Source organism: Ranitomeya imitator, chromosome 2 (genome assembly GCF_032444005.1).
Source record: "Ranitomeya imitator isolate aRanImi1 chromosome 2, aRanImi1.pri, whole genome shotgun sequence".
Lineage (NCBI taxonomy): Eukaryota > Metazoa > Chordata > Amphibia > Anura > Dendrobatidae > Ranitomeya > Ranitomeya imitator.
Window position 1 is genome coordinate 316,665,886 of NC_091283.1, and position 65,917 is coordinate 316,731,802.

Below are 65,917 nucleotides of genomic sequence, written 5' to 3' on the forward strand. Positions count from 1 at the left end.
CCTTGGGAAGTAAGGCCCACCCCACATGGACGGAATAGTACGTCCAATGTCAGAATGGCAGGGGTTAAATGCCAGGTCATAAGCGTCATACCGAGGTCCACATGTATTGTATCATGTTTATTCCCCACTTATATCTGCGCCGTCTCTTTTTCTAACTATATATATGACGCTTATGACCTGGCATTTACTCGGCGCATGCGCGGTTCACTCCCCTAGTGTTGCCGTTCTGCATGTGCATCAGCATCATGACAACGGCGAACACTTCCGGCTATAGCCACTTCCTGTACGCTCCATGCGGCGGCTGCTACTGGCGCGCGATACCACGACTGCACACCGGTATGTACTTAGCTCACTTGCATCATCTATATATTAACACCAGACATGACGTACGACCTTACTTCCCCTGACGAAGCTGCGACCGCAGTGATACGTGTGGGGCTCTCGCCTCACCCCTTAGCCTGTCTCCTGTCTCCTTCGGCCATTTCTACCCATGGTATATTATTTCTCAGCACCGGTGCTGTACCCTTCACCTTTGGCATTTTTCGTTCCATCTTGCTCAAACCTGTGAGTTTATCGCTCTCCATCTGCAGCATATCCTTTTTGTCACACCGAATGATTGTGGGTGGCTTGATCTATACCTGGTTGGGGTCTTAAGCATACAACCTAAACCCATATTATGAGAGGATTCTCGGTACTATTACTGTTTGGGTATTGAGCATGCTCATATAACACTGCAAATTACTATATTCAGCATATGGGGTAATAACAACGTTAATATATGATTATAGGCTGTTGCGCGCTATTATTGGGTTCCCTCTTTATGTATTTGTATCTGTAATATTATGTCTTTACAACATTTTGTTACTTGAGATACCATACCCATGGACAGGAGACATTGTATATTTGCATTCATATGACCAAGTATACTATTGTTATTGATTAGTACTTTATATGTTGGTTATGCTGCTTTATGTACCATACATATAGGGGTGATGGTTATTGGTTCTGTATTCAGGCCTCTTTTTAAATGGTTTGATCATGTGTTTGTCTTTTTGAGGTGTAATTAAAGTTTCTTGATTTTTTTGTAAATTCTATGGGTGTGCATACTATAGGTTATTGGTCTAGTCTTTTCTCTTCTGTGTTTCATTCAATTTATTCTACAGACCAGGTTTGCACCCTGTTTTCATAATTGATACAGGGGTGCACCCCTTATATATATATTTATATGGTTCAGTACATATATACAATAGAATATTGAGGGCCATCACAGCTCCAAAATGCATATGCCTCGTCCCCACGTAAGGGCAATGGGGTACTCGGTACCGGGTCCTTCTGTTCCCTCAGCTGGGATGTCACGGTGGCCCGACCTGGACCGTGGCCCTATGAGGGGCGCCAAATAAAAGAGTAGTCTTTGTAAATAACGATAGTATTTGAGACGCCACCTGTGGTATTCGGTCAGGGTGACCGACGCTGCTTAGGGGTCCACTGGGGTGATGTTATGGCAGCTAGATGGTATACCTTCCCACAGGCAAAGTATGTCCCCAGGGCTTCCCAGAGTATGGATAGGGGATGGTGGATGATGTAAGGCGCGGCGAATAACGAGGACACAATGGGTGCAGTCTCTTTACCTTTACTGAAGGCTTCAGCATCCACAGTCCACGGTACCGGATGACAGGGTAGGCAGGGTCCGGCAGGTCTGATGGCAATTCCAGAGTCCCCTGGTCCAGGTGGAAATCAGTACTTGCATTAGCTACCATAAGGTCCTCACTCTTGTTACTTCTCTCTCTGTCCCCCAGATGGATAGGACAAACCCGTCTGATGGTGGTGGCCTGGGGCTATTTTATAGGGACCCTAGAGACGCCCCTCCTCCGTGTTGCCACCTTGTCTACTTAGGTTCTTAGGTCGGACAGTCAACTTGGAATCGACTGCCCTGCCGGTCTCTGAAGTAAAGTGTAGAGTCTATTACTCCCTCGGTGTTCCGGCTACCGGATCTGCGCTCAGTGGGAGGCAGCCTGCTTCCAGCTGGTCTCCCTTCTGTTGTTTCACTCCTCTTGCTACGACTTCTGTGCTCACTCACTACGGCACACTTCCTTTCTTGTCCTTTCTTAGGAGACTGCCGCATGGGTTGCAGGCGCAGCTCCGTGTCCTTCTGTCCTTTCCTGGGCCGAGCCCAGTCTGCTCCTCTCCTCTTCTCCTCCGAACTCCACTGAACTGAACTGCCTAACTTCCTAGACAACCCCCAGTTTTACCCAAGTGTGAGGAGTGGCCTAATAGATAGAACCCTTAGCTCCCCCTGGTGGCCGGCGTGTGAAGTGTGTGTGTGGCTGTGATACCTGACAGGGTAAACTCCTTTGGTGCCATCAGACGTAGCCTCGCTCTCCCTGGTGGAAGAACGACATTACTGCAACGACCAGGACTCTGGGGCTCTGCACTTAGACCTAAAGTCCTGTATATAAATGACGTATTCCCTCAAATGGGTGTTGAGTCCTCTTCCGTCCCTGGCTTCCTGGATTGAGGAATCCAAGTAAATGACACGCAGCACAAAGGTTGTGTGTTCATAAACAGGGGTAGCCCCGGAGCACGCCTGCCTCACTGGGCGCTGCCCCTTCTTTATATAGTAAGAAGTTAGGCATTTACAGACATGCGCACAAGCGCTCATATTTCATAATCACTTACAAAGCAAATCTATACTAGTGAAAAGTTACAATATCTGGTATGTGGGTGAAAGGCTACAATATCAAGGAGAAATGCGCGCGTGATTACTTCTATAAAAGGAAATGTCAAGTTTGCTGTGCAGAAGCAGATTTCATCTGGGAGACAAAATGGATCCTTTGGTTCAGTCTGGTCTCCACAATTCCCCCCTTTGACATATTCTTTTATAATTTGTCATAAATTTTTGCATGAAGCTTGTGCATTTTCTTCTTTATGCGGCAGTATACTAAAATATAAAAGAAAATTAGTACGGCAATAATAAACTTTATACTCTTGCATCTATTACACAAAATTTATTTGTGCATACTGAGATACCCTTGAGTACAATCTTGAATAACACATATATGATTACAATAATCATAACTATATGTATTATGCTCTGCATAATCCCGGCAACCCACCCACCGATCCCTCTGAACCATTTGGCTGGGTTAAGAAAAGAAAAGGTATCTGACCACCAGCTATCCTTATTCTGGTCATTGTCTTTGTCATACTGATCTCTGAGTCGTTGTTCGTCCTTTATTTTGAATGTCATACTCATAGTACTATTCGGGTCTATATAATGACAGCAGGTGGGTCCAATGATTTGACACATACCCCCTTGTGAGGCAGTTAGGTAATCCAATACCAGGGTATGTTGGTTGACGACTATTATAAGCTGATTCTGTACAGCTACACTAGTGTTTAGTATATCTAATATATCCCAGATCTGATCATCTAGATAATCCGTGGCTCTAACTAATTTATCCCACATTTGTGTTAACATAGGATAAATAAAAATGGTACTAGCAATTTTGTTGGGAATTCCCATTTGTACTATATGCGGCCTCCCCGAGGGACGTGGTGAGTTATCTGCAGCTCTTTTATATAGTGTGTGCTTGGGTACGGCTTGCATATTCACTTGTTTATTTGAAATTATGAAAGTAGCTGGGGTTAGGCGTCCTAATGTACAAGTACCCTTTATACCTACGGGAAGCCATTTATATGCTCCTTCTCCGCATATCCAAAATGTACCTTCAGGCAGATCCCATAGAGCTGAGTGCTGCAATACCAATCTGTGAGCCAAATCCACAAAACTAGATACATTTTGAAGCATACACCAAGAGGGTTTTTGTCCCAAGGGGCTACAGTACCCGGCTGCGGGATTACCACATACATGCATTCCGTTGACATACTCATTGGATTCATTACAAACCAGGTTCCCCGGCTTACTTGTACAACTGTTATCATCACCTTGGGGGAACAACTCAGAATGTTCCCATTTTCTATTATGTATGTATCTTTCCAATACTACAGGTTTGAAAGCATCAGAGGGAGGGGCGGTTGTACTGAAACTGAGCTGTAGATTTTCTGTGGGGACCTGTCCTAAATTAGTTAATCCAGTCTTATTCCTAGGGACCCAGGCTCCACCCTTATAGGCCAAATATTGTAGATGTGTACTACTCCCTGAGAGATTACCCTGCCACCAAGGAAATTCTACCCATCCCACAATTGGTATGGCGATTGTAGTATTCCATAGCCTAGTATTACCAGTTTGGTTGTTGGCCAGGTTGTCTGAACAATTAGGCCAAGCGAATATTTCTTCTGCTGATATGGGAACTGCTAGAAAAGGTATACTTGTGGCTGATACCGGCGAATGGGTACAGATCCAACAATCTGTCAGGGTTTGTGTATTGTTTAACAAGTCGTGCACTAATTTTCTATGATGTTGTACGAATCTATTGTTCAAAGGGGCTAAAGAATTTAGTCTTTCCCATGCCTTCGTTGTGGTTAACATTATTAACATCAATATCATGAGTTTTATACTGCTTTTTTGCAATGGCTTGCATGTATCCATGATGCCTTTCCTTCAAGCTTGACTGATGTAGGTGTTGTCAACAGGACTTGGAAGGGTCCGTCAAATCTTGGTTCAAGAGCCTTTCTGGTGTGTCTTTTTATATAGACTTGATCACCTGGTTCCAACTTGTGACTTCCTTCAGTGTTGTCAGGATCTGGAAGGGAAGCAAAAACTTGTGCATGCACCTTAGTTAATTGTTTCTGAAGATTTTGCACATAGGAAGTCAGTGATTCAATATTTAACACAAGTTGCTGTGGAAAATAACATCCTAAATTGGCAGTCCTGCCAAACAAAATTTCATATGGAGACAGTTTAGTCTTACCCCTTGGGGTATTGCGTATTGAGTAAAGGGCCAGTGGAAGGCATTCTGTCCAAGGCTTTCCTGTTTCAGCCATGGCTTTCTGTATTTTTAATTTTAAAGTTCCATTCATGCGTTCTACCTTACCAGAACTTTGAGGATGATACGGAGTGTGTAACTGACTTTCAACACCCAACATTTTTAGTACATTTTGAAATATTTCTCCAGTGAAATGAGTACCCCTATCTGACTCGATCACTTCAGGGAGACCATAACGGGGCACCAGTTCGGTAACTAGCTTTACAGCAGTGTTTTTAGCTGAAGCCTTCCGAACTGGATAGGCCTCTGGCCACCCCGAGAACATGTCCACACACACCAACACATACTCATACCCATTACTCTTTGGCAGCTGGATAAAGTCTATCTGCAACCGTTGAAACGGGTAGAGAGGTCGGACGTGGTGCTTCATAGGGGTCTTTGCTGTCTGTCCGGGATTATGTGTCAGGCATATAGCGCATGCAGCACAATAGTCTCTTGCGTAGTTGCCAAAACCTGGAGCCAACCAGACTTGCTTTGCCAGTAGTGTCATTGCATTTGCAGACACATGCGTAGGGTGATGTAATCCACCAACTACTATCGGGTACCAGGCTCTAGGTAGACATATTAGTCCATTTTTCTTCCAAATTCCCTCTTGTTCTTCTGCCCCTTCCTTTTTCCACCTGTCCCTCTCCTCTTCTCCTGCATCTTCCTGTGCTTGTCTCAGTCTATCTTCAGTATTTTCTGTGAGGTTTACAGTATGGACCTGTTGTAAGGGTTTGACTGCTGCTGCTTTGGCTGCTTTATCAGCCCTATCATTTCCCCTAGATTCCCTAGTGTCGAGTCTCACATGTGCAGCTACCTTGATTACTGCTACTTCTTTTGTTTCTTGTGCAGCCTCTAAGATCTGTTTGATCAGAGAAGCATGTTTTACAGGTTGTCCTGACGCTGTCATGTAACCTCTAGCTCTCCAGATTACTTCAAAATCAAACACAATACCATGTGCATACCTAGAATCAGTGTATATATTAGCTGTCTGATTCTCAGCTATTTTTAGAGCTTCAATCAATGCTGTTAGTTCTGCTTCTTGTGCAGATTGTTTCGGTGGAAGCGGTTCTGCTTTGAGAGTTTCAGATTCTGACACAACTGCATACCCTGTATGGAAGTTACCTGTGTCATCTGCAAACCTACTACCATCTATAAACAGCTCTAAATCTGGATTTTTAAGTGGTGTTTCGGATACATTGGGTAAGCCTACCGTTTCTTGTAAAATGAGCTCTGTACAATCATGTGTATCTGTAGGGAAAAAATTTGCGTGTGGATCAGTGTCCTTATTCCCCCCTTTAGACTCGAGAGGTAGCAGTGTAGCTAAATTGAGAGTCTGAAGCCTTGCAAATGTGATAGTAGAGGGGAGCAGCAAAGAACACTGCAGCCGCAAATGTCTGGCCATGGAAATGTGTTTTGGTTGGACCTGGTTTAATATCCCATAAACATCATGTGTAGTTTGAACTGTGAGTGGATGCTCTAGGACAATTTCTGATGCTTTGTCCAACAATAGTGAGACAGCAACAACTACACGTACACAGGTTGGCGCTGCTCTAGCTACGGGATCTAACCTTGCTGAAAGATATGCAATTGGTCTTTGTTTCCCTGCATGCTTCTGGGTAAGAACTCCTGTAGCATGGGAATCAACTTCTGCAGCCATAAGCTGAAATGGTTTGGTGTAGTCTGGTAGCCCTAACGCTGGAGCTGAAACAAGGGCATCTTTTAATTGTTGGAACGAAATCTGACCTTCTTTTGTCAACAAATAAGGTTCACTTTTTACACAGTCATACAGTGGTTGCATTAGTTGACTGGCATGTATAATCCATTGTCTACAATGAGACACTATTCCTAAAAATGCTCGTAGCTGTTTATGATTTCTAGGCTCATTCATCTGTCTTATTGCTTCAGTTCTTTGAGGTGTAAGATGCTTTTTACCTTGAGAAATGCAATGACCTAGAAAGACCACTTTGGTCTGACAAACTTGTAGCTTTTGTCTATTCACTTTACACCCTTCTTTTTCTAGGAAACATAGTAAACTCACAGTGGACCTTTCTGCAGTTTCTAGATCTGGGCAGCAAAGTAGTAGGTCATCCACATACTGCAAAATTACTACCTGTGGTTCGGGTTCAAACCTCTGGAGGACTGTTTGTAGGGCATTTGAATAAAGAGTAGGGGAGTGTATCATTCCCTGTGGAAGGCGTGTCCACGCCAACTGTTTGCCCTTAAATGTAAATGCAAACAAATGCCAACTGTCTTGGTGTAAAGGAACCGAGAAAAATGCATTTGAAAGATCTATTACAGTAAACACTTGAGAACTGGCTGGTATCTGTGATAGTAACGTATGAGGATTGGGTACAACTGGGGTGATTGGATCTAGAACTTTGTTTATTTCTCTTAAATCATGTACCATACGATATTTGGGCATAGAACCTTTATCAAGAGTTCTCTTCTTGACTGGATACAGAGGAGTGTTAGCAGGTGATTGTATCTCTACCAAAACCCCTTTCTCTCTATATCCCTCTATCTGTTTTGTAATCGCTAGTTCCTGCTGGGCACTCACAGGGTATTGTCTGAGCTGTGGGAGAACAGTTCCTGGTTGCACAGATAGTTTTACAGGAGAGATATGCAATAATCCCACATCAGTGTCACCCTGTGCCCACAGTGTTTCTGGGACCGTTGAGAGGTCTAGATCTGTGGTGTACTCTTTTTCTTCAGTATAATCCTCAAAAGCCTGAATTCTGACATATTGTTCTAATGTTTCTGCATCATCAGGGATAGTCAGCATGACTGTGCCATCTTCCCTAAAATTGATGTTAGCTTCTAATTTCTTCAAGACATCAGTTCCCAACAAACATGTTGGGGCACCTCTGGCATACAAAAATCTGGATGCAAAACATTTAGGTCCTAAGGAGACCTCTAGGGGCACAGTGTATGGTAGTGTTTGAATTACCCCATCATAACCTTCAGCAAAAGTTGTTTGTTGTGAAATATCTTCCGGGTTTGGAAGAAAATCTTGATTCAAAATTGAGGAAGTTGCACCTGTATCTATCAAGAATGGAATCTCTCTCCCCCCTACATTCACCTGTATTATAGGTCTTCTAGCTGGTAGGGAAGTTTGTAACACATTGAGTCAATCTGAGTCTGGTATGGGACCATCCACTATGGATGTCTGTTGGATGTCTGAGGGCTTATTCTTTGGTACAAATTTTCCTGATTTTATGTCTGCCTGCTTCTTTCTACATTCTCTCTGGAAATGTCCTGGTTTCTTGCAGTAATGACAGGGAAAATTATGTCTTGCCCTTCCACCTGTTGTGTTTGCTTGCGCTATTCTGACAGGCTTATGATTTTCTCTTAAATCCAACTCTATCCCTATGGCTTTTTGCCTGGCCAAGTGTGGGTCTTCCAAGGTTCTCCAATCAAGAGTTGCAGCCTTAAGTTTTTCCTTTACTTTTGGAGACAATCCATCTATAAAGGTTTTTGTAATTAACCTCATCATTCCTGGAGCGGTTAGATCTATTCCTTCATCTCTAAAATTATTCTCTACCCCTAGATAATATTCATCTACCGATTGTCCAGGTCTCTGAGCCACCACTCCCGTTGTTCCTCTCTGCCTCTGTTTCTGCCTCATGAAAACTATTAAATGGTCTACAAATTGTGTTCCTGATTCTATCGTTTGTAAGGCACCTTGTCCCGCTTGTCCCTCTTGTAGCTCCTGTCCCACCTGTGGCCTGTGTCCCTGTAGATGTGTTAGCAGTTCCTGGAAGAGACCAGGAGTCATTTTCACTCTACATAATTCCTCTCTATCTGCCCAGACTCCTGCATGAGTCTGCATAATTTGCTGTATATACTGTGCGAATCTAACTGGGTACTGGGTAGGATCTGGTGCATTATGTAGAAGAGACATTCCTTCAGCGGGGGACCAAGGGAAGTATTGTCGGGTTTGGTGATATCTAGTTGCCATTGCTCCATCTACACCAGTTTCTCTGAAGGGTTTCGGTACTATCCTAACAGGAGCTAACAATTGATGACCTCTGGGGGCCCCACAGGCAGAACATTCAGTTCTCCAGTCTGGATTCTGCTGGCCACAATTTTTGCACACCCATCCTTCCACCCCATTTAACCCAGGATATAAATTTGGTTTGGTTTGTCCTCCTTCAGAAGGTACAAATGGTTGAACATTCGGATCTAGGTAAGGAGGAGGAACTGAATGAGTCGTGGCACAACATTTTCCCGTACCCATACTCCATTTGGAAGTGTCTGGATCATACTTCCAATTCTCCTCTTTAGCTGTTTTTGAGACCTTTATCATACAGTGTATGATTTCTTCCCACCCATTGTCTTTGATAATTCCACCTCGTTCTTTATTCAGTCTTTCCCATTCAGTGCTAAACATAAGTGCTTCTGAAATTCCCAATTTTTCTCTTACCCTTCTGATCTGCCTTCTGACTGTCTTTCCACATCTTTCCTGTATGATATCTTTTGCTTCTACTTGTCCTAAGACGGATTTTGTCTGTTTATTTCCCATTTTTCTTTTCAATAATAGCTGTATCTACCCTAGGTGACGTTTGGACAACCACCTCTCTGGAGTGATGTCTCGTTGCCTTCTTTCCTAGGGAGCTAAGATATTGAAGGGCTGATCTGCTCCGTTCTTTCTAATGTGCAGAATAAACTTGATTCCTACAATGCACGCAAACAGGATCAGCAACACCAAACAGATCACCAAACTCTCCGTCTCTGTTATCATACTTGTCCCAGGCTCATGGACTCGTGTCCTGGGCTCATTCTATCAAACTCTTATCCAAAAATGAAGGAACAAGTTTCTCAAAGAGAGTCAAGCATGGGCGGAGGTCTCCCCGAAAGGACGCAACCACATGACCCAGTTAGGCTGACTTCACTAATAAGACTTGTCCTAACAATTTCGGCTTATTGTTCTACGTACTTTTATCCTTCTTTCATAACATGCCACAACCTTCACACTTGTTCACACACTGCCAGTGACAGGACTCATAAATCTATACAATATGGTAACCCGAGTTTTATAGGTATCTACTCACTACTAGACTAACCCAGCGTGACACGGCTCGTAGAGATCTTTCGGATAATACAGGGCAGATAAAAGAGAACTAATAATGTCTCTTACCTGGCCAGGTTTTTCAATTCATTTGCCGTCCATTATCCCAGATCTCCGTTGTCCGTATCCGTAGGTGAATCTCGAGTAGACACTCTCAACTATAGCAAATATAAAGGTAGTAGATCGGTAAATGGTATATGACCTTATCCAGGCAGTCTTGGTCCCCCAAGGAAAAGGCCGGGTTCATTGCGATAAACAGCAGCCCGTTCAACACATACGTGAACAGGCTGCTGACGCAAGTGCCGACATTCTCCATCACACTAGCAGTGACGGACCTGGAAACGCTGCAGCCCGCGTCTCAGGGTCCATCACTCAATGACGGCACATCCCTGGCACACGCCCATTGTGGGCGTGCGCTAGCGATGCGTCCGACATAGGAATTAATGGCGGCGTTAGACGGACTACGTTACACCGCGTTTATGACGCGGTGTAACGTAGTCCGTCTAACAGACGCCCATAACGAAGTGTGAACCCAGCATAAGGTCACAACAAAGTACTGCGGTGCGCAGGCGCCGGGCCTCTCTGACATTTCCCAGCGCACTGCAGTACTTTGCTCTGCCCTCAACAGGAGCCGCAGCGTGAAGACAAGAAGAGGACGTCATCATATGAAGATGGGAGACTCCTGACTCCTCCCCTCCTGTGACCTCATCACAGGTCCTGTGCGCACACAGCAGCCATATATGTGGAGTGCGGCTCTGTGGGTGGAGGTAGGTGCTGGAGGCTCCATTATTCTCTATGTGGAGGTCGGTGCTGGAGGCTCCATTATTCTCTATGTGGAGGTCGGTGCTGGAGGCTCCATTATTCTCTATGTGGAGGTCGGTGCTGGAGGCTCCATTATTCTCTATGTGGAGTGCGGCTCTGCAGGTGGAGGTCGGTGCTGGAGGCCCCATTATTCTCTATGTGGAGTGCGGCTCTGCGGGTGGAGGTCGGTGCTGGAGGCTCCATTATTCTCTATGTGGAGTGCGGCTCTGCGGGTGGAGGTCGGGGCTGGAGGCTCCATTATTCTCTATGTGGAGTGCGGCTCTGCGGGTGGAGGTTGGTGCTGGAGGCCCCATTATTCTCTATGTGGAGTGCGGCTCTGCGGGTGGAGGTCGGTGCTGGAGGCTCCATTATTCTCTATGTGGAGTGCGGCTCTGCGGGTGGAGGTTGGTGCTGGAGGCCCCATTATTCTCTATGTGGAGTGCGGCTCTGCGGGTGGAGGTTGGTGCTGGAGGCTCCATTATTCTCTATGTGGAGTGCGGCTCTGCGGGTGGAGGTCGGTGCTGGAGACTCCATTATTCTCTATGTGGAGTGCGACTCTGTGGGTGGAGGTCGGTGCTGGAGGCTCCATTATTCTCTATGTGGAGTGCGGCTCTGCGGGTTGAGGTCGGTGCTGGAGGCCCCATTATTCTCTATGTGGAGTGCGACTCTGTGGGTGGAGGTCGGTGCTGGAGGCTCCATTATTCTCTATGTGGAGTGCGACTCTGCGGGTGGAGGTCGGTGCTGGAGGCCCCATTATTCTCTATGTGGAGTGCGGCTCTGCGGGTTGAGGTCGGTGCTGGAGGCCCCATTATTCTCTATGTGGAGTGCGACTCTGTGGGTGGAGGTCGGTGCTGGAGGCCCCATTATTCTCTATGTGGAGTGCGACTCTGCGGGTGGAGGTCGGTGCTGGAGGCTCCATTATTCTCTATGTGGAGTGCTGCTCTGCGGCTGGAGGTTGGTGCTGGAGACTGCGTCGGATGTGTCGTGTTTTGGCGCACCGTCGGCACAAAAAAAGTTACGTGTACTGTTTTTTTGTGCGTTGAGTCCGCCATTTCCGACTGCGCATGTGCGGCCGGAACTCCGTCCCCTCCTCCCCGGACCTTACAATGGGGCAGCAGATGCGTTGTAAAACTGCATCCGCTGCCCCCGCTGTTCATTATTTTCGCAGTTTGCTTCGGTACGTCGGGCCGACGCATGGCGATGGCCCCATACCGACGCTAGTGTGAAAGTATCCTTAGTAGGGTCCAAATCCGTATATGGAGAAAGATAAACTTAGGCACTCAACTTAAATGAGGTTTTTTGTGATTTTTATTGTAGTCATCAAAATAAATGTTTCGGCCTCAATGCCTGGCCTTCTTCAGTAACAATTTCCATAAGGAAGATATAGAGGCGTCCCTTGGACGTGGTGTGAAATGTACGGCACTAGTGCAGTGTAAACTGCTCGAGGTAATTAAGTCCTGGTAAAAATGTCCACAGCAAGATATCAAGAGACTACTGTCGGCTTGTACTAGTGCGACGCGGTATCCACTCTCCAGGGGAGCAAAGAAGCTGCGTAGAGCCAGGGAGAGCCCCGGCCGGTGGCGTCCGTCTGTACGAGCAGGGGAAGAGTGGCCGGTGGGAAAGCCTGGCGTGTGACATCATAGGAACTACGGAGCTGTGCTGAGACCAAGAGGGTATCCGATGCATTTTGAAGGAGCGGCGTCCTTCTTCATCAGGGTTACCGCTCGTATCCAGGGACGCCACTGGCCGGGGCTCTCCCTGGCTCTACGCAGCTTCTTTGCATTCCTGCTGTGCCGCAGCAGCCACTAGTCCGCCTTCCTGCCATCTGAACACCAGGACCGCCACCACGGATCTTTTCAGGCAGCAACATTTAAAGCAGCACCACATCCACAACGCCTTTGGATCCTGGTGAGTCCCAAACCGGCCTTACTGGTGTATGTGGTGTACACGATTTACATGTGTGCATATATACGCCACACACCCATACCCTGTAGTGTGCATAGCACCTTAGTCCAGTCATATTTAGGTTAATATCCTGTGGGTTGGCAATACCTGCCCGAGGCACAGGATCCACTAGGCGCACATAGTGGAAGCCTGAACGCACGACTATTTTCATACAGTCATCCACCCCTAAACTGCCAGGGTTTTTGTTGCAGCCGCACCTGTTCTGTCCCTGCGGTGTACATCTATGTTCTGGGGTCCAAAAGAGTTCATTTAAAAACAAATGTTTAGCGTGTTAAAAATAATAAAATGTGTCTTCTGCTTTTTTATGTTTTTTTTTTTTTCTTCTTCCAAGAATTGTTGGTGTCTATTTTCTTTTTTAAACATTTTAATATTTGGTTTTTTTCTGGTGTCTTTCTTGTAATGTAGGAAAGCCTAAGGCCAGAAATAAACCCCATAAAACACTGTATATGGAGACTTTGGTGTCAAGTACCATATTTTTCCCTTCCCCCATGACGGCACATTTGAGAGAGGGGATCCGCCCAGTCAGGACAGGAAACCCTACTGAAAATAAAAGGGCGGTACCTCTCGGTCGCTTCAGTTGGGTTTCCTGTCCTGACAGGGACCCTCTTACTGAACACGGCGGTTCACTTACCCAGGTCCCGTCCCGGCGTGGAAGAATCAGGCAGCGCCTGTGCGTCGGGTTCGGGAGTCTGGAAGCGCCGTCCGCAGGTTCCCCGGGTCTCTGCGTCCGAGCGGGCGTCGAGCAGCGTGGTCAGAGGGCTGGGTTCCCTTCCATGGCTGCCACGCCGCCCTCCCCTCTCTGCCGGCGTCCAGGTACGGTGGCCGCTTCCGGGTCGCTCGTCTGACGTCACGCGCAAGGCACGCTGGGAATGGGCGTGCCCGCGTGACGTCGGGGGCGGGCGCCGGATCCAAGATGGCGGCGCCCATGATGAGAACTCCGGGCGGTGAAAGGGAACTCCGGCGGCACGGCAGAGAGTGGGAGGGGGTTAATTTGGGCACCGAAGGAGGCGGGGAGTGCAGTGGTCCCCCCATAAAAGGGGGTTAGACCACAGAAGACGCGCTCATGTCCAAAAACTTCACCATGGAAGTAGGACAACAGGAGCAGCAGCAGCAGCAGCCGCCTTCACAGCAGCAGCAGCAGCAAATGGAGCTCTCATCAGATGCCTTGCCGAGCCACGAGCATACCAGGAGCAGCCGCTCAAGTGGTAGGAACAGCAGTCGTCCTGTCCGGCAAGATTCGTCGGCGTCCAGGAGGGACGCTTCACGTGCATCTGTCCAGCCTCCAAAATCGGTACCCTTGATTGTCGGTAGTGGTGAGTGATCTACGTGAATGTCACCCTTATGGTAACAGGGTCCATTTTTGTCTGTTTTGATCACTAGGGGTCCAGGAAAGCTGGTGGTAAAACAAAGAACCAAGAGTGTGCCCTTTGTAAAAACCCGCTTGCAGTTCAGTGGCAGAAGGATCTCTGTGCTGACTGCATTAGTAAAACCATACAAGAAGAGACCCCTAATTTTGCCACTAGCCTAAAAGCCATAATACAGGCTGAAATAAAAGACTCCTTGAAATTGGCCCTTAGCGAACCAAGAAGGAGAAGCCGTAAGGCGTCCACAGAGTCAGATGCCTCTCAGAGACAGGGGAGTCATAAAACATCCCGGTCTCCCTCTACCTCCTCGGCCTCTGTCCAGTCTTCAGATTCCTCCTCGGACAGTGATTCAGGAGGTCGTCCATGTTTCCCAACTGAGGACGTAGATAAATTGGTTAAAGCAGTTAGATCTGCAATGGGGCTTAAAGAGGAGAAGACACCTAGTTCTCTAGAAGATGTCATGTTTGGTGGCCTAGAAGAGAAAAGGAAACGCACGTTTCCGGTTAATGCAAAAATAAAAGCATTAATTGACAAAGAGTGGAAAAAGCCCGAAAAAATGGGTTCCTTGCCCTCTTCATCCAAAAGGAGATATCCTTTTGAGGATAAAGACTCTGAGTCCTGGGAGAAAATCCCTAAGATTGACGGGGCAGTAGCCAAATGTTTAAAAAGATCATCCCTTCCGTTAGACGACTCTGGTGTTCTCAAAGACCCGCTTGATAAAAAAGCAGATAGTTTCCTGAGACACATCTGGGAAGCCTCAGCGGGGGGCCTTAAGCCGGCAATTGCTGGAACATGTACGGCCCGTGCCCTAATGGTCTGGCTACAACAGATAGAAGATCAGCTGAAAAACAAAGTACCCAGAACTGACATCCTTGCAAATATTTCTTTACTACAAGGAGCAGCAGCTTTTTTGGCAGACTCTTCTGCGGATTCCGCAAGACTAACAGCAAGAGCCGCGGGTTTGTCCAACGCGGCAAGAAGAGCCCTTTGGCTCAAAGGTTGCCCGGGGGATTTGCCATCTAAACACAAACTGTGTTCTATTCCATGTGACGGCCAACTTCTCTTCGGGAAAAAACTTGAAGACATCCTGGAACATGCAGGAGATAAAAAGAAAGGTTTTCCCAACATCCCTAAAGATCCTAAAAAACCTTTTTTTCGGAGGAGAAGATATAATAGAGGTCGCCCCCCAGGGGAGAGAAAAAATTGGGACTTTAGAGATAAAAGAGGATCGGGCTATATGTTTAAAGGGCCCTCCACATCGGCAAAAAAATCCCCCCCAATGACATTACGCCAGAAGTGGGAGGAAGACTCTCCCTCTTCTTTCCGGCCTGGATAAATATCTCCCCCAGTATCTGGGTCACGAACATAATCAAAGACGGCCTAAAAATAAAATTCGTCTGTTCTCCCAGACGAAACTTCATAATAACTCCTCGACGGAAGTCTCAGCAGGAACAATCTGCCCTAGAAACCGAGATCTTGGGACTTGTCCACAAAAAGGTTCTTCAGGAAGTCCCGGTTCAGGAGGAGGGAGACGGGTTTTACTCCCCCCTCTTCTTGATCCAAAAACCGGATGGTTCTTGGAGAACTATTATAAATCTAAGGAAGCTCAACCAATCCATAGAGAACTACACTTTCAAGATGGAGTCTATAAACACGACCATAAAACTTCTCTTCCAACACTGCTTCATGGCAGTAATAGACTTAAAGGATGCTTACTACCATATACCAATACATCAGGAATATCGGAAATACTTGAGAGTAGCTCTCTATATTCAGAATCAGGTAAAGCATTATCAATATACAGCTCTTCCATTCGGCCTGTCTACAGCCCCCAGAGTTTTCACCAAAGTGATGGTGGAAGTAATGTCATACCTCCGGTCCCGGGATGTAGTAATTGTCCCATATCTGGACGATTTCCTGGTAATAGGGAGGTCAGAGTCCCACTGCACTCATCAAGTTTCAGTGGTAACATCAACTCTAATGGAGCTGGGTTGGATAATAAACATCCCCAAATCCAGACTACTGCCAGTAAAAATACAGTCCTTCCTGGGGTTAATACTGGACTCCGAGCGTCAGCTCTGCCTCCTTCCACAAAACAAAGTGGACAAGATAATAAACCTGGCCAGTACAGCAATACGTCAACCCGCAATGACTCTCAGAAAGGCGATGTCCCTTCTAGGCTCGTAAACATCGTGTATACCGGCAGTAGAATGGGCACAATTCCACCTAAGACAACTACAGTGGGAAGTTCTCTCAGCTCAAAGACTGTTAAGAGGGCATTTAGAAGGAAATCTATGTCTCTCCCTGAGCGTAAGGGATTCCCTAGCTTGGTGGACTGTAGAACACCACCTGACAATGGGGGTCCGGTGGAAAAATCCGGTCAAAGACATCATCACGACCGACGCAAGCGGTACAGGTTGGGGAGCTCATCTGAGATCTCACTCTGTACAAGGTACCTGGTCCATTCGAGAAAAAAACTATGGATCAAACGAAAAAGAGCTATGGGCAGTGGCGAAAGCCCTAAGACATTTTCTCCCTTTACTCCAGGGTCGCCATACTCGAATCCTAACAGACAATCGAGCAGTGGTGGCATATGTCAATCATCAGGGGGGGACGAGGTCCAAAGGCCTCATGAATGCGTCAAAACTCCTCTTCCAACTGGCAGAACAACACCTGTTATCTCTGTCGGCACTACACATCAGGGGCATAGAAAACACTCAAGCAGACTTCCTGAGTCGCAGAGGCTTAAGACAGGGGGAATGGTCTTTAAACCCCCAGATATTTCAACAAATAGTCCAAGCCTGGGGCTCACCAGAAATAGACTTGTTTGCCAACTCACACAACAAAAAAGTCAGAAAGTTCTGCTCCTTAAATCCAAAAGAACATCCCTTCGCAGTAGATGCCCTACTAATACCTTGGAAGTTTTCTCTGGCCTACGCATTGCCCCCGATAGTGATGATCCCAGCTGTGATCCGGAAGATCAGAGAGGATCAGGCGAAAATTATCCTCATAGCTCCATTTTGGCCAAGGAGACCATGGTTCTCCCTTCTAAGGCAGATGTCGGTAACAGATCCATGGATTTTGCCAGAAATTCCGGACCTACTAACCCAGGGCCCAGTAACCCACTCTCAGGTGAAGGGCTTCCATCTGGCAGCCTGGAATTTGAGAGGGCGTTACTAAGTCGCCATGGATTCTCACCAGGATTAATCTCCACCTTGTTGAAAAGCAGAAAACCCATAACTTCTAGAATCTATGGTAGGACATGGAAAAAATTTCTTGACTTCCTGGGTGAACCATTGGGGGAGGTGGCTCCAGTGGGTCCTATCCTAGAATTTCTGCAAGCAGGATTACATCTTGGGTTAGCAACCAGCACCCTTAAAGTTCAGGTTTCAGCCTTGGGGGCCCTGCATAACTGTAATCTTGCCTCAAATAGATGGGTTTCACGATTTATAAAATCTTGCAGTAGATCTCGGCCGGTCGTTATCCCAAAAATCCCTCCTTGGGATCTAAATTTGGTCTTAGAAGCTCTAACTAAACACCCTTTTGAACCCTTACAGGAGTTATCACCTAAGTTACTTACCCTTAAAACAGTTCTCCTAGTAGCCTTAACATCGACACGTAGGGTAAGTGATTTACAAGCCCTGTCAATATCCCCTCCTTATACTCAGGTTTTTGATGACAGGATCGTTCTAAGACCAGACCCGGCTTATCTCCCCAAGGTGGTTCAAAAGTTCCATAGGAGTCAAGAGATTACCTTACCATCTTTCTGTAGTAATCCTAGAAATCCAGGGGAACAAAAGTTCCACATGCTAGATGTGAGAAGATCTATGTTACAATACATATCTATGACTAGTCAGTGGAGGAAAGACCAAACCCTATTCATAGCCTTTCAGGGTAGCAAAAGAGGGTGTGGGGTAGCTAAAAGTACTATTGCTAGATGGATTAGGGAGGCCATTAGTTTATCTTACTCTGCGGTTGGCACTCCGGTTCCTGAAGGCATCAAGGCTCACTCTACCAGAGCCGTGGCTACCTCCTGGGCGGAAAAGGCTGAGGTATCAATTGATCAAATTTGCAAGGCTGCTACCTGGTCCTCACCCTCAACTTTTTTCAAGCACTACCGGCTAGACCTTTCCTCCTCTGCTGACCTAACCTTTGGTAGAAGGGTACTCCAAGCGGTGGTCCCTCCCTAAGGTTTCATTCTACAAAAGTCTCTCAGGTGTGCCGTCATGGGGGAAGGGAAAACACCAAGGTTACTTACTGGTAGCCGGTCTTTCCGGAACCCATGACGGCACCCGTATATTCCCCCCTTTTATCACCTTTTCGGTGTGCACTATTGTTTTGGGTGCTTTTTTAGTTAATATGATGTGGTGTTGGATTGCCATGTGTACTAACCAGGGGGGCCTCTCATGCTCTGAAAACCAACTGAAGCGACCGACAGGTACCGCCCTTTTATTTTCAGTAGGGTTTCCTGTCCTGACTGGGCGGATCCCCTCTCTCAGGTGTGCCGTCATGGGTTCCGGAAAAACCGGCTACCAGTAAGTAACCTTGGTGGTTTTTGGACAATAAGATGCACTTTTTCCCTCCAAAATTTTAGAGAAAAGGGTGCGTCTTCTAGTCCAGATGTACCTTATAGTGGCTATGGGCCCGGGGGAAGTGGCAGAGACGGAGGAACAGGTTACAGGAGGCAGTAGCCAGCAGCTGCGGCTAACACGTCTGCCCACTGTTAAACAACATGAATATTCACTGCTCCCCACGCCCATAGTCCCTCTCACCCATAGTCCCTCTCACTGGGCCTGTGGAGCAGTGAATATTCATTCTCTTTAATAGGGGGAACACATGATCGCCCAACCACTATTAAAGAAAATGAATATTCACTGCTCATATGGGCGTGGGGAGCAGTGAATATTCTGGCATCTGACCTCGGCGTGTGGAGGCTACTTACATTTTGTGCTGCTTACACTCTGAAATCAGCTGATGGAATCAAACATGGCACTGAGCAGAGGGAAGGTGAGTAAAATCGTTTATTTTTTTATGTGAGCAGCGTGATGGGGCCATGTTTACCAGAATTGGGTGGCATCTATACTATGATAATGATGGGAGCCATGTTTACTAAAATGGGGATAGTGGCCATGTGCTGTGTATGAGGTTGGGGATAGGGGCCATGCATACTAGGATGGGGATGGTGGCCATGTAAAGCAGGATGGGGTGCCATGTATACCAGAAAGGGGGGCCATGTATAGAGGGATTGGGGCCAGCCATATATACCAGGATGGTTAACCATGTAAACCAGGATGGGGGTGGGGGCCATATACACCAGGATAAGGGGCCATGTATACTCAATGGGGGGCACGTATACCTGGATTGGTGGCCATATATAACTGAATGAGGACATGCATACCATGATAGATGTTATATATACCTGAATGGAGCCAATTATATCAGGATTGGAACATATACATCTCTGGCAAAAATTAGGAGACCACTGCACAGTTTTCTAAAAAATCACCATCTCTACATTTCTGACAGCCATTCCATTCAAGGGTCAGCTCAATTCCAACCAAAGTACACCTCACTCTACTTAATGTGATTCGGAGATTAGGTGATCACCTGAACCAAATTTTATTTAACGAGGGAAAGTATAAAAAAACACTGTTGTGGTCTTCACAATCCTCTTGCAATTCGTCATAGCTGGATGACCAAACAAGTGCTAGAAATAGTCCAAAATTAATTTGAATGAAAAAATAATTTTTAACCATGTCAAAGCAGTTGAAAAGAAAAGTCTTGAGTGAGGAAAAGAAGGGCTCAATTCTGGCTTTACTAGTAGACGGACTGTAGTCCATTACAACAAGGTCAAGCAGTAGACATTGGGGACAACAAAGCTACAGACCGGCAGAGGGCGAAAGCGACTCTCCACTGATCGGAATGACCGTCATCTTATTCGATTGTCACTCAGCAACCCCAGGATAACAACAAGTGACCTGCAAAAGGAATGACAAATTACAGCTGGGGTGAAGTGTATGGCAAGAACAGTTCATAACAGACTCCTAGAGGCAGGCCTCAAGTCATGTAAAGCTAGAAAAAAGCCTTTCATCAATGAGAAGCAAAGCAGAGCCAGGCTGAAGTTTGCCAAAGACCCTAAGGATTGGAGCATAGAGGACTGGAGTAAGGTAATCTTCTCTGATGCATCTAATTTTCAGCTTTGCCCAACACCTGGTCGTCTAATGGTTAGAAGGAGACCTGGAGAGGCGTACAAGCCACAGCGTCTTGCACCCACTGTGACATTTGGTGGCGGATCGGTAATGATCTGGGGATGCTTCAGCAAGGCTGGAATTGGGCGGGTTAATATTTGCGAAGGAAGTATGAGTCAAGCCGCATACAAGGTTATCCTTGAAAACAACTTGCTTCCTTCTGCTCAGGCAATGCTCCCTTACTCTGGGGACTGGTTTTTCTGGCAGGACAATGCCCCATGCCATACAGCTAGGTCAATCAATGTGTGGATGAATGAGCACCACATCAAGACTCTGTCATGGCTAGCCTAATCTCCAGACCTGAGCCCCATTGAAAACCATTGAAAACCTCTGGAATGTAATCAAGAGGAAGATGGATAGTCACAAGCCATTAAACAAAGAAGAACTGTATCTTCACTATCCTACAACCCAAAACAACTGTTCAGCACATTTAACTCTCTCCTCCGCCCACCACTGCCACCTCCAACTCCCTTCATCTCTTCCGAGGACTTTGCTACCTACTTCAAAAACAAGATCGACGAAACAAGGCAAACCTTTACTTGTCCACCACCCCAACCACTCCATATACCAGACCTCTGCCCTTCCCTAATAACCTCCCTCTCCAACATCACTGAAGGAGAGCTTACTCGCCTCTTTTCAAAATCACACCTCACAACCTGTGCACTTGACCCCATCCCTTCCCACCTGCTCCCCAACCTCACGAACACGCTCATTCCAGCTCTAACCCATCTCTTCAAACTATTGCTCTCTTCCGGTATCTTTCCCTCTGCCTTCAAACATGCCACCATCACACCCATCCTCAAAAAAACTAACCTTGACCCAACTGCTATGCCCAACAATCGCCCCATATCACTGCTCCCGTTTGCTTCAAAACTCCTTGAGCAGCATGTCCATGCTCCACTTTCCTCCCACCTCTCATCTAACTCTCTTCTTGACAACCTCCAATCTGGCTTCAGCCCCCACCACTCCACCGAAACTGCCCTGACACAAATTACTAATGACTTACTCACAGCCAAAGCTAACAGACAGTTCCCATCCTCCTCCTTCTTGACCTGTCCTCTGCTTTCGACACAGTCGATCACTGCCTACTGCTACAGATTCTCTCTTCCCTTGGCATTAAAGACTTTGCCCTATCCTGGATTGCCTCATACCTATCCAACCACACATTTAGCATTTCCAACTCCCACACTACCTCCTCATCCCACCCTCTCTCTGTTGGAGTCCCTCAAGGCTCTGTCCTAGGGCCCCTAATTTTTTCCATCTATACCCTTGGCCTAGGACAACTCATAAAGTCACATGGCTTCCAGTACCACCTGTATGCGGACGACACTCAGATCTACCTCTCTGGCCCAGATGTCGCCTCTCTGCTGTCCAGAATCCCAAAATGTCTGTCAGCCATATCCTCCTTCTTCACCTCTCGCTTCCTTAAACTCAATGTAGACAAAACCGAATTCATCATCTTTCCCCCACCTCACATATCCCCCCTACCTGATCTATCTATTATGTTAAATGGCATCACGCTCTCACCCGCATCTGAAATCCGCTGCTTCGGGGTAACTCTCGACTCTGCCCTGTCCTTCAAACCTCACGTCCAAGCTCTTGCCACCTCCTGTCACCTCCAACTCAAAAATATTGCTAGGGGGGGGCGTGGCCAGCAGCCTGAGGAGCAAGACGTGTCCCTCAAGAGCTCCTCTGCTGGGTTCCAATAATCCAACTAAATCGTGGACACAAACGACCCATCCTCTAATCTAAGGGTCGCTGATTGACAGTTTATCACCCAGGGGGCTCTCCCTGTCAGTTTGGAGTGCGGACCCCCGTGCTGGACCGAAGTGATTAGCGGAGTTTCTCAGGTGGTCTGGGGGCCTACTGGGAGATAACTCCCCCCGTCGGCTGGTTGTCGGATCGGGAGTCCGGATCGTGGAGAACTAGGGAGGCGACTCACCCACATATTGCTGAGGCGTGGGAGACTGTGCGGGCCGAGCGGCGGTGTCTGGGGAGTTGTTTCATCCTGTGCCCCAGCGGCCGTGAGAGGTAAGCGGGGTGAAGAGGCGCCATTTTGGATCAGCTGCGCTGTGAAAGGAGCCGCTGAGAGGAGACGCCGCTTCGGAGAGATATCCCCGCTCTCGTCGCCCAGGGATTGGTGGTGCTGGCGCCTTAAGTCTGCGGTGTGTGCCCCGGTGCCTGGCCTCCGCGGCTGTCCGTACCGCTGTTCCACGTGGTCTTCTCCTTCACTTACCTTGGCGCTCCTACATCGGTGGCTCCGGAGCGCTGGACAGCACTTGGACGTCGGAGGCGAAGGTTGGTGACTTACCGGCTGAGGTGTGCACGGCCTTCTTTGTTCCGGCTCTGGGCCCTGGTGGGGAGCGACCTGCGGGGACGCGAGGGTCTCTTCTTCCTCCCGGCCTTTTCTTTTCCCGCCATACGCCGCCATCTTGGGACCTCTTTCTGTGACAGCAGCTGCTTGTGATCCTGGGGCGGAGGAGGCTGTCCGGCCTGGTTGGGGTGCTTACAACCTGCTGCTCGGGCCGAGATTGCTTCCCCTCTGCGGCTTGCTCACATGCTTCATTCCCTGCTGTCCTATACCCCCAAGATCCGCTTAATCCTCACAAAACAACAATTTGCTGGGGTCTGTGTTGTGGAGATAGACTGACATTGTGCCCTGGATCTGGCTGCACTGCTAAATAAGCTACACTCTTGCAACATAATTAGGAGACCTGATTGGTCCTATTAGTATTTCAGGTTCCATCTCTTATTATATTTCTTGGATTTTTCAGTGATTGTTGAAATATTGGACCTAACATAAAGACACTGGCATAATTATTAAAGGTCTCTGCTGCCATCTTGTGGCAAAATTTGGAATAACACCCTACCCCTAAATTTTTTTTTTTATTTTATTTTTTTTTTATTATTTCATCACTTTTGGATTTTGGGACCCGGCACACGGGGCTTGGTTTACGGCCCTCCTGAATATCGGGAACTCGGCCCGGGGTGGGCTTGCTGATGGAGTGCTAGGCTCTATGGGGTGACCGCCTCACCCCCCATACCCCACCACTATTCTAGACACATAGTGTTTGCCATAGACATCTATGGGAAAAACCAGAAAGATCCCTGTACAAAATTTAAAGTCGGTTGGAGAAACTGTCTCTGAAGACATGAAACGTTATCTAAATTCAACTCCTCAGACCAGAAATACAAGGTCTGCAATGACATCCACTACTAAGCGTGATAACTCCCCGTCCGGGGATTCAGTGGGCGCACGTAGCTCATCAGCTGATGGCTTCGATGAGGACATCGCAGATTCGGAAGAAATGAACATCGCAGAATTAAGCAGGTACATTAAAGCTCTACCCACCAAAAAAGATCTTGAGGGATTCGCCTGTAGGCTCGAAAATACATATAAGCAAGAAATCCACAACTTGCAGAAAGAATTTACCACACGAATAGAGGACGTGGAAAAAACACAAGAGAATATCTTTCGAGAACTGCAGGCCCATAGGGATCTCTTAATAGACCATACCCTAAAATTAGAGGATATCTCATCTGGAATGGAGGACCTCGAAAACCGCAATAGACGAAATAACATCCGTATACGAGGCCTCCCAGAGTCTATTGGGTTTTCTGATCTAGACCGCACAGTACAAAATATCTTCTTAGACTTGCTGGATGACAAGGATGGCGGCTCTATTGAGTTTGATAGGATCCATCGCGCTCTGGGTCCCAAACCTACTTCCGATTCTCGTCCACGCGATGTTATATGCAGAATCCATTACTATAGAATCAAAGAAGCCATAATGGGGGCCGCTAGGAAAAAAGAAGTTATTAGATTTGAGGACCAACCAATTTTGATTCTTTCTGACCTTTCTAGACGTACTTTATTACTGCGTAGAGCTCTGAAACCAATACTGGCCGAACTCAAAAAGAGAGACATTTCATATAGATGGGGGTTCCCGTTCCAATTAACGGCCTCTAAGGGAGGCAAGTCGGCTACTTTTCGAAGACTCTGTGATTTAACTACTTTCTTGGGCACCTTTGAACTTCCGATGGTAAACCTTCCGGAGTGGCCCGTGAGCCCAACACTCCCTGAAGCCCCTCCAAAATGGCTAAAGGTTCAACAAACCAAAAAGCGGGACAACAAGCGGGTTTCACCTGATCCGCCTTGAGAACTTAGCATTCTGGCTTGGTTGTCCAGAAAGGCGAGCTCGGTCTACTGTTGGAGTGGGTTTCGTCTGAAAGCTTTTATAGTCTGGTTTCTCTCTTATGTATTTCGTTATTTTAGTTATGATAGTCTGGCATTATTTACTTAGTTTTATTATGTTAGCACTTTACTCTCATGTTCTCAGTGTTCTAGGTGCAGATGTCACGGACCACGAGAAGTTATAGACATGATGCAGGAACTCTCCCTCCAAACCCTTTCCTCCCCCTTCTCCTAGGCCTTCCTTTCCCTTCCCTCCTTCCACCTTTCCTCCCTTCCCCCACCACCCTCCCTTCCCATCTCTCCCACCCTTTCTTTCTATTCTTCCCTTCTCCCTCTTACCTATATGGAGGACTCGCCTGCACAAATAGGCCTGTACTTACAAGTTCCATGATTCTCATATAGCCTTGACTTCACACTTAGGTTCTTACACTGACAAATACCTTGTTACTTTATATAACACATATAACTTGTTGTATTGACATGTGTCCAATTGATGTTTCTTATGCTTTTTTCGGGTGGGGGGGGGGGGGGTCATGGTTCTTCCATGGGCTTCCCTCCCTTTGACTGGGTTCTCAGGTAGCATACTACCAAAACTTGTCTTATCGTAGCTAGAACTACAAAGTTTTGGCTTTAGAGCAAATTTAGATATGCTCTGTTCTCTTTCTGTTTCTTTTTTTTTTCTCTCTCCTTTTTTCTTTTTCTTCTCATTCTTTCCCTTTCTTCCCTTTTCTGAATATTCTCTTTCCATGCGGGTACTCCTTCCGGGCGGATCTACAAAAATATGTTGCTCAGTGATGCACTCAGATTATGGGTAAATTAAAGTTTTGCTCCTTTAATGTAAAGGGGCTGAACATTCCGGAAAAAAGGAGACAGGTTCTGTACTCGAGTCATAGACAGCGAGTTTCGGTCCTGATGCTCCAGGAGACACATTTTAAAACTGGGGCCATCCCTCCCTGTGTTTCAAAATATTATCCCAAATGGTACCACAGTTCCAATCCGCATGCCAAATCTAATATATCTAAAGCTCGATAGCTTTTCATAAAAACTTTGTTCCTGAAGTGCTGAGTACCTCTATAGACCCAGATGGTAGATATGTGTTTTTAAAAATTTCCTGCGATGCACGTCAATTGGTCTTGGCTAACGTCTATTTCCCGAATCAAGGTCAACAGAATTTCAGTGCGGAGTGTGGGAGGCGCCTTGGGGAGTTTGCTGGCTCCTCTCCTGTGATACTGGGGGGCGATTTCAACATTCCTATGAACCCGGTGGTAGACGTCTCTTCGGGTAAGACTTCATACTCTTTCTTCTATTGCTCGGATTAAGAAACAAATGCGGGACATGAGACTAGTGGACATATGGAGGGTGCTCCACCCGGGTACAAGGGACTACAGCTTTTTTTCACAAGTACATAACACCTACAGCAGAATCGATTACTTTTTTATCTCACACAACCTGCTGGATCTCCCAGTGGAAGCAGAGGTGGGTTCGATTCTGTGGTCGGACCATGCCCCGATATTTCTCTCAGTTATGTTTCACTCTTACACGAAACCGGGCTACTCGTGGCGTTTAAATGAGAACTTGCTCCGGGATATCCTATGCAAAGCTGACGTGGAAAAAACGATATCTAATTTTGTAGCAGATCACGGGGGGGACACCACGTCCTCTCCCATGAAATGGGAGGCCCTAAAAAGTGTGATACGAGGAGTACTCATCTCACATGGTGCGCGTTTGAAGAGGGAGAGGGTTGCAGAAATAATTAAACTCTCAGACCAAATTCATAAATTAGAAATGCAACACAAGAGAGATCTTAGGGATGTTACGTTCGCACACTTGTCCACAGCCAGGCAAAAGTTGCTTGCCTTGCTAGACCAAAAATCACGTTATCTCAGGGAAAGGCTCAGAAATCGCTTTTACCAATACGGTAACAAAAGCGGCAAGATTTTAGCTAGATTTATAAACCCGCGTGGCCCAAATACATTTATTCCCTTTATTAAGAATGGGAAAGGGGAAAAGCTACACAATACCAGGGACATCACCTCGAGCTTCAGCGATTATTATAAAGATCTATACAACATAGATGGCCACTACAAAGATATGTCCATATCCTCACTCCATAACAAAATTAATACGTACCTACATCAAAACAATATACCCCTTATACCAGAGGATGAGATTCTGGGTCTAGAGAGGGAGTTTACATTGGAGGAGGTCTTGGAAACCATCAAAGAACTGAAGCAGGGGAAAAGTCCAGGTCCAGACGTGTATTCAGCTGGTTTCTATAAATCATTCTCCTCAATATTGAGCCCGATATTTCTTGAAGTGTGTAACTCGGTCTCTTCGGGTGGTTCTTTTCCGCCTCAGGCTCTAGCTGCGCATTTCACGGTCATACCAAAACCAGATAAAGATCCCTCGCTACGCAATAACTATCGTCCAATATCCCTTATAAATTTAGACATTAAAATCTATGCAAAGATGATTGCAAAAAGACTGAGCCCTCTCCTCCCAAATGTGATAAACCAAGACCAGGTTGGCTTTGTCCCGGGCAGGGAGGCGCGTGATAATACCATTAGGACCATCTCTTTAATAGACAGAGCGGGACGGGAGGGGGGTGATCCCATGTGTATCCTGTCGATCGATGCGGAGAAGGCCTTCGACAGGGTGCACTGGGAGTTTTTGTTCCAGGCTCTGAGGGGGATTGGTCTGGGAGAAAACATGTTACACAGAATCATGGCCTTGTATACCTCCCCTAACGCTCAGGTAAAAGTAAATGGCACCCTCTCGGACGCGTTCGAGATCCGGAATGGCATGAGGCAGGGGTGCCCGCTTTCCCCTCTCTTGTACATCCTATCAATGGAATATCTGGCCACCGCAATACGCAATAACTCCTCCATAAGAGGAGTTAAACTAAGTTCAGAAGAGCACAAGTTGGCGCTCTTTGCAGATGATATCCTCCTATATGTTACCTCCCCCATAACTAGCATACCCAATATTATATCAGAACTATCGAAATTCGGTCATTTAAGTAATTTCAAAATTAATTCCCATAAATCCATGGCCCTAAACATATCCCTACCACCATCTGAGGTGGACAGGTTACGAGCTTCTTTCTCATTTGGGTGGCGCTCCGATTCACTTCCATATTTGGGGATCAGAGTGACAGCCAAAACTTCTGGTTTGTATGACGCAAATTTTAAAACGGCGTTACAAAAAGCGGAGTTGGATCTAGAGAGGTGGCATAAACTTCAACTGTCATGGTTTGGTAGAGTCAACGTAATCAAAATGGACTTATTGCCTCGTCTTTTGTATTATTTCCAGACAATCCCGTTATATCTTCCTGCGTCCTTTTTCTCGCGACTTAAGAAAGCAGTTATCCGACTGGTCTGGTCTCATGCTAGATCAAGATTATCACATTTTGTTTTAAGCAGGTCCAAGAAGAGGGGGGGAGTTGGTTTACCAGACTTCCTAGTATACAGTCGAGCCTCAATAGGTACCTGCATTTTAGACTTATACCACAGTAGTAACAGTAAGAAATGGGTGGGTCTAGAAGGTGATCTTGTTGGAGGTGATCCTCAGACAATACTGTGGAACACGGGAAGGGGGAGGTCGGATCTGCCATTCATGACTAAGAACATGCTTCTACTCACACGACAGAGCAGCAGAGGCACTATAACCTCTACAGCCCCGGGTCCATTAACCCCAATTTATGACAATCCTCACTTCCCAGCTGGTCTTCGCAGAGAAACTTTTCTGAATAAAAATAGAGTCTCAAAACCCATTATATTCGACTTCATAAACCAGTCAGGTATCAAGTCCCTACACGAAATATACCAGGGGGGGGGATCCTCCTGAGGGCTCTTGGTTCTTCTACGAACAGCTAAAGAGTTTCATAGGCACATTATTTAAACTCAATAAGTCCATGGGGGTGTTAACCCCTTTCGAGAAAATTTGTCTTGCTGAGGTACCCCCGTCTCGGAAGGTTTCCTTGTTATATAATCTATTTCAAGAAAGCCAGACCCCAACTCATGACTTTCCAAAGTATTTTTCAAGATGGGAGAATGATTTGGGGATTTCATTGTGCCAAGAGGATAGGGACAAGATCTCGCTGTTCACCTTTAGGTCTTCATTGTCGGCTGTATCGCAGGAGAGGAGCTACAAGGTCCTGTCGAGGTGGTATAGATGCCCTTGCCGGGTTCACGCTATGTTTCCGGTGATCCCGGATATATGTTGGAGATGTACATCAGAAAAAGGGACTTATGTCCATGTCTGGTGGGACTGTCCACCTATAAAGAGGTTCTGGTTGCAAGTTTTTGATCTCCACAATAAATTATCCATACGCAAAATTCAGCCCACGGTGGAACTAGCTCTCTTGTCTCTGTGTGACATGTCGATCTCTGGTTTTAAGAGGAGTCTTCTCAGACATTTTCTCACGGCTGTCAGGAACTTGATTCCGAAATATTGGAAGCAGAATCGTTACCCCTCAGGCTCAGATTTTGTTGTAGAACTAAATAACATTTACAGAATGGAACAATTAATAAGCGAATCCACAGGGGACTCAGTGAAATTTTTTAACACCTGGGCTCCATGGATTGTATTCAGGGAGACTCCGGAGTTGGACGTATGGCTGTCTAGGTCTTAACTCATGTCTGGAGCCGTTGTGAAGGCGCCCGCTAAATGGTTATTGCCCCTCTCTTCTAACCTGCTGCCGTGGCTTGAGGCCAATGTTGGTGACTCGCTGATTTTCTTTCCGCTACTTGGGACTTGGGATCGGCCCGGAGGGAGGTGTCGCATTCCTCATACTTAGCGTACCCTTATATCTTCATCCGCTTTTTCTTCCCCCCCCCCCCTCTTTTTTTTTTTTTTTTTTTTCTTTCCTCTCTTCTTCCCCTCTTTCCTTCTTTCTAATTCTTTCTTTTCTTACATATTCCTTCTACCTTGTAACATTCTTTATCAATATAAACAACTAAATATAGCTAGTAATGTTCGATTGCCTTCGAGGAGGCTGTTTACATGTTTTAATGATGTAAAGTATTATCACTAATTCGAAAGGGTTATTGTTGGCTTTGGTCAATTGCATTTAGAATTTGTTGAGACTCTATCTTTATGTACGATCCATGGGTGGTACCAGATTGAGTTTAACAACTATGTTTCAGCACTGTATTACTGCTTGTATTGTTTATTAGTTTGAATAAACTTGATTTATACAAAAATATTGCTAGAATCTGTTCCTTCCTCATCCCACAATCTACCAAAACTCTTGTGCATGCCCTCATCATCTCCTGCCTCGATTACTGCAACACCCTCCTCTGTGGCCTCCCCGCTAACTCTCTTGCACCACTCCAGTCTGTCCTCAACTCTGCTGCCCGGCTAATCCACCTCTCTCCTAGCTACTCCCCTGCTTTTAACCTCTGCAAATCCCTCCACTGGCTCCCAATTCCCCAACGAATCCAGTTCAAACTACTAACACTGATCTACAAAGCCATCCACAACCTGTCCCCTCCCTATATCTCTGAACTAATCTCCCAATATCTTCCCTCACGTAATCTTCGATCCTCCCAAGACCTCCACACTTATTCGTTCCTCACACAACCGCCTCCAAGATTTCCCCCGAATATCCCCCATCCTCTGGATTTCCATTCCTCAACACATCCGATTATCCACCACCCTCGGATCCTTCAGACGGAACCTGAAAACCCATCTCTTCAGGAAAGCCTACAGCCTACAATAACCAAACCGCCGCCAGAGCCGCCGCCTCACCGCCGTCAGAGCCGCCTCACCCCTATCTTCTGTCTCTTCCCCACTATCCCATAGAATGTAAGTCCGCAAGGACAGGGTTCTCTCCCCTCTGTACCAGTCTGTCATTGTAAACCTGTTTACTGTAAACAATATCTATAACCCTGTATGTAACCCTTTCTCATGTACAGCACCATGGAATTAATGGTGCTATATAAATAATAATAAATAATAACTGCTTAAATTTTTGTTCCAGGAGTGGTATAAGGTCACCCAAAAGCAGTGGGAAAGCCTGGTGGAAAGCATGCCAAGACGCATGAAAACTGTGATTAAAAATCATGGTTATTCCACCAGATACTCCTTTCTGAACTCTTCCTGAGTTAAAATATTAGTATTGTTGCTTCTACATGAATAAGAATTTGTTTTCTTTGCATTATTTGAGGTCTGAAAGCACTGTTTCTATTTTATTATTTTGTCAATTTCTCATTTGCTGAAAATAAGTACAACATTTTTAGCTTTAAATTTCGGAGACATGTTGTCAGTACTTTATAAAATAAAACAACAGTGTACATTTTGCTCAAGCATACCTATAAAGAGAAAAATCAGAGAAACTGAAAATTTTGCGGTGGTCTCTTAATTTTTGCCAGAGCTGTATATATAAAATTTAAAACCTAGGTGCGTCTTATGGTCCAGGGTGTCTTATTATCCAAAAAATATGGTAATTTCTGACCATGGTGTTTTTGAAAACAAGAAAGCTTTTATAAAAGCCTCAAACTTCTGTGTGTGAATCAGACATGAGATCTGACGTGATAGAAGATTAGTGTGGGGAAGACGGGAAACCTTCATATAGACGGCCGGTGGTGATGAAGTCAGTGATGGACTCGGACAAATATGTTTCTGGAGCCGTAGTAGAAGATGAAGATGTCATCCTCATTATGAAGTACTGTAGTTATTTCTCCTGTCACGTGTAATAAATATCTCCTGCAGTATTGTTAATGACGATTCCAGCGCCTGTAAATGAGACGAGAATTAGCGTTATGGAAGATGAGTCTGAGAAACGTATTCAGCTGCCGACTCCGAGGAACAAACTTTTTGTTGTCTGTGGCCTAAACTTTATTGGTTTTATTAGTAGATGTCAGAGAAAAAACAATGTTGTAAAATAATAAAAATATACCATATTTTTCGGACTATAAGATGCACCGGACCATAAGACGCACCCCAAATTTACAGAAGGAAAATAGGGGGGAAAAAAAAGTCAAATGGTGGTCCTTCATACAGTCCGAATTCAGCTTACCGTGGGAAATCAGTAGCGCTGGTGGAGGGTGGTCACAGGGGGTGTTCGGTGGTTTGGCAGTGATATGACTCCTATCGCAGACTGATGCTGTAGGTTCTGTGGTGCGGTGGCTCCTCCAACATTTTCTGAAAGCCCAGGGCACCCGCCCATCCCTTGCTGTGAAGCAGTGGCCTCTGGGAAATCCCATCCCAGGCTGATGCAGCAGGTTCATCGGTGCTAAGGGTTGCGGGGGCTAAGCTGTCATTTTGTGAAAGCCCTCGAGCCCCGCACACCCCCACTGCTGTGATGCGGTGGCCTCCGGTAAAATGGCCTCTGGGAAAATGCCGCTGCAAATTGAGATCTCGGCTCCAAGATCTCATCTCCTGAGATCTCAATGTGTGCATGTGCCAACCCGGTGGACATTTTACCAGGGGCTAACGCATGGCAGCAGTGTGGATGTGCAGTGCTCCGGGCTTTCCAAAAATGTTGGCGGAGACCCGCGCCACTGCACACGACCGAATACTGCCGCCCTAGCCTAGGAAGGGAGTGTGATCTCCCTGCAGTGTAAGGCCGCCGTAGAATCACCCGACTCCTACTGCCGTCACTAATTGTAAGTATATTCCGACTAGAAGACGCACCCCCATTTTCCACCAAAAAATTTTTGGGGAAAAGTGCATCTTGTAGTCCGAAAAATACGGTAATTGCTGCTTGGGTCCCCGCCAGACTCTGTATTTTCTGGTCTGTCCCAACGAACTTGTGATTCCTACAGCCAATTAATTGCCGAAGCAGTGAGTAACATAGCCAGTGATTGGTTGCATGGAGGAGATGTCTTACTCAGTAACTCAGCTTATGTTCCAGTCCATACAAGACTAGAGAATACAACATCTACACGTTCTGTCTTCTGAAATGTTTCCCTTGTTATTTCCAGTAATTTTATTATTACACAGAAATCTTTGTAATGATTCATCCTCTCATCGTTTTCCTATTCAGGTCCCTACAATATCCGATCCTTTCAGTAGACATCTTCTATATTAAGAGAATTTTTCTTAACTACCCATCAAGAGAGGATATGAAGAAGGACAAGATGGCAGAGAGGATATTACACCTCACCTTAGAGATCCTCTTCCGTCTTACTGGAGAGGTGAGAGATTTTAATAGCGTCACATTACATAATTCTTATTTATGGCAATAAAACTGTTGGACAGAACTCAAGAGGTGAGGAATCTGGAAATGTCTGTAGAGAGATTTATTAATGTGTCTCTCCATAACCAGGATTACATAGTAGTGAAGAAGACCTCTAGTGAGCGCTGTCAGGACCCTGTGTCTGAGGGATGGGAAAGACCCCTGAGCCCAATCACGGGGCCTCCACCTCACCCACTGATACATGAGGACATCAATGACCAAAAGATCCTAGAACTCACCTACAAGATGATTGAGCTGCTGACTGGAGAGGTGACACTGCTGGGAATGCTGGGACATTATACAGTAACGCTATGAAGGGATCGGAGTGATGACAGTATCATTGTATGTGTCAGATTCCTATAAGGTGTCAAGATGTCGCTGTCTATTTCTCCATGGAGGAGTGGGAGTATTTAGAAGGACACAATAATCTGTATGAGGACCTCATGATGGAGGTTCCCCAGCCCCCCACATCACCAGGTAATAGGATTAAATACACACAGCCTATAATTATCTGTATTATCTGTATGTAAGGAATGAATTCAGTCCCTGTATGTGTTTCCTCCAGATCTATCCAGTAAGAGAACAACACCCGAGAGATGTCGCTGTCCTCTTCTTCCACAGGACTGTAAACAAGAAGATCCCAATGTCTCTCAGAATCATCAGGTAGATGGAGAGAAGGTGTCCTGAGATCTCCCCTATGATATGTAGACGGTGGTGAAGGTCCTGTGCTCAGTCTTATTTTATCCCCCAGTATTATATGTTTCATACTGGTTTCATGAGAACATTGGAGATGGCAGGATTAGAGCTGATTTATATATGTGATTTTCTCCATCTGTCGGTGACTTTTACAATATTTGATTCAGGGTGAAGATCTGACCCATATTAATACTACAGAGACATATGTGAGGGCTGATGAGTGGTGTAAAGAGGAGACTCCTACATATGACTACCCAGGTGAGTAGTGACCACTAACTACAGAGAAGTCACAGATTCTTCTCAGTCACCGGCTGTGGCTGCTTTATCAGTGGTGTAGTTCGGACATGGCATCATGTGATCCCCATTTTGCCGGTAGGGCATAACATTCTCCTCCATCTGAAAATGTTTAAATAGCTTTGTGAAATTGTGAAAACTCTTTTGAATAGCTCAAAGAAGAGATTTTTGTACGTAACGTTTCGACCCACAGGGTCTTTCTCAAACCTTACTTGAATCCGTAGAAATAGAGCGGAGGGCACAAATCCCTGGAGGGGTGTAGTAGTCCCGTTGGGGGCTATAGCTGAAGGAATGCTGGTATCTGGACAAACCACCACCGCAGATACCAGCATTCCTTCAGCTATAGCCCCCAACGGGACTACTACACCCCTCCAGGGATTTGTGCCCTTTGCTCTATTCTACTGATTCAAGTAAGGCTTTGAGAAAGACCCTGTGGGTCGAAACGTTACCTACATTGAAACACTGCGGTGATAGCTTTTTTTCTGGTGTCTATAATAAAGAAAACCACGTTTTTCAGCTCAACCAATACTCTTCTTTGAGTGCGACTGTTATACAGGACTATATTCTGGAGTACCCCTCCATGTTCAGTCTGCACCACCACTAGCGAGAGTGCTCGTCTTTTTCTTTACTACAACCTGCAAGTGTAAGGCGGCCAGGGTGGTAGTCGTGGCAGCGAGCTATAGTGTTTCCACACCCTGGCGCCCCGCAGATGAAATACAAAGTTCTTTCTGGTGTGTGTGTGTGTGATGTGTGCAGCAGAGTAGTCATTTCAGTTCCCTTGGTTTCTTTCACTCCAGCTTCAGGATTCCAGGTTCCATAAAACACTGCAGCGTCACAGTCCTTTTCAAATAGTTCAACTTTACTGATAACATGGGCACGCATCACTTTTGCAGCACATTTCACACAAAGCATCATATCTTGCACTTTCCCTTCCTTCTGGGCAGACTCCATTTCCTCTATAACCTCTCCTTCTCTGCAGACAATCCATGCCATTTCTGTGGACAATCCGTGTCCCTTCCATACTTCCTGCATCACCAGCTCTCTGTCAGACCCTTGTCTGATTCCATCTTGCAAAGGTGCCTGGAGTTCCATCTTACCGACTCCCGCCCCAGTCGTAGACCCCTGAAACGCCCTGAGGATGATCCTATTGAGCTGATGCTCGACTGTACTATTCTCCAGTCTGGGGCCCCTTATTGCCATCTGCAGCTTTACCCCCATAACCTGTAGCTGTCTCATACACTGCATGCACCCTGCCCTTGGCAAGGCTGCCCGGGTGTCTGTCTCTAATCAGGAAGTATCCTGAGTATACTTCCCTGCTCCTTGCTGTACCTCCCCTTTCGTTAACCCCTGTCCTGCCTACCTCCTGCTCTATTCTATGATATCGATCACTACTGTGCCCCCCTCTAGTCTAGCCCCACTACAGTTCTAGCCTATCCTATATCCTATTCTAGCCCCAATCCTATAAACAGTACACATTGAGTACATTCACATTATGGTATATAAACATTACATCACGTTACAATATATGAACAGTAATACACAGTGAGGTACCACATGTGAACGTGCGAACAGAGTCCAGGAGAGAGAAGGCACACGAGGGTCCCCGCCACCTTCTTACACAGGATCCACCTACTCCTAGGGATTAGAACACGCTGACAGTTACCTACCCAGGTCTGTAGACTTCAAAGCCAAATAACAACGTACGTAGAATGTGCTGACAAGATATTATGATGGGCCTGTAAGAGAAAGCGGAGGGTAATGATGCTGTTGGCTTCCTAGAACCCTGATATCTTATTAGATGAATCTCCCTTCTCCCCCTTCTGTGCTGCTGAATGTGCTCGTATGATCCCTACAAGACCAGGTCCAGTCTTTCTGGACAAACTTCACTTTTATGATCGACAACATTAAATGTGCAGTGAGGCCAAGTGTGAATTTCTGTACAATAACAACAGAGTTTCCCTTTATCCTGACTTTTCAATTTGTATAAAAAACTAACTAATTTCAAGAAGGATTGTGATAAACTACATAATAAACATTACACCTGTGCCATGATATATCTCTAAGCTGTGCGTGGTTCATGTCTGTAATATACATTTATTCACGCCTGCAGGAGATGTGTTGGCATGGCTCGAGTCCTGGTTTCATGGATTCAGATTACTGCAAAATCTCTCCTGAAATGGGGGCACTAATACTTTCTCTACTCTTCTGTTCAGGACTAAGTAGCTCCAATGGTCCACCATAAACGAGTGCAACTCCAGTTTAGTGTTGGAGTTCTCCCCTCGTACATACTTTTTTGGGGGAGATGTAACATATTTTTTGTTGTGTGTTTTTTTTTTTTTTTTTTTTAACATGTTCATTCTGGTTGATACTTTGATTGTGGTAGGATCAGCCTGCCTCAGTTAGGTGACTTTGTAAGTTTGGAACTCCATGGTATTTTTTTTTTTTTTTTTAAAGTCTCCTCCATTACCTCTTCCAAATTTGCGAGATCTAAATTCAAGATGCCTCAGCTCTGCAGTATTCTAAAAAGTTCTTTTTAAATGTCTAATATTTTTTCTTGAAACTCATCTGATAGAAAATATTGGCCCTTACGATATTTGATACCACTACTCATATTTTACTGATGAAGACTGTTGAGTTTGAACTTTTTTTTTTTTATTCAAATAAATTTTTATTAAGAATAACAAGGCAATTAACATGTTACATTTACATTTTCAATATAGAGTATTTCCCCCCCCCTCCCCCTTCAAACAGCTCCCTTCGATCCCAAAGCCCCCCACCCCCACCCCACAAAGCAGCTCATCTTGTTAATTACTACCATCATTAAAACAATAGAGTATCTAATCCCTCAACCATTCGTATAAGCCACACTTCACATTACTATCCCATAGCAATCCATGGAGACCACATTTTATTGAACGTTTCAGTTTTCCCTTTCTTCTTATAAATCCCTTTTTCTAGTGTCAGGCCCTGTTTTACGTACTGGAGGAACTCTCCTCTTGACGGCGGCTCTTCCCTAATCCAGTTTCTAGCTATCACCTTCCTAGCCATGTACAACAATCTGGCTATAGCTATCTTTAGGTGTTTATCCACTCCAATCTCATCCACGCATCCCAACAAACAGACAACTGGATCCCTTGGCACCGTGCATCCATACGCACCTTCCATACGACTCAAAACTACCACCCAGAAGGCAGCCAACCTCGGACATGTCCACATCATATGGAAAATGTCTGCATCCGTAGACTTACACCTCGGACATTCAGAGTCATTACGCAATCCTGCCTTATATAGCACCATCGGAGATCTATAAACTCTGTGTATCACATAGAGCTGTGACAGTCTATACGGTTCACTCAGCGACAGTCTTGGGATCCATTCCAACACCGACTCCCAAGTCTCGTTATCTATTGGGCCCAAATCCCTTTCCCATTTAGATCTTGCCATTATTGGAAACCCCAATAGAAAAGTGTGCAACAGATCCCTGTGAAAACAAAATCCAGCTCACCATACCGACATTCCCAAGGGCTCGGAGCACGGAACCGCTGTGTCAGGGCGTGGACGAACAGGAAAGAGAAGGAGATCCAGCTCAACGAAATAGTGAAAAATCCATAATTTATTTCACTTAAAATATAGTGAAAGGACAAAACATCAGCATACAGAAAAAATTATAAAAACAAGGTCAACGCGTTTCCAGTGACTAAGCACCCTTAATCATGATACCTGGTACAAGACATGTCTATACTTTTATACTAGTATCCGGTTATCACTCCAGTGTTGCAATTGGTAGAATTGTCTAATCAAGCAAAAATAGGCACACATGGTAATGAAAGCAAGACAAGCTTGATGGAAAGACAAAAACAAATGTTTTGGCTAAACATAAATGCAGAAAAAACAGAAATAACACAAAATACAGGAACTATATGAAAAAATAAAAAAACAAAATGACATTACAATAATCATTAAATAAATCCAAGAATATGATAGAAAAATAATACAATAGTATGTACAGTGTCATATGTCATGAACCCACATAACAATATAGAAAAAAAAACTAATATTAGCAGGAATCTCCCAAACAGGGAGCTGTAACAGCCAAAATAGGTTGGAGCAAATAGGTGAAAGCACAGCTGCAGATGCCGTGACAATGTCACAGCGGCCAGCAAGCAAGGGAGAAAAAGAAAAAAAAAAAAAAAAGGCTATCCTTAAGTAGACACAAACTCATATGAGTTTTGGAAAAAATTAGACATACATGTAAATCTTATAATAAATAAAACTACAAAATTCCCTGGTACCTTAAAAAATAGTGAGCTCACAGACAACCATGGATGAAAAAACAAAAAAATCAATGGCAGGAATCTCCCAAACAGGGAGCTGTAACAGCCAAAATAGGTTGGAGCAAGTAAGTGAAAGCACAGCTGCAGACGCCGTGACAATGTAACAGCGGCCAGCAAGCAAGGGGAAACAAGGGGAAACAGAAGGACAAATTGATAGCTGTTAGCCTCACAAAAGAGTAATTAATTATACGGGAAATATGAACTACAAATTTAGTTACTAGATGTCAGAAAAGCAACTTCATTGTTTGTAAACCCTCAGAATACTAATAGAAGAGCATGAGATCTTTCCTTTTGTTTAAACCATGTGGAATTCTTGTTCCGAGTTTAAAGATCCACCATGATTCCCTGTTTCTCAGGGTCACCTCAATGTCTCCTCCTCTAAATGGTTTATGAATTTTTTCAATCGCATAAATTTTGAGTGACTCAAGGTTAGATTGATGATAATTAATAAAATGTTGTGAAGCTTGTGAAGTATTCCTATTAGCACTAATATTTTCAACATCGTAAATATGTTCACGAATACGTGTTTTTAAAGACCGTATGGTACTCCCCACGTATTTAAGATGGCATGCCATGCATTCCATGATGTATACCACATTTTTGGTGTTACAGTTCATGAAAGTCTTGATGGGATAAACATTTTGATTACTGGCATCAGTGAAATTGTAGCATTTGCTCGAAAATTTGCAAGTTTTACAAGCCATCGCACCACATTTGAAAAAGCCTTTTGTGCTGAGCCAATGAGAAGGTTGTGCAGGGTGGGCATGAAGAGAACTCGGAGATAAACTAGAGCCTAAAGAGGGGGCTCTTCTAGACACAATTCTGTATCCATTACTCAAAATTTGAGCTATATCTGCATCTTCCTTAAGAATAGTCAAATTATTAGTCAATATTTTCCTGATTGCATTAAATTGATTACTGTACTGGAAGACCACAGTGATTGGATTTTGAGGAGATAAACTTTGGTTTTGTTTACTATGAAAACGAGGTCGTCGAGCGACAATTTTTTCTGCTCTTTTTAAATGCCAGTCACTGTAGCCTCTCTGCACAAGTCTGCCCTTTATACCCTCAATCTCCTGGGAGTAATCTTCTAGTGTGCTACAATTACGTTTAGATCTTACCATCTCCCCTATAGGGATACTTTTGATAGTATGTTTAGGATGGTGACTATTTGCACGCAAAATTGTATTCCCTGCTGTGGTTTTCCGGAAAGTGGAGGTAACAATCGGGGTATTAGGTATCCCCTTTAATTTTAAATCCAGAAACTCTATACACGTGTGGTCTTGGCGTGAAATAAATTTGAGATTGAATGGATTGTAATTTAAATAGTTTGTTAAATCCTGTACGGTAGATACATCAGAACTCCAGATAAATATCAGGTCATCAATGTATCTACCGTACCATCGTATACAAGACCACACGTGTATAGAGTTTCTGGATTTAAAATTAAAATTAAAGCGGATACCTAATACCCCGATTGTTACCTCCACTTTCCGGAAAACCACAGCAGGGAATACAATTTTGCGTGCAAATAGTCACCATCCTAAACATACTATCAAAAGTATCCCTATAGGGGAGATGGTAAGAGCTAAACGTAATTGTAGCACACTAGAAGATTACTCCCAGGAGATTGAGGGTATAAAGGGCAGACTTGTGCAGAGAGGCTACAGTGACTGGCATTTAAAAAGAGCAGAAAAAATTGTCGCTCGACGACCTCGTTTTCATAGTAAACAAAACCAAAGTTTATCTCCTCAAAATCCAATCACTGTGGTCTTCCAGTACAGTAATCAATTTAATGCAATCAGGAATATATTGACTAATAATTTGACTATTCTTAAGGAAGATGCAGATATAGCTCAAATTTTGAGTAATGGATACAGAATTGTGTCTAGAAGAGCCCCCTCTTTAGGCTCTAGTTTATCTCCGAGTTCTCTTCATGCCCACCCTGCACAACCTTCTCATTGGCTCAGCACAAAAGGCTTTTTCAAATGTGGTGCGATGGCTTGTAAAACTTGCAAATTTTCGAGCAAATGCTACAATTTCACTGATGCCAGTAATCAAAATGTTTATCCCATCAAGACTTTCATGAACTGTAACACCAAAAATGTGGTATACATCATGGAATGCATGGCATGCCATCTTAAATACGTGGGGAGTACCATACGGTCTTTAAAAACACGTATTCGTGAACATATTTACGATGTTGAAAATATTAGTGCTAATAGGAACACCTCACAAGCTTCACAACATTTTATTAATTATCATCAATCTAACCTTGAGTCACTCAAAATTTATGCGATTGAAAAAATTCATAAACCATTTAGAGGAGGAGACATCGAGGTGACCCTGAGAAACAGGGAATCATGGTGGATCTTTAAACTCGGAACAAGAATTCCACATGGTTTAAACAAAAGGAAAGATCTCATGCTCTTCTATTAGTATTCTGAGGGTTTACAAACAATGAAGTTGCTTTTCTGACATCTAGTAACTAAATTTGTAGTTCATATTTCCCGTATAATTAATGACTCTTTTGTGAGGCTAACAGCTATCAATTTGTCCTTCTGTTTCCCCTTGTTTCCCCTTGCTTGCTGGCCGCTGTTACATTGTCACGGCGTCTGCAGCTGTGCTTTCACTTACTTGCTCCAACCTATTTTGGCTGTTACAGCTCCCTGTTTGGGAGATTCCTGCCATTGATTTTTCTGTTTTTCCATCCATGGTTGTCTGTGAGCTCACTATTTTTTAAGGTACCAGGGAATTTTGTAGTTTTATTTATTATAAGATTTACATGTATGTCTCATTTTTTCCAAAACTCATATGAGTTTGTGTCTACTTAAGGATAGCCTTTTTTTTTTTTTTTTCTTTTTCTCCCTTGCTTGCTGGCCGCTGTGACATTGTCACGGCATCTGCAGCTGTGCTTTCACCTATTTGCTCCAACCTATTTTGGCTGTTACAGCTCCCTGTTTGGGAGATTCCTGCTAATATTAGTTTTTTTTTTCTATATTGTTATGTGGGTTCATGACATATGACACTGTACATACTATTATATTATTTTTCTATCATATTCTTGGATTTATTTAATGATTATTGTAATGTCATTTTGTTTTTTTATTTTTTCATATAGTTCCTGTATTTTGTGTTATTTCTGTTTTTTCTGCATTTATGTTTAGCCAAAACATTTGTTTTTGTCTTTCCATCAAGCTTGTCTTGCTTTCATTACCATGTGTGCCTATTTTTGCTTGATTAGACAATTCTACCAATTGCAACACTGGAGTGATAACCGGATACTAGTATAAAAGTATAGACATGTCTTGTACCAGGTATCATGATTAAGGGTGCTTAGTCACCGGAAACGCGTTGACCTTGTTTATATAATTTTTTCTGTATGCTGATGTTTTGTCCTTTCACTATATTTTAAGTGAAATAAATTATGGATTTTTCACTATTTCGTTGAGCTGGATCTCCTTCTCTTAACAGATCCCTGTACAGAGTGGATATGACTCCTCCAGTCGTCCCATCATTACACACATACTCCAGTACTATATCCCTTTGAATCCTAATACCTCCATTCCTACTCTGAGCTCCAAAGGCATGCCTCATCCGCAAATATTGATACTCCCCTGCAGACCCAAGACCAAATTCCGCCTGCAATTGGGAAAATGATTTCAGTTCACCTTGTTCAATTATTTGATACACATACTGAATCCCTTTGCCCAACCACTCTATCTGTACCCCCAATGCCTCAAATTCTTTCAGATTGTTATTATGCCATAGCGGCGAGTATCTAGTCAAGTCCGTGATCCCACGTATGTGCCTCAATCTACTCCACAGCTTGCGTATCAACAGCAAAGTCGGATATAGCTTCCCCAAACTCTCCAAGGATCCATCCTCCAAACATTGCACCACTGGCCTTCTTTTTGTCACCACCTCCATCAACCGCTGTACTGCCCCAGATGACCCCCCATGCGCCCAGCCCCTTAAATGCTGACTCTGGGCTGCAAGAAAGTACAACTCAGGGTTAGGCAATGCCAGACCCCCATCATCCTTGGGTCGCTGAAGTGTCTCCAGTTTGATACGCGGATTCTGCCTCCCCCAAATCAGATTCCTAAACAGAGAGTTGATCTGTCTAAATTTCCCACGTGGTATCCAAACCGGCGCATTGTGAAGAATATACAATATTTTCGGCATCAGAATCATTTTGATAAGATTCACCCTGCCTACCACAGACAAATGTAGCTTAAGCCATGCATCCGCTTTTGCCTTGAGGGCACCCAAGATTGGAGTCAGATTCTCATGTATATAGTCAGTGACCGGCATAGATACCCATATTCCCAGGTACTTAAATTTACTCGTCACCTCCAGTCGCCCGTCCTCCAATGGCTCCCCATCCACATCGTCCACCTTAAACAAGATAGACTTACTCCAATTTATCCTAAGTCCCGACACTGATCCGAATCGTTCAATAATCCCAATGGCTCCCTCCAAGGATGCAACCGGGTCAGCCAGAAACAACAAAATATCATCCGCATACAACGCCACCCTTTCTTCAATAACCCCATATTTAAACCCCGTCATCTCATCAGACTGTCGAAGCGTAGCGGCCAGTGGTTCCACCGCCAGAGCAAACAAAAGGGGGGAAAGCGGACACCCCTGTCTCGTCCCTCTAGCCAATTGTATGGTCCGTGACAACTCCCCGTTTACCCTAACCCTGGCCATCGGCATCGAGTACATTAATTGAATCCATGATATGAACTGCGGTCCAAACCCCATTCTTCGCAACACCTGCCAGAGATACCCCCACTCCACACTATCGAACGCCTTGTGAGCGTCTAAAGATGCAATAACTCTCTGGCCACAGTTATCGGCTTTGAGTTGCAAGTTCATATACAGCCTTCGTAGATTAATCGCAGTTGACCTATCAGGCATAAAGCCAGACTGGTCTGAGTGTATCAGGCCAGAAATAACACTTGTCAACCTCATCGCCAACACCTTAGCCAGGAGTTTAACGTCGATAGTAAGCAAGGAGATTGGCCGATATGAATCCGGCTGTGTCGGGTCTTTCCCCTCCATTGGAATCACCACTATTGTGGCCTCCCGCATAGATGCCGGTAGCCTTCCACCATTCATAGCCTCTTCCAAGACCGCCTTCAATTTAGGGATCAACACTTCCCCCAAGCTTTTATAAATTTCGGCAGGAAATCCGTCTACGCCAGGCGCCTTCCCATTAGCCATCGACTGCAATGCCCGTCCCAGTTCCTCCTCCGTAATGGGAGCCTCCAAATCCTCCCTAGCTGTGTCACTCAGCCTCGGGAGCTCCAACTCCTCAAGGAACGCCACCGTGTCCTCCATTGACCCATCTACCCGAGAGGAGTATAAGTCTGCGTAAAAATCTGCAAAAGTCTCAAATCTCTGAAGTCTCAGAAACAGCAACACCACTCCCAGTCACCAAAGAGTGAACAAAGGAAGTATTTCTCTGGGCAGATGCCACCAGCGACAGCAAATGACCCACTGATTCACCCTCCTGGTAATAGGCCAAATTCATGAATTCCCTCTTCCTTTCAGCCTTACTCAGCAAGACCGCCTCTAGCTGGCTTTGAGCTGCCTTTAACCTCCTCCCAGCCTCCAAAGTACCCATTATTACCATCTCATCTTCAGCCACCCTCAGCCCATCTATCGCCAGCCTCTCTGCCTCTCTCGATTTCCGCTTACACCTGCTAATATCCCTAAACAACAGCCCTCTCAAGTACGCTTTCATGGTTTCCCACACAGTAAGCACATCTACGCTACCCTCATTTATCTCAAAAAATTCCACCAATTCCTTCTTAATCTTCTCCAAGTCTATACTGTGTAGCCAATTAGGGTGAATTTTCCACTCCCTTCTGCTCCCGTTCCGTGTCCCCACTGATCGAAATTCCACTTCAACTGGACTATGGTCTGAGAGAGCCCTAGGTAAATATCTCACATCCCCCACCATCGTATCTAATAATCGGTTACCCAGTGCCAGATCAATCCTAGACAGCGTACCATGAGCTGGTGAGTAGCATGAATACGCCCTTTCCCCGATATGCCTAACTCTCCATAAATCAACCATGCCCACTTCCCCGACATAAGTCCCAAACGTAGTGGTATGTCCCGCCGTCCTATTCTGGGGGTTTTTGTTCTTATCCCAAAAGTCATCACATATATTATTAAGGTCGCCGATAATTAGTAATGGTAACGGTCCCCAGCACTCTACCCTCTCCAGCACCTCTCTTATCTTCTTGCTTGAGTATGGGGGCGGAATATACATTGCCACTATACACATCAATACTCCATTCATTTTACATTTCACCACCACATACTGACCATCGACATCCTCTTTTACCATTACCTCCTCATACTGCACCCCCGCAGGTATTAACACAGACACACCCCTAGAATACGTCGAGAAAGTAGAATGATACGCCCTCTGTATCCAGCGCCTATTCAATATGTTCACCCTCTCCCGCACTAAATGTGTCTCCAGCAGGCATATCATTGAGACTTTCTGTTCTCGGACATACTGCAGACTTGCCGCCCGCCGTGTTTTATCCGCCAGACCTCTCACATTCCAACTCAATATTTTAATACAATCTCCCATCATGTGGCTCATCTTTTCTTAAAGTATCCAATTTCCCAAGTATGAGCTGCCCCAACCCTCCCACCCCCCCTGCCCCCTCCCAACTTACCCCCCTAACCCCCCCAATATAACGCATTCTTCCTCTCATCAAGAGTGGGGCTCCACTGCCCACTGCGAACACTCTCCCTTACTTAACCCTCTCCATTCGCGTCCCGCTGCCATAGCAATCACAATTTCCCCCCCAACTTTCACTTTATTGTATCTTAACATTTCAACTTATATTAACATATAGAAAAAGTACCAAACCAGTTCACAGTACCCAGCATAACCCTCCTCCCCCGTACTTAGTAGTTGGTACTGTCGCCTCCAGCCATTCCTTCAATATGGCCCAGCAAAACCCCCAACAGTTGCTCAACTCTTTAACCATTGCTAACGAGCGCAGAACTCTCCTCCATCGACAGAGAAAACAAATCCCAACTGGATCTTGCCGAAATGTCAGTCGCCCATTCCCTTAAGTTTTTTCTCATGAGTATCAAGCCACTGGGTAGCGTCCTCCGGTGTCAAGAAAAAGTGGGTCTTATTAAAAGCCACCAGTCTCAGCTTGGCGGGAAACATCACTGAGTACTGCACTCCCAGCTCCCTCAGTCGCCGCTTGACTCCAGTAAACTTCATCCGCTGTTTCTGAACCGCAGCGGAATAATCCGGATAAATGGCGATTTTCTGACCTCCAGCCGTCAGATCCTCCATCTCGCTAGCCTTTCTAAGGATAATGTCTCTGTCCCTGTAGTTCAGTATTTTAGCAAGCATGGTACGGGGATTTGCTCCTGGGGCAGGGGGCTGCGGCGGGACCCTATGAGCCCGTTCAACAGCAAAGACTTTTGTCAACACTGTGTTCCCAATCTTCTCCAGCAGCCAGTTCTCCACAAACTCAGTGGGATTTCTCCCCTCAGTCTTTTCAGGCAGCCCCACTATACGTATATTATTTCTTCTGGATCTATTTTCCAGATCCTCATTTTTGGCAGCGAGCTCGGCTATTGCTTGGGCGAACTTCTTTTCAGCTTTTTGTAGCTTAACTATGTGATCTTCTGCCGTGCTCACCCTCTCCTCCACCACTCCTATACGTTTGTCCATTTTCTGCAGAGCCGCATTAATCTGTGCCGTGTCCCCTTTAACTTCCTGCATCTGCTGGGCCAAGGAGTTCAGGGATTGCTGACATGAAGAGATCAGTGTGATAACATCTCTAAGAGTCGGCTCCTCTCCCTGTGATATGCCTCTAGGTCCCACACTAGCCCCAGCCATGCTGCCTCTCTCCTTCCCCCTCTGTACCTCATGCTGCTCAGCCTTGCTTGCTTCCTCCTCCTCCTGGTCAGCTCCAGATCCTGGTTCTGCCTCCTCAGCAGCCTCCACTCTGGCATACTGCTGCAGCTTTGCGGCCACCTCCATGCGCCGCTGACATGCGGCGTTCTCCTTCTCGGCGTCCTCCCTAGCATCGGAGCCATCTTGGCTGGCTCCTGCATCGTTGGTGCCAGCGTCTTTCTGCCGCCTCCTGGTCATCGCTGCCGACTCCGGACCTGCTGCTCCGCACCGCTGCACTCTCCGGACCTTCAGCCAGCCGGATTTAGGTGAGTTTACCCGAAAATCGGGGTTAAAGCAGGATTTTTGTCCTTATGGCAGCAGGAGCACTCTTCCCTGCTTCCACTCACATGGCCAGCTAGGACACGCCCCGAGTTTGAACATTTTGATAGATGTTATCGTTCATAGTCACAGTTTTTGACTACAGTAGTTACTGCCCAAAATACTCCCATTTTTCACATCTAACGTGTCGCTTTTTGTGGTGATAACTTTGGAATTCTTCACAAAGGATAATCGGAAACAAATGGACCTCACAAATTATTTTCCAACATCTCGTGAATCCAACAATACCTTGTATACGGTTGTACACTACTGTCTGGGCACATGGCAGGGTTAAGAAGGGAAGGATCGCCATTTAGCTATTTGAATGCATATCTTGTTGGAATAGATTCCAGACACAATGTATTGGTTACCTGGCAGCTCAAAATATGGCTACCACAATCAGGCTTGGCACTATCTACTCAGCTTTGCAGATCCCAAGGATTGCCTTGCTCAACATTCTTTACATGGATCTGTTCTTACACAGCGATCCCTGGGCCATGGTGTTACCTGCTGTTCTGTGGAGGGAGGTGAGATGACGAATAGTCAAGTAGTTTGGTCAGATCCACGAGGGCAGAGAAAAAACAAAATCAAAAGAAGCAAGATTAGTCACTAAGGGGTCACAGCAGCTTAGCACAGATGACTGAACCAGAGGAGAACAAGGCTGTATCTGGCATCTTCCTGAAATTTGCTTTGAGCTTTAGTAGGGTGGGGTGCTTTCCAAATGGCGAAAGCAGGAAGCAGATTACTCCAGATGGACAGCACACACACCCATAATGCCTGACTGGATGGCACTACAGTTCACAGTAACCCTAATCTAAGTGGCTGAACAGAGCCTGCACCATCCAGAGCTTCTAGTTCCGATATCTCCTCCATCCCCAGTGCTGCCTGCAGAATGAATGAGGCCATGCCTGGTGACAGAAGTAGAGGTGGCAGGTGCGGATCGCAGGCGAGATGGTACACACCATTTTCACAAGCCTTAATATGACAAAATGCAGAAAACCAGAGCAGTTTAAAACATCATAAAGTGACTCCATTTTGGAAATGATGAGTCGCCCCCAGGGCAGTGGGGTACTCCGTATTGGGTCCGATCTCGAGGGGGAATGTCACGGTGGCTGCGACCCGGTCCGTGGCCCTGGGCCTCAACGTTAAAGAGGAACGGTCTTTTAAGGGGAAAGTGTTTTAAAGTCTGTTGTGACGCCACCTGTGGAGTTCGGTCAATAGTGGGACCAATGCTGCATTAAAGGAGTTCTCTGGGGGATGTTGTGGCAGCACTGATGTTACACTTACCACAGGTGAAGCAGGGTCCTAAGATGTAAGGTGTGAATGGTATGTGTCAGTGAATAAAGATAGGACACAAGTTGTAAGTCTTTACCTGGTTTACTTCAGTTGGCTGGCCACAGTCCAGGGCACCACGCATGGGTGGTGGTATGGCCCGCCCAGCTCAGAGGCAATGGAGTGTCCCCTTCTCCGTGTGAGGTCCGTGAGCCTTTCCTCTAGCGCCTCTTGAAGGTAAATTCCCTGCTGCCTGAAGGTTCCTACAGTGTCCTTCAGTTTCTCCCAGTCCTGGGACAGGTACCTGCACGACGGGCAGCTTGAGCCGTTTTACAGGGACTCTATCATGCCCCGGGCTCCTTAGGTGCTGCTGCGTCTCAGGCGAGGTGTGGGCCAATTACATACAGTTCCTTGCCCTCCGATTCTGCTCTGTGTCCTAGAGTTCCACAAAAGCCTCGGGCTCCTGGTACCTGGTTCCTGCGCTTCTGCTTTGAGGGTGCCCGGTCACAGTTCCCCTCTGAGCTCTGTTCTTCTCATTTGCTCCTTTCCTCTCCAGGTACTCCACATCCAACCCTCCAGGTTCTTTCTCCTTTCCCAGAGGCTGCAGCTCCCTCATGGCTGTCAGACCTCTCTCCTGCTCTGCGGCTCTCCTAGACGTCCTTCCACTTCATTGTTCCTCTCCAACTAACCTAACTCCTCCTCCAGGTCGGGATACATATAGCTGGGGGATGCTCCCCTGAATCTGGGTCTTGAGCTCCCCCTCCTGGCCTGGATTCAGAATGTGTTGCATGTGGGTGCCTTACCTGGTGAAGAGAACTCCCTTGCCTCTGATCATGACATTACCTTCCCCGAAGGAAGAAAAGCAACATCACTGTAGCAACCGGTTTCCTGGGGTGCTACATTAACCTTCAGTGAATAAATCTATAGTAGTGACTATTTTGACTCCACAGCCACTTTCCAAAAATTAGCACGCAGTGGATGTTGGAGAGTGAAAACTTCAAATATACAATTTTATTACTCACCACATAGTGCCCAGATTGTGCTCCAAGAGACACACACCATAAATTAAGTGGGTTCTTCTCACTATAATAATGACAACTACATGGGTCCTAATTTTGATTTGGGCACACTGAAAGGCTCAGAAGCGACGGGAAGATTTGACTTTGTGAAAGTGGATATAGATGGATTGGTTTATAAAAGTCATATTGCTATTTGAACATTTCCATTGAAGAAGAACTCGCCACCTCTCGTGGCAGCCTGTTCCACTCATTGATCACCCTCACTGTCAAAAGGTTTTTTTCTAATATCCAATATGTGTCTCCTCCATTTCATTTTCATCCCATTGCTTCTAGTCTTTCCTTGTGAAAATGAGAATAAATCAATAAAGCTATCTTTACATACCATATATACTCGAGTATAAGCCGACCTGAGTATAAGCCGAGTCGCCTAATTTTACCTAAAAAAACTGGGAAACGTTTTGACTCGATTATAAGCCGGGTATGCATTGTCCCCTCATCCCTATCCTTGAATGCGTGGATCCTCATCCCTATTCTTGTATGCAAGGCTCCTTATCCATATCCTTGTATGCGTGGCTCCTCATCCATATCCTTGTATGCAACGCTCCTTATCCCTATCCTGGTATGATTGGCTCCCATCCCTATACTTGTATGCACGGCTCCATCCCTATACTTGTATGCACGGCTTCATCCCTATCCTTGTATGCACGGCTCCATCCCTATCCTTGTATGCACGGCCCCATCCCTATCCTTGTATGCACGGCCCCATCCCTATCCTTGTATGCACGGCCCCATCCCTTTCCTAGTATGCACGGCCCCATCCCTTTCCTAGTATGCACGGCCCCATCCCTTTCCTAGTATGCACGGCCCCATCCCTATCCTTGTATGCACGGCCCCATCCCTATCCTTGTATGCACGGCCCCATCCCTATCCTTGTATGCACGGCCCCATCCCTATCCTTGTATGCACGGCCCCATCCCTATCCTTGTATGCACGGCCCCATCCCTATCCTTGTATGCACGGCCCCATCCCTATCCTTGAATGCACGGCCCTCATCCCTATCCTTGTATGATTGGCCCCCATCAAAAACATAAAACAAATAAACCATTACACTTACCTTCCTTCGCTCCCTCGCAGCGTCTTGTCTCGATGCCAGCAGCTGCTTTATGCTTGTAAGCATTGCATGGCAGGGACGTAATGCGCTGCTCACAAGCGGAGCACAGCTTCCGGAATACTCACCGCTCCCAACGCCGGAACTATGTGTGTGGGGCAGTGAGTATTAATTAGGGCACACAGCGTCAACTGCCAGGCGGTCATGTGTGCCGCTACTTCAGAGAAATTAATATTCAGAATAAATATTCATCTCTGTTAAGTAGCGGCACACGTGACCTCCCGGCAGCTGCAGGACCGGCTGCTGCAGCTGACACTGCGCGAGCTATTACAGAGAAATGAAATAGTTAGCTGCAGCAGCTGGGTCCTACCTCTGTGACCCCCTGCTCTGCCGCTGCCTCTCCCCCTCCATGTTCTTGACACCTCACTCGAGTATAAGCTGAGGGGGGTGATTTCAGCACAAAAAATGTGCTGAAAACCTCTACTTATACTCGAGTATATACATCAACTTACCATTTTTGCAGACAGTTTTAGGGGAAATGTTCAAAAATATAAGGTACAAGGATATTTTATTAAAAAAATTATTGGTTTTATTCTTGACAGATGACTGTACCTGGAGATCAGAGGGACAGCTGACCTCTTCAATTTTAAAATCAGATGATCTTGAGATCTCACAGGATACAACTGAAGTGAATGCCATTACTCCAGATATACCATCATCCCTTCACAGCAAAGATCTGTCTTCTGATTCAGTACCGACTACTAAGGAAAATCAAAGACCCAAAAGAGGCAATAAAACACAAACTGCTCCCAAAGCAAGGAAGTCATTTTCATGTTCAGAATGTGGGAAATGTTTTAATTGGAAACATCATCTTGATCGACACCAAAGAATCCACACAGGAGAAAAGCCTTTTTCCTGTTCAGAATGTGGGAAATGTTTTAATTGGAAACATCATCTTGATCGACACCAAAGAATCCACACAGGAGAAAAGCCTTTTTCCTGTTCAGAATGTGGGAAATGCTTTATCCAGAAAGTGAATCTTGATAGCCACCAGAGAAACCACACAGGGGATAAGCCTTTTTCATGTTCAGAATGTGGGAAATATTTTAATAAGAAAGCGCATCTTGATAGCCACCATAGAACTCACACAGGGGAGAAGCCTTTTTCATGTTTAGAATGTGAGAAATGTTTTGTAGAGAAATCACATCTCATCGAACATCAGAGGCGCCACACAGGGGAGAAGCCTTTTTTCTGTTCAGAATGTGGAAAACGTTTTGTGACTAAATCAAATCTTGGTAGACACCAGAGACTCCACACAGGGGAGAAGCGTTTTTCATGTTCAGAATGTGGAAAATATTTTGTAGAAAAATATCTCCAGAGACACCAGAGAACCCACACAGGGCAGAAGCCTTTTTACTCTTCAGAATGTGGAAAATATTTTAACCAGAAATCAGATTTGGTTAAGCACCAGAGAATTCACACAGGGGAGAAGCCTTTTTCATGTTCAGAATGTGGGAAATGTTTTATCTGGAAATCGCATCTTGATAAACACCTGAAACTCCACACAGGGGAGAAGCCTTTTTTCTGTTCAGAATGTGGAAAATGTTTTGTGACAAAATCAGATCTTGGTAGACACCAGAGACTCCACACAGGGGAGAAGCTTTTTTCATGTACAGAATGTGGAAAATATTTTGCAGAGAAACATCTCCTTGTTAGACACCAGAGAATCCACACAGGGCAGAAGCCTTTTTCCTGTTCAGAATGTGGAAAATGTTTTGTGACGAAATCAGATCTTGTTAGACACCAGAGAATCCACACAGGAGAGAAGCCTTTTTCATGTTCAAAATGTGGGAAATGTTTTAACCGGAAATCGGTTCTTGATAAACACCAGAGAACCCACACAGGGCAGAAGCCTTTTCCTGTTCATAATGTGGAAAACGTTTTGTGAAGAAATCAGATCTTGTTAGACACCAGAGTCACCACACAGGGGAGAAGCCTTTTTTGATGTTCAGAATGTGAAAAATATTTTATAGCCCTGCTCTACGTAGCAGAAGCAATCGGACAAGTGCAGCTTCTAGTCTCCCATGGGGACTATTGAAGCAAGTAGATAAAAAAAAAAAAGTTTTTAAAAATATTAGAAAATAAAAAAAATAAAAGTTCATATCACCCCCTCTCACCCCATTCAAAAACAAAAAAAAGAAAAATTTAAAAAAAAAACAAATATACACATTTGGGATCACCGCATTCAGAATCGCCTGCTCTATCAATATATAAAAAGAATTTATCCAATCAGTAAACGGTGTAGCGAGAAAAAAAATTGAACCGCCAGAATTATGGTTTTTGGTCGCTGCAACATTGCAATAAAAAGCAAAAATGCAATCAAAAGATCGTATCTACACCAAAATGGTAACAATAAAAACCGGTGCGCAAAAAATAAGCCCTCATCCAGCCCCAGGTCCCGAAAAATGGAGATTCTATGGGTCTCGGAAAATGGCAACTATAGAATTTTTTTTTCACCACTTACAGTGCCTACAAGTAGTATTCAACCCCCTGCAGGTTTAATAAGATGCAAATAAGTTAGAGCCTTCAAACTTCAAACAAGAGGTGGTGTGACCCCGCCCCGGAAGAAGAACAGGCGAAACGCGCGTCGGGGTGGGACGTTCACCTAGGCGAAGGCAAGCCACGGGTAATATATTCTTATTCATTCTATGCTATGGACTCTTGCTCATTTTTTTTGGCTCTACGTACATTAGCATTGGTACCTAAGTGTCCCTCCAGCGTACTTTCCACTTAGGTCCAGATGGTCCAGTTGGTTTTTGTAACGCTATTTTGTAAGGTTCACTCTTTTGAGTATCAGTCTACGCTATATGTATGGGTCAATAGGATATATGCTCCAAAGGATATATGGAACTTCTGATCAGGTCAAATACTACCTCTTTAGCGGAGATTGAAAAAGAGATTGGTGCTCTACAGACTGCGTTATGTAGTACCCTCTCGGCAACGGCCGAAAAGAAATTAAATGACGAATTAGAGGGCGATTTTCAGAGGTGGGAAAAGGATATTGTAGCATTTAAAACTAAGAAATATCAAAGAGACGTCCTTGACTATAAGAACAATCATGTATATAAATGGAAGAAGAGACAGTCTGTACAATTTAAATCCTCCCAGCGTGGTTCATTTTCATCGGCATCCTCTATGGATGAAGAGCCAGCCTGTAGCAGCCAGCCCAATAATACCTTTAATGATAGACTGGGACTTGGAAAAATGGGAAACCGTAGAGGAAAGAACAAGCGCCGCTTTACTCCTCCCCAGTCCCTCGAGAAAAAGGCCAAGCCTACCAACCGTTTGGAGGTAATGAACTTGTCTGATCGTGTATTGACCAAGGACCAGTTGGGTGTCCTAGGCCTAGGATTGACCTTTGTTCCTACTAATAGTTTTAATTATTTCACAGCCATGAAGGACACACAACTGTTCCTTAGGAAAGTCATCCTTCGCAAATTGCATTTTAAATCTCGGGATGATGTGGGTCTGGATACCACCTTGGAACAGGAGGCGTTGGCCGCTCTTGAGGAACTGGCGGAGGAGGCGGACGCACCACCTACAGGTACCTTCCCTATCTCTGTCGCACGTAGATGTACCACGTTCCCCCCCTTCTCACTCTGTCCCCAAATCGATATATTTAATAGATTAGTATTGGAGGACCTGAAAAAAATCTCGAGTGATAAGAGGGGTAACAACTTAACATCCGCACAGGGTAAAGCTATTAAAGAACTTAAAGCCATGCATGATGTAGTAATTAAACCCGCGGATAAGGGGGGGAACGTGGTCATCTGGCCGACGGTGAAATATGAGAAGGAAGCCTTCCGTCAGTTAAGGGATCGGGAAGCCTACACCCCGCTGGCGTGTAATCCACTATCAAAATACTCGAGTGAGTTACTGGAAATTCTGGACCGGGCCCTGACACGGGGAATCCTTACCAAAAAGGTATTTGAAGGTTTGTTTGTGGAACATCCGATTATCCCTACCTTCTACCTGCTGCCGAAGGTTCATAAAAACGCAGTTACACCCCCGGGGCGTCCGATTGTCTCGGGCATAGGGGGGCTATGTGACCCTGTGTGTAAATTTATTGAACATTATCTGCAACCTTTAGTTGAGTCGCTCCCCTCCTATGTCCGAGACACGACGGACGTCCTGGGTAAGATTGATGGCCTTGTCTTGGAACCTGATATGGTGTTTGCCACTGTCGACGTTGAATCTCTCTATACGAGCATTCAACATATGGATGGCTTGGAAGCCGTAGAACTATTCCTGGGAATGAGTAACCTGGACTCCCTGCTGCAGGCCCTGATCCTGGAGCTTCTACAGTTTGTTTTAATGCATAACTTCTTTTTATTTAAAGACCGGTTTTTTTTACAGCAACGTGGCACTGCCATGGGCGCGGCGTGTGCGCCCTCGTACGCTAACCTCTTTCTCGGTCTTTGGGAGAGGGAGGTTTTCGGCGGGGGCGCGGACGCCGCGACCCATGTGCAGTGCTGGTATCGTTACATCGACGACGTGTTGATGATTTGGCGGGGTCCCGAGGCGGCACTCGTGGATTTCATCCAGGCTTTAAATCAGAACAATCGGAATATCAGACTGACACACAGGATAGCAGAGAATGAGATTGACTTCCTGGATATTAAAATCATGAGAAGTAAAGATGGGGAGATACAGACCGATGTTTTCTGCAAGGAGACATCGGTCAATGCTCTCCTACATTCGACTTCAGCACACACGGGGTCCACGATTCGTGCTATACCTGTGGGTCAGTTTCTTAGAATGAGGAGAATTTGCTCTGGTGATGAGATCTTCGAGAGGCAGGCTCGGGACCTTACTGAGAGGTTCCAGGATCGGGGCTATAGTAACCGTGTTATCAAAAAGGGGTACTTTAGGGCCAGAGCATCGTCCAGGAATCAGTTGCTTCGGAGACCTCCCCGGCCTACCCAATCTAAAAAAGTGCAGCCGTTGCGTTTTATCTCCACCTATAATAATAGGTGGGAGGAGATGAGAGAGATTCTGCGGAGACACTGGTCGGTACTGAGAACGGAACCAATTCTTAATAAAATCCTGCCTGATCGTCCGCTTCTTACTGCTAGAAGGGGGAAGAGTTTAAAGGACCAGTTGGTGAGGAGTCACTATGTCCCTGCCACAACTGGTATCTTCGGATCGGGACCTCAAAGATGGGGGTGTTATCCGTGCGGATCCTGTAAGGCGTGTCAGAATGTCATCAGAGCTACTAACTTTTCGGCAGCGGGGGGAGGTAGGGAGTTTCGTATTATGAGTTATATTTCCTGTAGTACTACCCATGTAGTATATTACGCTACATGTGCATGTAATTTAATTTATATAGGCTTAACATCCCGGGAACTCCGTGTCAGGGTCCGGGAACATGTCAGGGGGATTATAGCGGCTAAAGATGTGCTTGATTTGGCGGAACTGCATACCATCCCGAGACATTTTAGGTCTCATCATGCATGTGATCCGTCATCATTTAAGGTACGAGGGATTGACAAGGTACAGGCGGGTAACAGAGGAGGGGACCTTAAGCGCATCCTAGCACAAATGGAGTGCCGTTGGATAGTCGCACTGGGCACTATGGCCCCTAATGGCCTTAATGAGCAGCTTTCATTTGTTCCTTTCCTGTAGGCTTTATGGGGTTCCACTCTGTTCTCTTTGTTTTTAGCTTACTGTTATTTTATTGGTTTTTAACTGTTTTTGTTTTGTGTCTTTTGCAGTATTTTTTATTTCTGCTTTTTTCATATTTGTCACACTCAATGAACCTGGAGCAAGTGATTGCTGTCTGAGCTATTTCATCGGCTGGTATGTTTGGGAGCATTGGAGAAATCTACATCTAACTGACAAGTTTTATATGGCATGATGTGGACGGGGTTAATACAATACTCTATTGGACTAACATGCTGCAATTTACTAAATTTCCCGACATGACAGCCTGAGACAAGTCTGCGGTCTGAACTATTATACTGGCCGGCATACTTGGATGAACTAGATTTATCTAATTTACATTCTCTAATATGGCACGGTGTGGATATGGCGATTCAACATGTTACCTGAGTACTATGCTGCAACTTACTATTACTTTCGGACATGATGGGATGTGGACGAAAAATTGGATTTTCTGTAATGATCCAGAAGAAGGGATGCGGATCGCGCCCATGTTCTTAAGTGCGATGTACTATCTGTTGATATTTGCTATTTGTTTCTGTAAGTTGGATGTATTAGGTGCCGTGTCTTTTTCCAGTACATTTGCCCTTTCTTGTTATGGCTCCCGCAGTGGTGCGCATGCGTGCTGGAGAGGCGATGAAGTCGCGCCCATTAAGGCCTCCGTACAGCGGAGCCGAGCGGTACTGACGACATGAGGGATTTCCCTCTATGCTCGGCGTCGTTGGGATGCCGGAAATGACGCGGCACTCTCTGCCTTCTCTGCCCGCATGCGCCGAATATCGCTGTGATTGCTGACCTCCAGGTGCACACACAATATAAGAACGAGGGACTTTAGAGAGACCACACAGCCCCCCGAGGAAGCATTGAATACGCGAAACGCGCGTCGGGGCTTCCAACAGGACATTCTACATTTGGTAGTGATACGACATGGGTAAGCACTGGATGTCACTTGCTTTCTTTAGGCATTTTAGGTGTGTCGCCAGCTATTGTTAGACATATGGGTGCGGTAGGACACTATATAAGTATAGGCATCAGTATGATGGTGGACACTTAGGCTATGTATATTCTGATGTTTGGTACTTGCAGTTAGCCTATTACTATACAGGTCCTTCTCAAAAAATTAGCATATAGTGTTAAATTTCATTATTTACCATAATGTAATGATTACAATTAAACGTTCATATATTATAGATTCATTATCCACCAACTGAAATTTGTCACGTCTTTTATTGTTTTAATACTGATGATTTTGGCATACAACTCCTGATAACCCAAAAAACCTGTCTCAATAAATTAGCATATCAAGAAAAGGTTCTCTAAACGACCTATTACCCTAATCTTCTGAATCAACTAATTAACTCTAAACACATGCAAAAGATACCTGAGGCTTTTATAAACTCCCTGCCTGGTTCATTACTCAAAACCCCCATCATGGGTAAGACTAGCGACCTGACAGATGTCAAGAAGGCCATCATTGACACCCTCAAGCAAGAGGGTAAGACCCAGAAAGAAATTTCTCAACAAATAGGCTGTTCCCAGAGTGCTGTATCAAGGCACCTCAATGGTAAGTCTGTTGGAAGGAAACAATGTGGCAGAAAACGCTGTACAACGAGAAGAGGAGACCGGACCCTGAGGAAGATTGTGGAGAAGGACCGATTCCAGACCTTGGGGAACCTGAGGAAGCAGTGGACTGAGTCTGGTGTGGAAACATCCAGAGCCACCGTGCACAGGCGTGTGCAGGAAATGGGCTACAGGTGCCGAAATGGGCTACAGAGAAGCAGCACTGGACTGTTGCTAAGTGGTCCCAAGTACTTTTTTCTGATGAAAGCAAATTTTGCATGTCATTCGGAAATCAAGGTGCCAGAGTCTGGAGGAAGACTGGGGAGAAGGAAATGCCAAAATGCCTGAAGTCCAGTGTCAAGTAACATAGTAACATAGTAACATAGTTAGTAAGGCCGAAAAAAGACATTTGTCCATCCAGTTCAGCCTATATTCCATCATAATAAATCCCCAGATCTACGTCCTTCTACAGAACCTAATAATTGTATGATACAATATTGTTCTGCTCCAGGAAGACATCCAGGCCTCTCTTGAACCCCTCGACTGAGTTCGCCATCACCACCTCCTCAGGCAAGCAATTCCAGATTCTCACTGCCCTAACAGTAAAGAATCCTCTTCTATGTTGGTGGAAAAACCTTCTCTCCTCCAGACGCAAAGAATGCCCCCTTGTGCCCGTCACCTTCCTTGGTATAAACAGATCCTCAGCGAGATATTTGTATTGTCCCCTTATATACTTATACATGGTTATTAGATCGCCCCTCAGTCGTCTTTTTTCTAGACTAAATAATCCTAATTTCGCTAATCTATCTGGGTATTGTAGTTCTCCCATCCCCTTTATTAATTTTGTTGCCCTCCTTTGTACTCTCTCTAGTTCCATTATATCCTTCCTGAGCACCGGTGCCCAAAACTGGACACAGTACTCCATGTGCGGTCTAACTAGAGATTTGTACAGAGGCAGTATAATGCTCTCATCATGTGTATCCAGACCTCTTTTAATGCACCCCATGATCCTGTTTGCCTTGGCAGCTGCTGCCTGGCACTGGCTGCTCCAGGTAAGTTTATCATTAACTAGGATCCCCAAGTCCTTCTCCCTGTCAGATTTACCCAGTGGTTTCCCGTTCAGTGTGTAATGGTGATATTGATTCCCTCTTCCCATGTGTATAACCTTACATTTATCATTGTTAAACCTCATCTGCCACCTTTCAGCCCAAGTTTCCAACTTATCCAGATCCATCTGTAGCAGAATACTATCTTCTCTTGTATTAACTGCTTTACATAGTTTTGTATCATCTGCAAATATCGATATTTTACTGTGTAAACCTTCTACCAGATCATTAATGAATATGTTGAAGAGAACAGGTCCCAATACTGACCCCTGCGGTACCCCACTGGTCACAGCGACCCAGTTAGAGACTATACCATTTATAACCACCCTCTGCTTTCTATCACTAAGCCAGTTACTAACCCATTTACACACATTTTCCCCCAGACCAAGCATTCTCATTTTGTGTACCAACCTCTTGTGCGGCACGGTATCAAACGCTTTGGAAAAATCGAGATATACCACGTCCAATGACTCACCGTGGTCTAGTCTATAGCTTACCTCTTCATAAAAACTGATTAGATTGGTTTGACAGGAGCGATTTCTCATAAACCCATGCTGATATGGAGTTAAACAGTTATTCTCATTGAGATAATCCAGAATAACATCCCTCAGAAACCCTTCAAATATTTTACCAACAATAGAGGTTAGACTTACTGGCCTATAATTTCCAGGTTCACTTTTAGAGCCCTTTTTGAATATTGGCACCACATTTGCTATGCGCCAGTCCTGCGGAACAGACCCTGTCGCTATAGAGTCACTAAAAATAAGAAATAATGGTTTATCTATTACATTACTTAGTTCTCTTAGTACTCGTGGGTGTATGCCATCCGGACCCGGAGATTTATCTATTTTGATCTTATTTAGCCGGTTTCGCACCTCTTCTTGGGTTAGATTGGTGACCCTTAATATAGGGTTTTCATTGTTTCTTGGGATTTCACCTAGCATTTCATTTTCCACCGTGAATACCGTGGAGAAGAAGGTGTTTAATATGTTAGCTTTTTCCTCGTCATCTACAACCATTCTTTCCTCATTTTAAGGGGCCTACATTTTCAGTTTTTATTCTTTTACTATTGATATAGTTGAAGAACAGTTTGGGATTAGTTTTACTCTCCTTAGCAATGTGCTTCTCTGTTTCCTTTTTGGCAGCTTTAATTAGTTTTTTAGATAAAGTATTTTTCTCCCTATAGTTTTTTAGAGCTTCAATGGTGCCATCCTGCTTTAGTAGTGCAAATGCTTTCTTTTTACTGTTAATTGCCTGTCTTACTTCTTTGTTTAGCCACATTGGGTTTTTCCTATTTCTAGTCCTTTTATTCCCACAAGGTATAAACCGCTTACACTGCCTATTTAGGATGTTCTTAAACATTTCCCATTTATTATCTGTATTCTCATTTCTGAGGATATTGTCCCAGTCTACCAGATTAAGGGCATCTCTAAGCTGGTCAAACTTTGCCTTCCTAAAGTTCAATGTTTTTGTGACTCCCTGACAAGTCCCCCTAGTGAAAGACAGGTGAAACTGCACAATATTGTGGTCGCTATTTCCTAAATGCCCAACCACCTGCAGATTTGTTATTCTGTCAGGTCTATTAGATAGTATTAGGTCTAAAAGTGCTGCTCCTCTGGTTAGATTCTGCACCAATTGTGAAAGATAATTTTTCTTGGATATTAGCAGAAACCTGTTGCCTTTATGGGTTTCACAGGTTTCTGTTTCCCAGTTAATATCCGGGTAGTTAAAGTCCCCCATAACCAGGACCTCATTATGGGTTGCAGCTTCATCTATCTGCTTTAGAAGTAGACTTTCCATGCTTTCTGTTATATTTGGGGGTTTGTAACAGACCCCAATGAGAATTTTGTTACCATTTTTCCCTCCATGAATTTCAACCCATATGGACTCGACATCCTCATTCCCTTCGCTAATATCCTCCCTTAAAGTGGACTTTAGACAAGACTTTACATAGAGACAAACCCCTCCTCCTCTCCGATTTTTACGATCCTTTCTAAACAGACTGTAACCCTGTAAGTTAACTGCCCAGTCATAGCTTTCATCTAACCATGTCTCGGTTATTCCCACTATGTCAAAGTTACCTGTAGATTGCTTCTAGTTCTTCCATCTTGTTTGTCAGGCTTCTGGCGTTTGCGAGCATGCAGTTTAGAGGATTTTGTTTTGTTCCAATCTCCTCACTGTGGATTGTTTTAGAAATGTTCTTACCTCCCTTCTGAGTATGTTTTCCTGGGTCGTCTTTGTTCGAGTCTAATGTTTTTCTTCCCGTCCCCTCTTCTTCTAGTTTAACGCCCTCCTGATGAGTGTAGCGAGTCTTCTGGCGAATGTGTGTTTCCCAGGTTTGTTGAGGTGTAGTCCGTCTCTGGCGAGGAGTCCATCATACCAGTAATTCACACCGTGGTCCAGGAATCCAAATCCTTGTTGTCTGCACCATCGTCTTAGCCAGTTGTTTGCATCAAGGATCCTGTTCCATCTCCTGGTGCCATGCCCGTCTACTGGAAGGATAGAAGAAAAAACTACCTGTGCATCCAGTTCCTTTACTTTCTTCCCCAACTCTTCAAAGTCCTTGCAGATTGTCGGTAGGTCCTTCCTTGCCGTGTCATTGGTGCCAACATGTATCAGAAGAAATGGGTGGACGTCCTTGGAGCTGAAGAGCTTTGGTATCCTATCGGTCACATCCTTGATCATCGCACCTGGAAGGCAGCATACTTCTCTTGCAGTTATGTCCGGTCTGCAGATGGCTGCTTCGGTGCCTCTCAGTAGTGAGTCTCCCACCACCACCACTCTTCGTTGCTTCTTGGCTGTACTTTTTGCTGTCACTTGTTGCTGTGTGCCCTTTTCTTTTTTGCTTGCTGGTATTGCTTCATTCTTAGGTGTGCCATCTTCATCCTCTACAAAGATTTGATATCGGTTCTTCAGTTGTGTGGTTGGTGATTTCTCCATGGTCTTCTTGCTTCTTTTGGTCACATGCTTCCACTCATCTGCTTTTGGAGGTTCTCTGACACTTTTTGCACCTTCTGTGACCAGTAGAGATGCTTCTGTTCTGTCTAGAAAGTCTTCATTCTCTTTGATGAGTTTCAAAGTTGCTATTCTTTCTTCCAGACCCCGCACCTTTTCTTCTAAAAGGGCCACTAGTCTACACTTCTGACAGGTGAAATTGGATTCTTCTTCTGGTCGATCTGTGAACATGTAGCACATGCTGCAGCTCACCATGTAGGTTGTCACATCTGCCATGTTGCTCCTAGATCCTGCTGACTTGCTGTGTGTTTTCCTTCTTGTGTAATCTACTCAGCCAAGCTCTCTTGCAATAATGTCCTACAGGCAACAATTTGGTGATGCTTTCGAAGCAGCTGGTCCCGGCTGTACCCAACGATCTTCTAGCTTAGGGAGACTTCGCTTCTCCCAGAAGGCACCTGGAATATGCAAATTAGCCTCCTGAAGCTTGAATCCCTGGTTTGGCGATGCTTTCGAAGCAGCTGGTCCCGGCTGTACCCAACGATCTTCTAGCTTAGGGAGACTTCGCTTCTCCCAGAAGGCACCTGGAATATGCAAATTAGCCTCCTGAAGCTTGAAGTACCCACAGTCAGTGATGGTGTGGGGTGCCATGTCAGCTGCTGGTGTTGGTCCACTGTGTTTCATCAAGGGCAGGGTCAATGCAGCTAGCTATCAGGAGATTTTGGAGCACTTCATGCTTCCATCGGCTGAAATGCTTTATGGAGATGAAGATTTCATTTTTCAGCACGACCTGGCACCTGCTCACAGTGCCAAAACCACTGGTAAATGGTTTACTGACCATGGTATTACTGTGCTCAATTGGCCTGCCAACTCTCCTGACCTGAACCCCATAGAGAATCTGTGGGATATTGTGAAGAGAAAGTTGAGAGACGCAAGACCCAACACTCTGGATGAGCTTAAGGCCGCTATTGAAGCATCCTGGGCCTCCATAACATCTCAGCAGTGTCACAGGCTGATTGCCTCCATGCCACGCCGCATTGAAGCAGTCATTTCTGCCAAAGGATTCACGACCAAGTATTGAGTGCATAACTGAACATTATTATTTGATGTTTTTTTTGTTTGTTATTAAAAAACACTTTTATTTGATTGGATGGGTGAAATATGCTAATTTATTGAGACAGGTTTTTTGGGTTATCAGGAGTTGTATGCCAAAATCATCAGTATTAAAACAATAAAAGACCTGACAAATTTCAGTTGGTGGATAATGAATCTATAATATATGAAAGTTTAATTGTAATCATTACATTATGGTAAATAATGAAATTTAACACTATATGCTAATTTTTTGAGAAGGACCTGTATAACTCCCTCTATTTTACTGATTACAGGCAGTGCCTTTATTTATACATGGGGTTGAGCTGGTATTTTTCTACTGAGAGTTCTACATATCTTTCAGTGTATGCACACAAATGCAGACTAATTACCCGGTGCACTATGCACATGTTATGACTCGTGGTACTCTGTTTTCGAGTCTATGTATCGGTATACACTCCAATGCGAGTGTCCTGTTTGTTTATCATTCACTGTATTCTCATTCTGTGTATATGTATGTTTTACATTGTTTATTAATAAAATTTGTATATTTTTCTGGTTACTTGTTGTGTTATATTGATCTATGGGGCATTTTGCTCTTTTTGTAGACTTATATGTATGGGTCAATAGAAGTAGGACGCAGTATTGATTAATAATTATTGTTATGCCTTAGCCGTGTGGTGTCCTGTTGCATTATGAGGTACTCTGGTGTTATGATGTTATGTTTATGAAGTTATTAATAAAATTGGTATTTATTTGCATTCCATGAGCCACGTGTAATAATTTTTTCTTGCGTGGCCTTTTGTTGTGAGAATTAAAATACTGTAGACCTTGTGCCTATTCACACTAGTTTAATAGAAAAGTTAGTTGTGCATATAAATACTGGTAGGTACTGTTAGATAAAAGGGCTGTATTCATTAACCCCTATTTCCACAAGAAAAAGTTGTGCAATTATACACAATAAAGAACAATGTAAATATATAGATCAGAGCAATAAAAGTATTGTACAAAATCTGGAAATATTGATAGGAACTCCTAATTACATGCAAAATTCGAAAAACAACTGTCTACAAAATACAAAAAAGCATTTATTAAATAAAAAACACCGATAAAGTAAAGTCCGACCAGAGGATTCAAGTTCTTAAGGCTAATAAGCCGTATAATGAAGTATATGTATGTCTTAAAAAAACTTTAGTCAGATCAATTAGCCCAAGATTGATCCTCTCCCATATTGATCGCAGTGTGGAAGAGGGGCTGACAGTCCGCTTCCACATTGCGACCATTATGGGTGAGGATCAATCTTGGGCTAATTTATCTGACTAGTGTCCTTTTTGATTTTGATACCCATGTGATGGTTATATGTATCTAATTGTACTTTTGTAACTTTTACTTTATTATGTGACATTGCTATTTAATGTTTTTTTTATTTTGTAGACAGTAATTTTGACTCCATATTTTTCGAATTTCACAATAAAGAACAATGCCTATTCATTATGCTGCACAGAGTGTATTAAAGGTAGATGTTGGTACGGTAAAAGCAGTGTTAGTCTGACTGCTACCGTATAGAATATGGCTCAGTCTCCGCACTGAAGGATCAAATGTCTTCCTTGGATTGTTGCCTGCCAGGCAATTGCACAAGAGAAAAAGCGGAGAGCTGCCCCGGCCAGTGCCAGCAAATCTCTGTTCAGTATCTTCTAAGATCAGCGGTGGGTCCAGTCACAGTGCCTTGGTGCTGCGCCTCAATACTGCGATCGTTGTGGCTAGTGCAGGTTCCGATGATGCTTCTCAGTTCCTGCTTACTCCACGTGCCGGTAAGGCAATTGCTGCGGCTGGAGCAGGGCCTGTGTGATGTGTTAGACCAGGTGATGTCCGCGTGACTTGAAAGAGGTACGGAACGTATTAATGACCATTCAAACCAATGGGTTTCGGAAAACAGGCCACCCTTTCTCTAAACATTTTGTTGAAAAACATGGGGTCTGGCTCGGGATATGGTGACTTGAAACATCTACCTTTAATGGACTCCGTACATCATAATGAATATACATTGTTCTTTATTGTGTATAATTGCATAACTTTTTCTTGTGGAAATAGGGGTTAATGAATACAGCCATTTTATCTAACAGTACCTACCAGTATTTGTATGCATGAACAACTAACTGGGCATCTTTCACAATTAAACTAGTGTGAATAAGCACAAGGTCTACAGTATTTTAATCCTGTTCACTTCCCCCCCTTTATCCACACTGCCCACAGATCATTCTATATGTTATACTATCTTATGGGTCCTCTTTGTACTGCCTAGTGTGAACAGGTACAAGGCCCAAAGCTAGCTCTACAAGTCATTTTTCAATTTTACCAAGGTGTATCAGTGCGAATATTCATAATACTTACAGTATCTAATGTGTTATTTGCCTGTTTTGTGGTTCAGTAAAGAATTGCCACATTGTTTTATCCTCATCCTGTGTTGTCTGAGTAGTATTATGCACACAGTAAAAAGAGAGCGGGCATTCAGCGGGATGAGCTCTGGTCCATGCGATTTCGGCTAGCGGACTAGAGCACCCGCTGACCCCAATGTCTCCACAGAGGGACTGCAATACAATATGGAAGACTGTGAGGGATAAATTAAATGTCTCTCCACTCCAGAAATGTGCCCCCACCCTTGGCATTCATTCGCCAGGATCATTGTTTACCTTTAGTTAACTCAAGCTCTTTAAAGCTCTTGACACAATGGTGTCCAAGAAGTATCATTTCTCCTTGCGGAGAGTGACATGATAAGCATGTTGAGGTGAGGAGACTTAAAGCCGCAATGCTCCTCTGGAAAATATGCAAATTGTCTCTTCAGAGAGGAAGAGGACTAGAACTCTAGTGCCACCTATTGGAAGTAGCAACCCTAACAGTCAATGTTGACCCTTTAATGAGCCTTGTCACATGACTTAGGATAATAGCCAAACCAGAATCTCAATTTGCAGACACTGTGTTTCGGGGTACTGCCCCTCGTCAGTGCAAAGTGGAGATCTGGTTTGGCTGATTGAGAGGCGTCTGACCGGGATCCAAGAAGTATCATTTCTCCTTGCGGAGAGTGACATGATAAGCAAGTCGGGGTGAGGAGACTTAAAGCCGCAATGCTCCGCAGTACCCCGAAACAGTGTCTGCAAATTGAGATTCTGGTTTGGCTATTATCCTAAGTCATGTGACAAGGCTCATTAAAGGGTTGACATTGACTGTTAGGGTTGCTACTTCCAATAGGTGGCACTAGAGTTCTAGTCCTCTTCCTCTCTGAAGAGACAATTGACACAATGGTGTGAAATCTTCTGCAGCTGCAAGCCAGCTGGCCCCTTTGTGTGACTAAGCACATGGTACAATAAGTCGCAGCAAGCTCTCAGGTATTGAATCTGGAAAATGATTTATAATAGCAGAATGAAATATCTCTGAGACTAGCCAAGCACATAATCCGAATCATCGTTCCTTTCCCCACGCGCCCATATTATTTAGCCACATGTAGCACTCTGGATTATGGAGTTATAAAGCATAGCTAACAGGAATTACATATGGTAGGCAAATTTAGTCTCTATGCACAGATAACATCCAGCGGAATCTAGTGGCGGTACAACCAACCCATTCAGAGCTTTGGCTGCAAAGTTATGGGCCAGTCACAGTTCTGGACAGATAATCATGTTCTCAGAGATGGGAGTAGAGGCTGCACCACCCAGGGGTGGGAGCAAATGTGTGAGGTAGCAGCC

At 44.9% G+C, this 65,917-nt stretch overlaps 2 protein-coding genes across 3 annotated transcripts; both read left to right on the forward strand.

The window, feature by feature from the left end:
• Nucleotides 1-10,715: 10,715 nt before the first annotated feature.
• Nucleotides 10,716-51,930, forward strand: LOC138663438 (oocyte zinc finger protein XlCOF6-like). Its single transcript, XM_069749647.1, has 7 exons — nucleotides 10,716-10,766; nucleotides 32,563-32,713; nucleotides 32,845-33,024; nucleotides 33,108-33,231; nucleotides 33,320-33,417; nucleotides 33,618-33,708; nucleotides 50,349-51,930. Exons 2-7 carry the CDS (start codon nucleotides 32,642-32,644, stop codon nucleotides 51,692-51,694), a joined length of 1,911 nt encoding a protein of 636 aa, XP_069605748.1. The 5' UTR covers nucleotides 10,716-10,766; nucleotides 32,563-32,641; the 3' UTR covers nucleotides 51,695-51,930.
• LOC138663436 (uncharacterized) lies at nucleotides 51,696-56,663 on the forward strand. 2 transcript variants are annotated; one of them, XM_069749645.1, is made up of 2 exons: nucleotides 51,696-53,350; nucleotides 55,521-56,662. In XM_069749645.1, exons 1-2 carry the CDS (start codon nucleotides 52,651-52,653, stop codon nucleotides 55,661-55,663), a joined length of 843 nt encoding a protein of 280 aa, XP_069605746.1. In that variant the 5' UTR covers nucleotides 51,696-52,650; the 3' UTR covers nucleotides 55,664-56,662. The 2 variants fall into 2 exon arrangements, with proteins under 2 accessions (XP_069605746.1, XP_069605745.1); XM_069749644.1 differs by having other exon boundaries at nucleotides 52,959-53,097; nucleotides 53,198-56,663.
• Nucleotides 56,664-65,917: the final 9,254 nt, after the last annotated feature.

Excerpts from the sequence above, each read along its gene's own strand:
- LOC138663438 (XM_069749647.1), top strand. The coding sequence starts at position 32,642 with ATGAAGAAGGACAAGATGGCAGAGAGGATATTACACCTCACCTTAGAG. Across the intron at positions 33,418-33,617 it reads ATGTCTCTCAGAATCATCAG|GGTGAAGATCTGACCCATAT; the intron begins GTAGATGGAGAG and ends TATTTGATTCAG. Across the intron at positions 33,709-50,348 it reads TCCTACATATGACTACCCAG|ATGACTGTACCTGGAGATCA; the intron begins GTGAGTAGTGAC and ends TATTCTTGACAG.
- LOC138663436 (XM_069749644.1), top strand. The coding sequence starts at position 53,200 with ATGAAGGACACACAACTGTTCCTTAGGAAAGTCATCCTTCGCAAATTG.